This window comes from Sipha flava, unplaced genomic scaffold, assembly GCF_003268045.1.
Source record: "Sipha flava isolate LNK unplaced genomic scaffold, YSA_version1 50_pilon_pilon, whole genome shotgun sequence".
Taxonomy (NCBI): domain Eukaryota; kingdom Metazoa; phylum Arthropoda; class Insecta; order Hemiptera; family Aphididae; genus Sipha; species Sipha flava.
The window spans coordinates 1,072,110-1,139,628 of NW_020273428.1; the positions used below are offsets into that span (position 1 = coordinate 1,072,110).

A 67,519-nucleotide genomic window follows, 5' to 3' on the forward strand; every position below is an offset into this window, starting at 1 on the left:
TTGTTTTGTTCGAAACAAATATAAAATAAATACGTAAAGACGCCATTACGACGGCATAACGGTTTTCTTTTGTCTTTATGGTAATTATCATATAAAATAGGACTACTGGAGCTCCGTTTTCCGCAACTCTAAGTTGCTAATAATTTATTTTTTATTTATTTTACTCGTGGCTGATGCAATTTGACGTTATGTACGCGTCACGTTGAATGGAATAAATCATATGAAATTCGTTAACAAACGAACAACCCCCCCTTTTCCTGGTGCGCTATGTATGTTCGTCCAAAACCTAAAAATCTATAAGAAAAGCGTATGGCAGTGCAAATTTTCCATCGCGACACGTAATTATTAGTAGTTATTTCCACGAAACTTTGGATGATCACTGTTCTATTTAAGAATTTATTAGGACCTTTAGAAAAGTTCCGGTTTTCAATGCACACCCTTTGGAAATTACTGGTGTAAAATTCATATAGGCTGCAATAACACTCGAGACAGTTTTGGGAATCCGGTTTACCTACGCCGAGATCTGTAGTGTTCTTCATCAAGGGTCGCATGCCAGAATGATAAATCATCCGCGAGCAATTGTCACCACGTACGGAACGCTGTGTGGAAAATATGAAGAGTTTTGCTTCGCATAAAAGTAGTTCCGAATGACGCGGTCCAAGATAGACCTCCCAAGAATGTCTTTGATGAAATTTTCGTTCGAATTTCATGCCGAACCACCCGCGTACGTTTATTATAATAATGATATGTGCGCGGTTTCCGTGACCGGAGAAATTCCTGGTTTGATTAAATTTCCTAAGTTATCACGCGCGACCATTGAGGTACACGGGCACGAGACAAAATATTGGCCATCAAGCACCAAGGTGTACCTACAACCGAAATTTGTCATTAGTCATTAGAAAGTTTAGAAAGTTTGAAATTGTTCGGGTCGGTACGTATTACATATAATACCTTCCGCGTGGACCGTGATCCAATGTAGAAATGAAAAACAAAATTAATTCGTTCACGGCACGCGCCATGGCCGGTTAGTAAAACATATTTTTACTGTACATAATTCGATTTTAACAGTCGGATTAACGGTACGGAGGTGATATTTTTTTTTCTTAGTGAAACGTTTACGTATTTGTATGCAATGCCACAGCATTTCCGAGATCAACACGTCGCCATAGCTGTACAATAACTCTACGCGTCGAGCTCGTCTAATGCAACGGACCGCACCTCAAACCGTATTGCAAAAAAAAAAAATCTAAGTTTATGATGTAGTCATACGCGTTGCGGTTTTGTCTATCTTTACGCACGTGTTTTACTGATATTTCACTACAAATCTACCTTAAACATCGAACGGACGCGTTTGCGTACCGTACAAAACTATTTTAAATGCAAAAGCCACCAATGAATCAGCGATGCATGAAAGCATCTTTGTATCACTCTTGTAGGATTCGCGTCTACGTGTTACGAATCTCATGCAGCGATAAACCAACCAACGCGTTTTTACGTGAACGAAAACAATACGCTGTATATTACCGAATTTTAATCACCAAAGGTACGCGTGAGACAAAGAGATAAAATAAACTTTAAGCGAATATTAATTAGAATGATAGAAAGGTCTTAGAAAATATATATTAATAAAACAATGCCTACTTACTCGTAGCGCTTACACGATGAATAAAATTCTCTGGCCATTGCGTAATACATTTTAGAACTGTAATTGTTTAAAATATTAAATTATGAATAAATTCAACTAGCAGTTATGAATGTAGAAAAATTAGAACATATAATTGATAGGTATGAGTTTTATAATGTTTAACTTCAATTAATGAAGTTTAAAACAACTATATTATTTTTAAATTTTTTTTTTTTTTTTTTTTGTAAAATTATTGTTTTAAAATCATAATTACAATATGTACTTCATATTATGTTATTAGTCATCAATAATGAGACTTATCTTCGATATCCATTATCTGGCTCGTCACTGATATCATGGCCCCATTGGGAAATTCATTGAATCTAACTAATATTATTTTAATTTTATTTATAAGTATGTGGGATTACGGAATCAGTTAAGTTTTAGTATAAAAAAAAAAAAATTGTAAGCTTATTCAATATGATCTTTCATAAAATGACCACGTTGCGTGCGGACTAATGGTGCTTCCTTACCGACGATTTTACGGATAGACAAGAAGAACTGTACATGAGCGTAGTTAGAAATTTCATCAGAGGGGGACGGGAATCAGTTATCAAAACATGTGTTATTTAATAATTACATTTGAACTTTTTAATTTTTACATATTTTATCTTATTTCACGATGGTTAATTATATCCTACGAGGTGAATTCACAAAAAAACGTCATGTCATTAAGCAGGAAATGATCATTAAAATAATAAAAACAAGACTTTGATAAGTTATAAGTAGTTTAAATATTGGCCGTTGTGGGTTGACTTAAAACCAGTATATTTGTTAGCTACAGACTGACCGTTGGGTGGGGGGTGGACCAGAGGTGGAACTAGGAACTTTTATGCCCGAAGAAAATGTTAAAATTACGCTCTACCATAGATCAAATAGTCTTCTCGAGAATTTTTTTTCTAACAATTTATATAAAATAATACTAATTGAGTTTTAACCTAATATCGGTATTTAACGAAGTTATAAATATTGAATGAGTTGTTGATAATTACAAAAACTACACCTCTACAATTTTACGCCTGAGCACGAATCCCTATCTTATATCCCCTAGTTCCGCCCCTGGGGGGACAGTATAATCCCACCCCTCTAGGTTATGCTCTTGGTGCCACAGCTCGTCTACGTTTTGCGGCGTTCAGACAAATCGACGGGACCGATAGAAATAAATGGTCGGAAACTTGTGGGGGACTCCGAAGACCCGCGACCACCGTCGGAAGACGTGGGCAATGCGTGCGCCGTTCGGTTCGAACGGCCGAACTCCACGTACACCCTAAACGGTGTTACGTACGGCGTTGCGCAACAATCGTAACGATATATCATCGTCGACCGTCGAAACAACAACAAAACATTATCATTACTATTACTATTATCGTTGCTGTTAAACCGTACAGACAAGCTGGGCTACTCGGATTCCGACCGCACGCGCGCTTCTAACGACGGTGGACGATTGACGACGACTGACGAGGCATCACACGAACGAGTTGGCGTACGGACCGGAGCAAAAGTGCACCACGGAGTCGGCGTAGTCCTCGTGGGCGCGGTGCGCGGCCGCGGCGTCCTTCATGGACACCGACCTGGGTTTCGGGCTCGGCCCTACGGCCGGGCCGCCACCGCCGGAAGCCGCGGGCGCCTGCCTGCCGCCGTTGGCGTCCACGTGCGCGTAGATGGCGCCGATGGTCTTGCGCATGTCCGGCTTCTTGCGGTTGTTGTTGCGCTTGAACGCGGTGCCGGCCCGGCTGCTGAAGTACTTGACCGAGCTGCTGTAGTCGAACGCCCGGCACACGTTGCCGGACAGCAGCGCCTTGTAACCGTCCCGGAACCGGTGGTTGAATATGGCGTACAGCAGCGGGTTGATGGACGAGTTGGCCGCGCCCAGCCACTGGGCGACCGGCAGCGAGGCGATCGTGTACTGCTCGACGGCGGGCGGCAGCGGCCAGAACTTGATCAGCGAGAACGCGGCGTACAGCGGCAGCCACGAGACCGCGAACAGCACCACCACGTACATGATCATCGTGATCACCTTCATCTTGGACCGCTGCACCAGGCTGGCGCCGTTGTGCATCGGCTCGCCCGGCACCTTCCTGCGGCTCACCTTCTTCCAGATGAACATGTAGCACACCGCGATCACCAGCAGCGGCAGCACGTAGCACAGCACTAGGTTGGCCAGCACGAAGTACAGGTTGCCGATCTCCGCACTCGGCCACGACTCCAGGCATATCTGCAACACGTGCGCAGCCGTTACATCACCCCGGCTCTAACCAGTGTACTGCTCTGTGCGCGGTGTGTTCAGGATCGCTCCCGGCACACACCGGCGTAAACCTTTTATCCCTCCCCCCCCAACAAACCTACGTCGCGATGTTTAACGTTTTGACTTTACATCCTGAACCGCGGCCCAACGAGATCCGATCGTAACACATTTACGAACTAACCAGTTACATCATCTCACGTTATGAATGTTTAAATTTCGAACACACGAATATTGCCGTCTGCGATTGAGCTACGAAAACACGCGAGCGCACTGTTAAAAACATTTGTTCGTGTGCTTTTCAACGAAAGTTCGAGTCGTCGAGGATTATTGATTTTAAAGTTAATTTTTATAAAATCAAATTTTAAGTTGGTACTCATACTATTTTATTAAACAGTAGTAATGTTAAACGCAAAGCAATTTTTTATTTTTTTTTTTTTATTTTTCGTATAAAGTATCATTTGTAACAAAATTATTGTTAATAAAAAATATCTAGTGCATTATTTAGATTTTATGGAATAAATATATTTTAACTTAATTTAATCATGGTTAATAATACTGTAATTTACCCAAGATGAATAAAATAATTATAAAATTTTTACTTATGTTATACTTTTAAAAATTGTAAAAATTCATAAAATTGAAAGGTTATTAAATAATACATGATAACATACAAAATAATTACATTTGAAGTTTTTGTATGTATATGCCGAATGTAGAAATTATATATTTATGGATTTAATACTTTCAGATGTAACTTTAATATAAAATCCTTTTGAAATGTTGCAGTCGTATATCATAGACATGTTGTCCTTTATACATTTTACATTAGGGTTGATCTGAATATAAGTTTATAAAATGGCTACGAGTATTAGAGTATTAAGTGAGGTTGTATGTATACATTATAATAAATATCAGTTTATACTTAGAAATTTATAGAAACAAAGAATAGTATAATAAGAATGCAAATATACACGGTGCAGTCTACTAAACAGGTAATGTAAATTCGAAAGTACAAGTATATGTACATTTCTGACGAGTGGTTATCAAGTAGGTGTTTAATTATGATACATTTCAAAACGATTTAAAATATAAGTATCCCTATAAAACATATTGAGATATATACTTGATGTACAGTGTATTTTTGACTGTGCAGTGAAATTATAGTTTTAACGATTTTCAGATCATCGTTGTGGATATAATCAGATTTAAAAAAATTTCTGAACTTCGTGCATAGAACGTAAACCTGTATTTGGCTTTATTACATTTTGTGGGTGACCGTGTCAAGAAGAGCTCGTTTTAACGAACGTATGAAATGTTACATTTTTACGATAAACTGCCTCTATAGTTTACTACCGTTTTCTTTGAAATCTATGTTTTAACGCAGAAAATATATAGAATCATAAATTTACGCTTAGGCTAATGTAACATCGTCTATAAATATATTTTTAGTACCCATTTTATAGATGTATTACAATATGAACGTGAATGTAATATTCTTTTCATTTAATCGTTAAATCGATATTTCTGTCAGCGCACAAGTGTTTACCTTTTTAATGGACGAAAAACACGCAAAAATCGTGTTAAAAGTGTTCGCAGATCGTAATCGCGAATTTATAATACAATAATATGAAAATTCTGGACGTAAATACGCCGCGTGGACTGAAATCCGTGCAGTGCGATAACAGCAATACCATCAATCATATACCTGATTGTCGCTGCCTTCCTCCATTGGCTGCAAGTCGAAGTATATGGCCCATGGCATGGTGATGGTGAGCGATACGATCCATATGATGACGACCACTCGTTTGCAGACGCCTTTACCCACCGGGCTCATCGGATAACAAATGGACAAGCATCTTTCCACGGAAATCGCCATCAACGTGTTTATCGAAGCGTTCACCGACACCCCTTGAAAATACGGTACGAGCTTGCATATAACCAGTCCCAGATGCCATTCTGCGGAAAAAAATAAATAAATAAAAACTCATCGCTTATATTTCTACATAATACGCGTGAACATGTCATGCGAATAGAACTCGTGAGCGTCTAGACGACGTGTGTCCGCGGACGTTCTACGATGTCATATTGTGCGAATAATACGACGGCGGACGAACGCGAAAAGAAAATCACACCAAATGTTTTATTATACTAAGTATTTTATTGTTTTGAAGTCTTCAGCTCAATAATTACACACTGCATACAGCGGTTATACACCTAACAGCGTGGATGCCAAGTTAATGCACTAATTAGTGAATTAGCTAATGTATTGTTTTAAAAAAATTATATCTGACATGTTTACGATTCTGTAATATACGTGATACAATGTAATGATCTACAATATTTCCATTGTTTTTTTTTTTTTTTTTTTTGTTTCGTTCATAGCCGAAATATATTTTCTCTTTTGTACCGCCGAACATTCGAAGACTTTATTTCATAGCTTCAATTGACTACTTGTGTTTATTATAAGCTAAGTATTGCGTGTAACATTTTTAGCATTAGTGAGTTATCGGTTCTTAAACGGTATTTTTTTTGATTGCGTTTGACTAGTTATACAACTATTCGAACCGAATGAGAAACTGCAGTACGCAGTTAACCGAAACGTTTTAACGTATCAACAATCCGCGGGGTAACATTGTGTTTAATATTACGTAATATTAAAATTATAATTTTAATTGACATTCCGATTTTTATATTATTCGTGGAATAGAATAAGGCAACTTTGTAAATCAATACGTCGCATTCGCGAAAAATTACAATTTCAATACATAATTATTTCGTTTAATGCCTGATGGTTATTACTCCGTACGATTGATAACTATTTTTATTATTTGTTTGCAGACAATACTTATTTATTCCGTAGGACTGTGTGCTAGTACGAATTCAATCATAAATATTTATGGGATGACGTTTAATTTTCGAACGTCGAACAAACCTAAATTAAATCTAATATCCTACGGGCGCGAAGTGTATCTTCGACAACAAAAGCCCTTCGTGCGGATTTCGACATGATAGGCGAGTATTTAGTGGGTTTTATTTATTCGGTCGGTGATGGGTTAGATATAGGGTCGGTAGCGGTTTTCTTTTCACGGGACGGCCGGCAGCTAAACCACTGGTGACCAAGGGGTTCGATCCGGCGACCATGCATTCGGATACAGTAGCTTCATCTCGCTCGGCCGCTACGCCTCTGAAGTATAATTTATTTGATTGTGGTGCGAACAATCGTACTCAATTTGATAATATAGACGAGTGATGGATGGATTCCGGTAACGCGTAGTACACTTTACAAATTTTTTCGTTTACTGCAAACAACTTCGTTATCAATAGCCAAAAATTGCGATTTCAATGCGTGCGCGTGTACACATTACGATGTAATATATTTGTATACAAAAGTTTGAATGTGTCGAGAGAACATACATTGCATTTGATATAATATAGTTTATTAGGATTATAAAGCTACACGTTCGAAATATGGTATTGCATAAAAATAAAATCTGTGTATTACTGCAATAAATTTTGAGTATATTGAATTATAACTGTAATGTTGAAACAGTCTTATATCCTAAATCCGAATCACTATAACCTGTACATCCTAGTACCAGTGTACCTTTATTCACCATGGGACTACCTACTTAAATTTGCATTCGCAATACCTTCACATAGGGATCGGTGCCACTGTAGTAGTATAGAAAGCCATATACGTACAATATTTTATGTACACCACGTTTCGGTTTTAATAATTAAAACCGAAACGTGGTATACATGAAATATCGTACGTATATGGCTTTCTAAATTATTTAGGTGATTAGTGTTGCGACTTTGGTACAATGCACTATTATTATAAATCGACATTCTCTCGTAGATATATGGACGTCAATCATTATCAAAACGGTTTTAGCATCGCGTGATGACGCCGCCAAGCAATATATAACATATTATTATTATAATTATTAAACATTTGCCCTCGCGGTGCATGCGAAACTCGTTTTCAAGACGAAAACATATTATTTACGATAAAAACGGACGCCTACTTTTCCGCTTTCCAGTCCCGGCTGGATAATAATACGATATTCTGACTCGGAAAAGGCGGTGCGACGAGAATGAGATATAGGGCTTGAAGTGCGGGGAGTGCCCCTCCCTCTCACGAAGCTTTTATGCATTTCTCCGAATAGTTCACTAGAACGCACTAAAACTGTCTAGCTACTAATAATCATCCACATAAATGATTAATAATTTGTTATAAATTTATAATAGAATTTAAAAAAAATAAAAATAAAATTTTATCTATTTCACCACTACGAATATATCACGTTAACAACAACCGTAACCGATAGTTTCGAGGACCAGTGTCTTACAAATATTAACAAACTTGAGCATTTTCTATTAATTATCCGACACTTAATATTATGCGTGATAATATGAATAAATATATACTATGCCTATGATCAGTTGTTGTACGGATACGTACGTGGGACGCTTAAAACGCACTAGGGATCGTTGTCTTTCCTCTACTTTTTTTTTTTGCCGTTTTAAGCTTCGAGTCGACAAGTGCGGAGGGAAAATGTTATCCTAAACTAACGGTGGCAGCCACGGGATCAATTGAGCTCGCGGTTGCTTGTTAACGATGGCAATAACAATGACGATGACGACGATGATGATGATAAAACATTCGTCCGCCGTCTTTTCAAACAGAACTCAAAAAACCGTGATTGTTGGTCGATTTTATGCAGTAACACGGCGTAACGCATAGGCAATTTAGCTACGTTCGTGCGTTGAATATCCGATAACGAACGCGCGAGCACGTACTACGAACAGCAATAATAATAATAATTTTCATAGTAATAACGTAGGTGGTGCTGGCGGTTAGTTTTATGGTCTTACGGTTGCTTCAAGGAAGACATATACGATTATTATTCTGTCGAATGCGAAAACAATAAACGCAATCGAAAACGTAAACTTTACACCGGACAAGCAGTGCCGCGCACACGCGAATTTTATACGTAATAATAACGACATCGTTACTCGGTCGGAAACAGCCGTATACGAAATAAAATTATCACCGTTGGTATTATGATCATGATTATCGTTGCTTTGTATCGATTTCGCGTGTTCGTCGGTCGTTGTTTGCGTAGACACAGTCACTCGGTGTAATATTATGGTTGTTATTATTTTTATTCCCCTCGGGTGTGTTTCTGCGCCGGAATGATAATATCGGTAACAATCAGAAAGCGGTGGCAGCCGGCAGACCATGTGTAAGACGAAACCATGAACGATCCGCACGTGGTCTGGCTGAAAACTTTCTCCTACGGTTACGCAGAGCGACCGGCTCGTATTGAAACGGAACACTTGTTAGGCTTCCGTCTTTTAAGCAGACAGATATTTATGATATTGCGTCTGTTCTATGATAAATTAGTTTATGAAACACGTGTTTAGGGGGAGCCAATTAAATCTGAGTCGTGTGTGACTGGATTTTAGAAGCGCCGTTGTACCGGCACGTGTAAAGGTGCAATGTTGATGACAATTAGACGAGGCGATACATGCATTGTGTTGACAGTCATGGAAAATAGCGCACGCCCATTCCTGTGTGCGTTCTTCAAATAAATTACTGAAAATAAGAGGCGTGTACTACATATGATTTGTGCAGTTTACTTGCTTTTTGTACACAAATGATTATGATTGCGATTGCGTATGGATATTTTTCACTGTTATGATTGCATACGGTCTACCTACCCAAATTTAGGGCAATTTTATCGTTGTTCCCAGCCGTGAACATTTTTAAAATAACTTATTTTATAAAATTATCGCTTATATATTTGATACATTTTGTAAAGAATTACTTATACATTTAGGTACAAGTATTGTAGATAAGTATATTTCGTCTGTTCAAAAAGCCATGTAAATGGCAAGGCGAAAAAACTTTCCTAGATATCCAAAATCTTTTGATGTAGTCTTGGCAACGATTCACTCATTTTTGCACGTAATCGTAATGTTTTTAAGTGCCAGGTAAAAAGCGTACACAATCGTAAATCACCGATGCACGCGCCTCTTCTGAACGAGCTAAACATTTAAGTTTTATATATATGTTTTTGTATGACAGCGAGTAATATTTTTCGAAGCCATCCCGAAATCAAACGCAATAAATATAAATGTTTATAAATTATTGCTTTTATTTGATGTATCGAGCACAACGGTTTGATTTGGTGTAAAGATGAGGATTTCGGTCCTTCGAAGTTTAAAGCTACTGGTGGATTATGGCCAGATATCACGTACGTGTAATATACGACAGTTTTCGATGAAATATAGTTTGGTGAGTAATGTAGTATAGTTTCTCTTTTGTAAATAAAACAAGACTGTATTTATATTTATATCACATTTGTGTATAATTTAATAGATTTTTGAAAAAAATAAACTTGACGCCTTCAAATACGCAGTGGAAACACTATTCACGGTAGCTCTACATATTTTATAACGTATCAGAAAATATGTGGATGTGTGTGCGAGCGCGTATGTTCTTGTGTGTGAAACATATTTTCAAAAACATTATTATTTATCTCACCAAATGTGTACGTATGTTTTTATTCATACATTTGTGAATAGCAAATGATTATCCTGATATTTTCTGATACTTATTTCAGTATATACTGAAGTAATATTATGAAAAATTAACACGAATAAAAATGTTGAGTCACTATATAACGCGTTTGCTGATAATAAATCATTAGTATTAAATACATTTGTTAGCCCCTCTGTTTATCTTATTTTTTTGTTGGTTATTTTAGCACGCCATATAACGGTTTTAATTTCATAAAAGAAAAGATTTAATATAAATTATACGCTTTTTAATGCTAACATGCATAAAACATCGGTTGGTGTTAAAACGAGAAAACGAGTAATTTGCGGTACTATTTTTTCCGGAAGAGTAATTAGGATTTTTAATTTATCTTCTATAGTATTATGTTTCGTTCTATATTAGTTTTCAAACTATAAACTTATGAATCTTATTCATAAATAACATTCATTTATATTTCGATGTTCACATTTATATTTTTAAGTGTACCATCATGCTTGAAATTATATAAATATGAATATATACATAAACATTAAAATATAAAATGCATGTATACAATAAGTAATAGCTGCCATGAATTTAAAAATATAAACTATCATCAGTGATATTTTCTAACAGTATAGCTTATACCTATTTACAAATTGTTATGGAAATGTTATTATTTTTTTAATATGTTTTCCACTTTAAATATAAAGGTCTAATAAAACATGAGAACTTCATAAATATAAAAAAAATTAACAAGGTATTGTATAGTCGTGTCACCGTGTAAATTGAGATGTAATGGATAAAAATCATTGTTTGCATTGATTTCGATATTTTTTTTTTGTAAAATTAATAAAATGGCTATAGTATATCTATAAGGACATAATAAATCTATGAATGGAAAACAAATAAAAAATACCACTGATAATATTATTCTAAATAAATTCAATATTAATTGACACTTGTTGAGACACATTGACAATAAAAATAAAGCCATTTCTAACTGATTGTTACCCAAACCAATATATCAAAATGAAGCAGAATCTCGAATAAAACTTTCGAAGATTGTAGTTTACCACAGTGACCCATATTCACCGTGGCATCCAGTGTACGAATACCCCAAACACGGTTCAAAACGCAACCGAGTCAATCACGGTTAATATTTAACTGAGTAAACTGTATTTTTTCAAATTTCCACGTTTCGTACGACGGCTAATGCATTCTAAAGTAAATGGGTAATATTATCAAGTGTGAATGTTCTGATGAGGTCTTAGGTATATAGCTATAATACTACATTATAAATTAGAAGTGGGGACTAAAAAGTTATGCGTTGCTTACAAACGGTGTCGATTTAACATTTTTTTATGTAGGCCAGACGGGTTGAACAATATTTTTAATTCTAACATAATACAAGTATAGTGTAGCGAGAATATGGGAAATTTATATAAATTTCGTTTTACTTACCAAATATGTCTACGATGTAAATGAACAAAGATTTTATATTGAGAAATAGCAGTTGATGCATAAATGAATGTATAGAGGTTTTAGACATTCTGCAATTCGAATACTTGTAGTTTTAGTGTCGTAAAGAAACGACGGCAATGGTTTAATATTATTTTCTGTCCTTAAATTAATAATATAATGATTTATATTTATTTATTGCATTATTTTTACATGTATTTATAAATATTGTATAAATATTTGTATGTTCTCTTATAATATATGTACCTCCAATAAATAATAAATGTTCAACTCTCATTGATTCGAATTATTTCTCACGTTGAACTGAAAACCTCTACAAATTGAATTTTTAACTCGGTTCCTAAATTATCGACAGTCTACAACTGTATATAACGAGAACAAGGCGAGCCAAAGTGTACGTAATATCATGGGAAAATGGTTTTCGCAAAACGGTTTAAAAATACCCGAGTGTGTTAAACGTGATTCTATAAAAACGTTTTTATTATATTTTTACCGTTCCATAACCGCGGAGTACAGAAATCGGTCAATCGGATTAAATCGACGGGACATTATTTTATGTGCACGTGTGTATTATTATGTTGTATTCGCCATCGACGAGCTATTGAAACCTTTTACGCGTTTGTTGAGATAAAAAATAAATAATAATAACTACCTATGTATGTATTGGTACTCGTAAAATGTGGCCGACGCATCTTGTCCGTCCGTAGGTTCGCTACGCGTTATGATCACCGACGCCATAAAAATTGTACTCGAGGGTATTAAAACACAAAGAACCGAGTGCATACTTTATTCACCATTCGAGCGAGATTGTTTCTTAATCTAAACACATTTCGATTTATATTTATTCCGCAAACCCCGACACCTTTTCATTGTCGTGCTTCGGTTTTTCTCTCTGAGACATTTTTTTCAACTTGTACTGTTCTATTGGAAAACGTTAAAGTTTCTGTCTCGATGCATTGTCGCAAATTGCTGACACTGATCAAGTGGAAGTGGATTTGATTTGTTCGCATTCATTTTTACGTTGTCTTACGGTGGCTATAATATTATATTTGTGCTTAGAATTTCCATAATTTCCATTCTGATTTCGTGATTTATAAACGGATAAGTAAAAATTATAACCAGTAAGTTCATGACGTTTAACAATATCAGATAGTATTGAAATATATTTAAATATTATATACAAACACTAAACGATATATTTTACGTATTCAAATATTATGTGTAATATTTTATTATATTCAATGAATAAAATAAATGCTTAGCTTGGATTCTTATTATATTTTGTAAAGGACAATCGATTTCGAATTGAAATCATCAGGTATGTAAAAAGACAAAAAATCACGATTGAATATGAACAAATTTCGTTTAATAAATGAATGAATACATTGAGAAAATTTGTCTGTTCACGTGGTGATAATTTAATTTAATGTTATTATTACAATTTTGTAAATATTTTTTTATCCATTTAATTGGTCAATTATCTTCAAAACTTCAGGCGAGTTTACTAAAGTTCATTCGCAAATTGTATGAAACTCGATTTGATCCGGATTCCGTGTATCGATTTTTGGGGCGTTGATAAAACGTTTTATCGTTTAATGATTACGGGCTAAAATTACGCCGCAATAATTTAAACAACATATTTAGTGTATATATTATTATGACTGTTTTTTTGACTGTTATTAACTATATATATATTATTATGAAGAGAAAGTAAAAATGTTATAAGCTGATATCCAGAAAAAATCTGCACAATGAAATAATAATTTCCTTGAGGGAATGGAATTCCTACACAAACTCATATTTAACATACACTCTTAAACATATTCTCAACTTGATATACATACATAAAAGTATATAAAATGTATTTTTTATTAAAATGACATATATAATACATATATAATACGAACATTTTTAAATGACAATTGTAGAGAATTTCAAGAAAACTATGTCACTGTTATTACTTTAGTAATAACATTTTGAGTTTCAATGTATTTTCATTTTATTAGTTAATTTATATATTTTTTTAAAGTAGATAGTGTATACATATTTTAATCGAAGTGATCAGTCATTGTTCAAGAGAAATTTGCAAGGTAAAAATCACTGCGAGAATACATGTATGCGGTAAAATCACGTAAATATATCGTATGACCTAAATTAAACTTCACAAGCGTCAACATAATGTGCAACGGATGGAAAAAATATATTGTTTTCCAAGTTGTTCGGAGAAAAGATTGTTCAAGATTTTACACGATCACGTGTGTACTGCGACTGTATTGTTTCTTAAACATGTTTAACTGCAAACCGTAATCATTTCTCTAAAATTACATCAACCGAAATCCATTAATTATTTTAATGGTGCCGCATGTCACTGTCTATGTAAATTCATAATTCGTTTTGTCCGTGGCTCACACCTTGCTAATTTGCACGTACCACGCAGAAACCATTTGGCCCTAATTAATGACGTTCCTATGCGTGAACGAATTAAAATTATTTCAAACATCGAATAAAACAACAAGTTTATGTTCGTTACACGTTAATTATAATGTTAAATACCCTACGTACTAAAATATTAAATCGTAATTTGAAAAATTATCGCAATGTGCATTAGTAATTCATTTCATAATATTAATGTTAATATGTAAATAATCTTGAATCCAATTTTGTTAGCAAGAAAATCTTACCATCAACAGGCAATCAAAAAATCACGTTTCGACTTGCATTTAAAAAGTCTTATAAGATCTAAACAAAAAGAAAAAATGTCGAAGAAGGCTGATCCAGGCCAAACACTGTTTATTAAGTTTGGACAGTAGTTTCGCCTCCACTCGCGCACGTATCTGTTGCGTGTACTGAAAATACATGTATGCGTTTTAGATTTTAAGCAAGTTAAGGCCCGTCGCGTGTACAGCGTAAAAAATAGTTTTTCGCAATCTATCAAATCGAAACACCAAGCTTGCGGAAACTTGCGAAAATCGGATTAAAATATATATCGTATACACGAAATTTGTTAAAAAACAACTTCGCACGGTTGACCGATGTGAATGCAAAAAGAATGTCCGTTAACGCGACTGTGGAAAATGTATGTACGGCCACGCGTATGCGTTCATACGTGAGGAAAATAAATATAACATTTACACGGAGTTTTCGGGTGGTGTACGTACGCACGACGGCATTACGTTTCAAAAGTCGTTTTATTTTTTCGTTCTTAAACCGTGCGCAGATATGGATAACGTATCCATTAAAACGTTTGTTTTCGGTACATATTTTTATCAGTTTACTATGAAATGTGTGGGCACTGACGTTACTCATATAATTTAATATTACACACGTAGCAAACAGCCATCAATGTTTTTGTAAACGTGTAAAGTAAAATCTATTAATAGGAAATAACCATGATATTGTTTTAAATACATTCAAAAATGACTTCTTAATAGCGAAAACTCAGTCAAACAGAAATAAAACCAAATTATCGTTTCAACGAAAACTAAAAGCGCTGTATAAGTAAGAAAATAAAAGTTTTCGAATACAAAATATTACTTTAATATATATAATATAGTATTATTTTCTTAAAATGGGTCACCTGTAACGCGGAAATAAAAGATTTAATAATGGTAAAGTCATGCTTGTAGAGCTCCTAAAATCTTTAACCATTGTCTTAAATACTGAGTGGTTGGTATTAACAAGAGGAGCTTGAAAATTTAATTTTTCATTATCGAAAATAAACAAATATTAAAAATTATTTTTCGGATTTATATATCTCCAAAATTTTACCTCTAACTATTTTGAGGTTTTTAAACTTTTTTTTCCCGTCCCCCAATAACCAAAAAAAAAAGCACCTCTATAACGGGAAAAGGAATTTTTCTTGATCAGTTCTGTTACAAGATAGTTTTACTGTGTAATTGTTTCGTTCGAAGTTAATGCTTATACATATATATATGGAGGAACGTTATTATATTGTATGCTATGACAACGACACTGTGGTTCGGGAAACCACCTAAACTGGCTACAATAACATGTAATATAGTTCAGTATATATAAATATATTTTGTGTACTCATATCCCTCATTATACTGTAATGAAAATCACGTCCACGTATCGTAAGTCGGTTTCAAACGGGTAGAGAAGAACTGTGTATCCGTATTATTTTCAGAATACTACTCGTATGCTCACACGTACACACATACACTTGCATATTCACACACTTGTACATTAGCGTATAATGAGAAAACGGTCTGGAAACAAAAAGGAAAAACCGCGTACGGAAAGATATCTCGAATCGAAGGAGGAAGAGCGCCGGGTACAGAAAAGAATCGAGGGAAGGAGCTCCATTTGTGCACTTGTGTGTATACTATTATTATACGTGTGCCCGACCCAGTTTTTACGTTCGCACGATGGGGTGCATAAAGTTTAAGCCTATATAATATACATATTATATATAGTGTTCTCGGTCGAGTTCCGGTCAAGTGGAGCTCCGTTCCGCGTATATATATATATATATATATATATATTATAATATAATGGTGTAGTGATAATAATAATAATAATAATAGTAATAATAATAATTATAAAAATAATAATAATATGACTGGTAATGCACACGCACGCATGTTCCAGGCTAAGTCGTTGAATAAATGATTGCCGTGCGGCTAGGATCGTGTCCTTAAATGTATATACGTGCACACCGTATATATATACGTATTATTTGAACGCCCATCTGCCATTTCATTATTGTACTTTCTTCTTCATACCTATGCATCTAAACTGTTTTTCATTTCTTCAAGTGCACAATCGTAGACGTCGTAGAGATCGTTACAGTTCTACAGATTCCGAATAAAACGAGGAATGGTTTTTCGTGATGTGTGCATGTGTATGTTTGTGTTTTTATTTTTATGTCCATATACACATTTTCTACAAGAAGAATTTTTCTAATCATCACAAAATTATAAGTTAGAAAATGGGTTCTATTTTGTCATTTTTTTAATTTTTCAGCAGTCTTCTTAATAATTGTGAAAAACTGACGAAAAATTACAAGAAGACATTTATAGCATACTAGTTATCGATGAAATAAAATTTTCGTTTTTATTGTATATCAAAAAATAATAATTATAAAAATAGAATTTTACTTTTTGTTTATATAACCGTTTACCGAAGAAGGTATCATTTCTAAAATATATCAGAAGAAATGTTTATGATTTCTGAGCTTTTCTTTCGAAAATTTTGATAAGATAATTTTGGATGGACAACCCGTCTGGAAAATATAATTTAATGTTTTCATACATATATATTATTGATTTAAAAAAAAAAAAATAATGGTTTTTTCAAGAGCAATTGTACATTGGTTTAAAGTTTAAAATACCAACATATTAATACCATTCACCCATCCTTGTACCATTTTACTTCTCACCTTACTCAGGACCTTCGTCTCTCTTTTGTATTATAATCATCATTAACGGGCAAGATTTTAAAATTTTTATGCGTCTTACTGATGTGCAGCAAGCAAAATATCGACGTGCTAGCGAGCTAGATTTTCGTTCATCGAAAATCGAATAACGATAAAATGCATCGAATGCATGCGTTAGGTTTCACAAAATTATCCGTTCTCCGTAAATCATAATTTTTTACTAGTCAATGCGAACCGTCTAGGTTTCTGGTACGCATTGTCCCGTTTTCTGGCTCTTGGCCGTTACACGACCGCGCGTATGCGGTCACATCGCCGCGGTAGGCAAAGACGGACAATGCGTACGAGTCTTGATAGTTTTTTCTTCTTTTGTGCTGTAAACGCCGAAGAAAAACGAAATATTGTCCGCCGCGATGCGTTTTTGCACAAATTGCAATTTTCCCTGGGAAACAATTGAAAACGCCGAAAACACCCCATGGTGGGATTTCATGTCACCGCACGGGTGAAGAGAACAGCGGTTAGCCCGAGAGAACGAATGCCGCGCGAAACATGTCATATTTTTCCGTGACAAGAAAATATGACGTGATGTTTGAATTTCGTACGCCGCGCCCGTAGTTTGTAGGTAGATTGCTTTACATAATAAAAACGCTATGCGCCCATTAATCACGGCTGTTAAAACAAAACCTGTTTCCGTTGAGATATTGTATATTACTGTTCACGGGCGTCGTCTTGTAAACGGATTTTACTACATTTTGTTTTCGGTGCGCGGAGAAGTTTGTTGGCGCGCGCGAACACTGTAAATTCCATGTTTTTTGCGAGTTTATCTTATAAATTCTTCTTTTTTTTTTCACCCCTTCTCATCCGTACCACGCGTTTAAGTATTAGAAAACAATAAGTTATTTTTTATTATTTCTTTTATCAGAAACATGCAAGTACAATTTATTATTTAACAAAAATAAATCATCTATTACCTGTTCTGTATTTCCGATTTTATTCAATATTCACTAATTCACCTTGAAATCTTATTTTGAATGGATCACATAATATGAATAATATATTTCTTAAAAACAACGTTGTTAGTTTTTCCATCGTATTGGATTACTGAGTGAAATCAAAAATGTATTGGTTTTACCACGATGCTTTTTTTTCGTGTCTGTGTATGCGATTATGACCAGAAACATTTCTGTTATCACAATCGTAGAAGGTTTCGGATACCAAATGTTATCTAGTTTGAGGAATTTAACGAATCCTCAAGTTTTCTTAATAACTGTAAAAAATTTGACAAACAATTAAAAAAAATGCTTTATTTATAGCATACTAATTTTTCACACTATCGAATTTTTTCGTTTTTATCCTAACTCGAAAAATAATTAGACGATATAATTTGCAAAAGACTTTTTTTGAGGTATTTATAATTGATACTTGCAATTTTCATATTTTCTACAATTTTTTTTATAAAATATTAGTAAAATTATTTTAGTTTAATAAAATATCTCCGAAATTAAAAAAAAAATCCCTCATACATATATTTTATTGTTTAATAAAAATAATTTATTAGTTATACATATATATATATATATATATATATAATTATACCAAAATATATAAAAATATGTAAAATACAAGTATCATCATTTTAATAGGAATGATTTAAATCATGAACATTTCTTATCGAATCTGAAATATCTCGTTTTAATAAAAATATGTATTTACATATAAATCCGTTCCCTATATATTATTAAACAAATAGATAAAAATTGCATATAGGAAGAAAAAACTAAAAAAATGAAAAATCATAACAAAATGTTAGTTTATAACATCTCAAAAGAAATAAATTTCTGTATTTCGAAAAAATTTAAGGTGTTAGAAATAATATAAATGTCAAGAAACCTCCACATAAGGAGAAAAATTAAAAAATAATTTTATTGAAAATAGGAAGAACAATTCGGTAGTAAAAAAATCTAGTAGAAATAACGAAAATGTATAAAGCGTGGATAAAACTGTGAAGAGAAAAAAAACAAAAAAGTTAATTATTATTAGTAACAATAAGTATTAGAAATCTGTATCTGAAAGAAACAACAAAAAAATATTTATAACAATAGGTTAAAACTCTGAAAAGTAAAAGAAATAGTAATTTAAACAACAAAAGTTACTAATAAAAGAGTAAACTTGGGATTACAATATTTGTGATTAAAGAAATCATTGCAGATGACAAGATCTATGCCAATTTCGGAGGTAGCGATTTCAGGTTCAACTTTATCTCGAACATAAATGTCGGTCCTAATGAGTCGATTACTCTCTATCGACTTCAGGTGTAAAATAACATTGGCGGAATTCTTCCATAAGTCGACCAAATTTTTGAATCCTAACCTTGCTGTATCGTCCTATACCATTCCTAGGCCACAAAAACTTTTGATTGTCATATATTACCTAGCAACAAGGTTCGATGAGTTTCTATGATAAATTTGTAGTTTTGTTACAGGCCAGTACACATATTTTTTCTGTAGATATAATTTTGAACCACCATAGTATCAATATGTTTTGGGATAGCTATCCGAGATATTCTAAGGTTCCACAACAAAGACGCTCTTTTGTTACCTAATCATTACATCATTTTAATGTAAAAATATTGTCCGTAGGGACCAGAGCATGGTTCCCAAAATTGTTTTACTAATAATTTTCAGGTTTTCAGGTTTGTATTTAGTGTCTTTTTTCTTGCATCTGTGTAAAATATTTAATCTTTGTAATATATTCACAGTAACTGCAATTGTTCATTAATTATGCCAAAAAAATAAGCATTACATTTTCACGATTTGAAAAATGTATTGAATAATATTTTCTTAATCGATGTAAAGCTGCAGAAATTGATTGATCGCAACTATACGTTCCGTAAGATCTTCGCTAAGCGAATTAGAAAAATTGACCTCAGTTAAAAAAATTAAAATAAATAATCTTGTACTTGTATCACCGACATGCTAATTGACGAATAAATAAATCATATGCAAGAAGCAGTTTGTGCAGTGGATTAAACTATTTTTAAGTAAAACCACGGTGTTATAAATTCTTCTAAAACATACATAAAAGATTAATCGACCATTCCATAGGGTTTATCTTTCGGAAAAAACACTCCCGAAATGAATTTGTCCGTCCAAGTCCGGCCGGCGAAATATGTCATTTTCCCATTCACAATCTCGTATAATATAGACTTACTATATTCGGTCATTTGTGGCGAATACTCACGATCGTTTGTCATTTTTAATATAAAGTATATTACCTACAAATTAAAAGGAAACCACACAAACGAGGACTCCAAACACTTTCATACTACATAATATAAATTACGTTTAACGATTTCATCGATAACGATATTTGAACAATGGTATCGAAGGTGTTTCGATATAATAAAACACGTTTTTAATTTAAATGTACACATTTGCCTTGATTTGCTAATTATGTTTATTTTTTTAACGAATACGTTTCACAAATTAATTGATTACAGATACACAGAGATAACAGAATTTCAAATTATTTGAATAACACTTATTGCTTGAATGGGCGATTGCTCTTTAATTAAATAGATTTTCTTATCAAAATAAATATTGTAAATAATTTTTTTTTTTTTTTTTTTATTGATGAAGCCACAACTACAATGGTTATTGGCTTTTTAATCTAAAGTTATATTTACATGTTAAAGGGAGGTACAACTGAATACATAAAGAGTTATATTAAATTAAATTGTACATTTTTGTTAATTTTAAAAATTTAAAAATTTTGTAAACATTTTCTGGGTCTGGACTTAGTGCTTGCTGGAGGTTGTCGGATATTTCTAGACTGTCCTTGATGTCTCTGTATTTTAGGCAGTTGCAAATTACGTGTTTGACTGTGAGAGTTACTTCACAGGTAGGGCATAGAGCAGGAACCGTTCTGTTCATGAGGTGTCCGTGGGTCAACCATGTGTGGCCAATTCTTAATCTGTTGAGGATTACTTCTTGCCTACGAGGTAAAGATGTAACTGGCCATGGATATATTGACGGTGTTATCTCATTAAGTTTGGTGTGCATTGTTTGCCATATCTGTTGCCATTGATTTGTTATAAATTTGTTAATTATGTTTTTGCTGTCTTGTAGGGTATGGATATTAATTTGATGTGCATCAGGAGAGGTAATGGCTTGTTTGGCGTATGTGTCTGCTAATTCATTTCCTTGGATTCCAACATGGCTTGGGATCCAAATCATAGTGATTGATTGAGATTGGAGTTCTAAAGACGATATTTGATTTTGGATCTTTCTGCTAATGTCGTTAGGTTGAAGATAGTTTTGAATGTTGGTTAAGGTGCTTAGAGAGTCACTGAGTATGATGGATTTAGTTATTTTATTTTGTTCAATGATATCGAGTGAGTGAGAAATTGTAATGGCTTCAGCAGAAAAAATTGTACATGAGTTAGGAATCTTGATCATTATTTTACTCTCTTTGTATATCACAGAGGCTCCTACTCCTTCGTCCGTTTTCGACCCATCTGTGAAAAAAATTGTGTATTCTTTGTAGTCTTCGAGCAATGATTGTAGTTCACTGTTATACGTTTTTGGTAGAGTTTTGCTTTTGGGTAGGTCTGATATTGAAAGATTTACATCTATGTTTAAGATCCATGGGGGGACTATTAGGTTTTCGTGTTTAATGACTCCGGATGGGTCGATGGATATATGTAGAAGTTCGTCTTTGATGATTCGGTGTGTCTTGATATTATTTTGGATTAGCCTTATATAAAAGAGCATAGTATTTTTTTTTCTTATTAGGTGTATTGGAGGGGTATTGGTGATGTTATATAAGCTGGAGGTGGGACTGGATCTGAATGCTCCAGAAACTAACCTTAATCCGGAATTGTGTATCGTTTCAATGATTTTGAGATGTGATAGTTTGGCATTTATGAAGAGGAAGGAACCGTATTCAAGCTTGGATAGTATGAGGGATTTGTAGATCTGTTTGAGGGAAAGTGAGTTAGCTCCCCATGAGGTATGTGCAAGTGCCTTGAGGGTGTTAATTCTTATAGCGGACATTGTTACAATTCCTATATCAATATAACGTGTATCCAAGACTAACAACCTTAGATGTTGTAGCTTATCTTTCTTTTTAATAATAGAAAAAGAAACATAAAAGTAACCAATAACTTGTAGTGAAAATGTGATATATCATAAAAATTGTTCTGAAAAATATTTATTAGTTTAAATAAAATATATAAAATGTATTGAATACATTATCATTAGATTCTTTTTTCATTTTTAAATCTATTCAATATATTTATTATCATACAATAAATAACTGTGGGTGGAAATGGAGTATTTTAACGTAATATGGGTCTCAAGACATTTTAAATAAAAGATCAAGCCACAATCACTCAGAATATTGTGAATTAGAAATATCTACACACTATAATAGTTACCCGAAGAAAAGGACATGCATTTAAGAGGATAAGCGTTCTTCAACACTGTATATGTGGTGTATGTATGTTTTTAGAGTGGCCATAAAAACCAGTACTGTAGTAAAGGCAGAAACAATGAAAACTAAATTGAAATTTTCGAAAGAGATTTAGATTTAAAATAAAAAACCTATAGTGTATTAGGAATATAGGTATATTACCTAATACATTTTTGAAATTATTTTAATACAACTTTAGTTATAGTAAGAAAAATACTGATAGAGCTTTTTTTAACAATTTGGCACTTGGTTTCCATAACTTATTTTCCACGCATTCAGAAAATATAATCTTTTAGCTTTTAAGACTCATTAAGATTTAGACGATTACAAACGCACGTAATTCAAATAATACATTTTTGTATGTTATTGATATTAATTAATTTATAATAGAACATAATAAATAATCAGTCATAATAGTGATTTTTTTTACTTAAATATATTTATAATATTTGATAATTACATTACTGCAAATATAAAAAAAAAAATTTTATACTTAACAAAATTATAAAATTTTAATCATGATATTTGTTCGTGTACATGTTAAATAATTGCTTATTTGATACCAAATTAGCTTAAAAATTAAGAGAAAAAATAAAATAATTCATCATACATTTTTGTGTAATCTTATGATTATATTTGAATAACTCTTGCTAGATTAAATCAATGTTTATAAAAAAAGGTCTGATTAATTAAGTCTTTTGTAAATAATCTTACAAAAATGACTTCGAAATCATTTAAGATTTTTATGAAACATTTTTATCTTACTATTCCATAAATTTTATAATAATTATAACCTAATAATAATGGGGGACCGCTAACATTTCTGAAAATTAGTTGAGATACTTCGTCTCAATCCTCTGCGTCCTCCCTCAAATCTAGTATTGTATATCAAGCAATTATAAAAATTATATTTTTCTATAACAACTATGTATTAACATGTTTTCAAAAACCAAAAGAAAATTTAATTTCACTCTATAATTTTTAATTTAATTTCATATTTAATAATTTTTATTGTTTTTAAATAGGAAGTTATCTTTTTAATGTAATTACCTATTTTTTTTTTTAAATTTTTGGTTTAAAGTTTATTCCTTTACAGTGTTAAGAAATATTTTTGGTAAACGGTAATACTTAAAATATTATAGAATTATTGAGTTTTACTTATTACGTAATGTCCACAATTTTAACCCCCCCGTCCTAATAATTACTTTGGATCCGTGTCTGTGGTCAAATTAATAATCAACAATTATTATTCTTAATTAAATATACATTTTAGTCATTGCGCGCCGCATTTCTAGGGATTATCATTAATAAAACGTTTCTCTAGCACACACATGATAAAATCGGGTTTTATCGTGTTGGGGTGTTGTACAAAATTTTACAAAAAATGTACAAGATACCATCAAGGTTTGGTATTAAGAATCAAAAGTTACAGTGCTGGTGAAACGGACCTGATCGACCACGATTCAAAGAGTATGCGATTTACACCTGTCCTCGCGTCCCTCGTTAAATATCGCATTACTTTACTGGTACCGGATCCAGGCCAATTTAGAGGTCAAATGCCTATAGTGGCTGTGGCGTGCCGAAAGGGTTTTGAATACGCCTATAAATCATGGACCATGTTGAAATTTGGTACCACTAATCTTATACAGGTGTTAATACGTATATTAAATGCCTTGTATCGTATTGAAATATGCATTTATATTTTTATTTATATTGTAAAAATCGCAAAATATACATATCTAAAAAAATGAATCCAAAACGTATGACATTTTAAAGCATTTTAAAAGCGGTATTTTTATGAAAGACATGGGATGGGTCTTAAAATATGTTGTTCATAAACGTCCACTGCCTAAAGGACTAGAAGACCAGGTGGAGCAAATCGAGAGACGCTGAGGAAGGATAACCACATGAGGAAGGAAATTGTTTATCACGCCTAGAGGCAAGGGTATGATAAGTTGTAAAGCCTTGAGGGCGTGAATCGAGAAACACTGAAAATCGTTGTACTTAAAATGCATTGATTTTATTTTTATTGAACCTTACTGATAGGAAAAAAAAAAATCGAAAATTTCGAAGTTTGCCACGTATGCCGACGAAATGCCATGTTATTGTATGAATATAAGTATAAACTGTCTGATAAATTGTCTCACCTTGCGTGATGCTGCCGATCAGGGTGAATGGCACGCACACAACGATGACCAGCAAGTCGGCTACGGCCAGGTTGACGATGAATATGTTGGTGGGTGACGACTGCATCCTCACGTTCTTGTACACCACCAGCACCACGGACGTGTTGCCCACGAAACCCACCAGGAACACGGCCGAGTACGCGATGCAAAACAGCACGGTCACCTCGGCTGAATATTTCATCTGGTACTCCTGCCATGGCCAGCCATCCAGCCCGTACTCCCACAACACGTTGCTCCGGTTGTCGCCACCCGTGTCCCTGCGTACGCAAACGCGGTATTTTTTAAATTTTTTAATTTTTTTTTCTTTCTTCAAACGCCTAGCACGTTTGGACAAAGGCAACATAAACCGGATAACCAAACATTAATCTAACCGTTATCGTTTTAGTCGTCTCGACGAATGTTAATGCTATTGATAGTACGCCATTATACATCAGCAGGACCTTTAGACGATATCATTGTCTTTGACTGTATAAATGTTATAAAATTAATTATAATTTTTCATTTTTAGTTAAAAAAAAAAAAAAATAATAATAATCATCATTAAAACTAAATATCCACCAATCATATCAAGTTTGAAGTAGTGTCACTGGGCACTCTCTTCTATCATGACATCAAGCCTTGTACAAATAAAAAACCATCAAAATTACCTATTGTATATATTTACTGCAGATTGTATATTTTATCTTTTCTAATAAAAAAAAAAAAAATAATTTTGTCACGTATTAATTTGAAAATTTTGGTGCGAACGGTAGTTTTAATAAATACACGTGTTTGCAAAGAATACTGATCAATGTACACATGTTATTTGAAAAAAAAAAAGGATAACTTTGTTAAATACATTTTTGTTTTGTAGTTGTTTTTGAAGAAGTTAGGGAAGTTGGAGATGGTGTCGTTGGAGAAGTTACTTTTTGTCAGTTTTCAAATTACTTGTATACCACGTGTAATGACATTAATCTTTGAGAAAGCAATACGTTTGCTATCGACTCGTTACTTTTTTTAAAGAAAATGTTCCAAATTTGAATGAATACTTTCATTGAAATAGTCGATGTGTCTTGATTCGATTTAAAAATATAAAACTATTCTCAAAATATAAAGAAGAGAAAGAATACTCATTGATAACCAATTTTATTAATTTTACTAAGATTTAATTTAATTACAAATTAATGCATTTTTAAACTTAAAAAATAAATATATAAAAATTATTGTTATTACAATTATAAGAATTGCATAAACATATTTTAAGGTTAAAATCAGAATGTCCGAATGTACAATAAAAATATAACATTATTTGTTATAAAGTTTTCACAATAAAAAAAGAAGAATTCTATACATTTTAAACTATTTGTTATTAATTTTAGACCGCGATGCTCTTAGAAAGTACTCGCGAAGCCCAGTTTAAGAACCGCTGTTTCAAACAATAAAGAACATTATTTCATTACGTGTATTATTAAAGTTTTGGATTAACAAATGCATAAATTCAATACACAGACCGTTGCTATATGTACCATACGTAACTTACATCGTGGTGTAGTGAATATATATATGTGTGTACAAATTTAAAAAGAAATAAGTGGCTTACTCTAGGGTATTGAAAACTTTTTTCGATTACTATAATTCATATCACATAAACAAATATTAACTTGTTTGTGATTTGATTTTTTTCTTATCTCAAGAATTTTAAAAACTATCCGCGTGAAACGTAATGAGTCCATTGATTAACAATTTATAAACAAGTAGATAATAATATTACTTATGGAGATCTTAAGCTCTGAGTCGGTTAGATTGTATATGTTCTTACTCCAGTTTTAACTTTTTAAAGTATAAAGTTTTTATCGAGTCAATGGTTTAAGAAAGTAAACAATAAAATGGTATTAAAATTTAATTTAAGAACACAAAGTACTTACTCACGTATATCGATTCTCACTGAATTTCAATTATTTATTTATTTATTTTTTTATTTGACCTTTACAGTGATAAATTAGGTTACTATTTTAGTAGAACAAAATTGTATTTGATGGGAAATATGTTATCTCGCGCAATTAAAAAAAAAAATAAATAAATAAATAAAAAGAAGCTTATATCGAATAAATCAGGTGTCTTATAAATAACAACGTTCCGTAGTTATTTATACGTTTTCAATATAAAACTACGTTTATATACTTTGCAAAAGTATAGACGATGAAGTGTATAAAACAAAACAAGTGACAGGATTTATTTTACCCGAAACTAGTATACTAAGTTGACTAAACTATTTTTTTTTATAAGTTAACTTTTTAAGACAAAATCCATACATTTTTAAATATGTACATATAATAGATAATACATATTGAAAACTTAGTGATGCAAGTTAAAAAAATATTGCCCATGGTAGATTATAATATTATATTATGCTAAAATAGTGATAAAAATAATGAAATATTTACTACAATACAATCTTGAGAGTATAATTTCATTGTACCTACTCATATTTTTATATTATAAAATAGCAAATGGATAATATAAAAATAAGTTTCGAAATAATGGTGCCAATACAAAAATATTTTATACCAAAGTTAGACGTGAAATATATCTGAAAATCTGTGTTACCCTGACCTAGATTTTCATATGAGAAAACGTGTCAAGATTTAAACGATAAGCAATTTATCTTAGTTCACCGTAGATATTTGTGAATTATTTTATGTGGACCGGACAAACACTTTTTAGTTAAAATAAAAGATCAAACAAAATTAGTTTCTAGATGGAACTTGAAATGGTTTATATTTTAAATTTAAATGAAATTATACGTTCAATACAATAAACATTAACCCTTGATGATACATTTTATTAACAGATTCGTAAAGTTGAAACGTAATGTTTGACTATCGATTTCACAGTAAAAATAATATAATTTGTTATCCGTATTAATAAAATATGTTATGCGTATTAAATGTTCGACATTTTAAATCTTCGTGGATAATTTTTTTTTATTTAATTTGTTACAATTTTTCAATAATATATAGAAAATATAGAAGACAGAATCAGAATTTTTAAAGTTACCGATAAGTAAAAGAATAATTTGAGTCTAGTATGAAAAAAAAAGGCTAACGCTTAAGTGTTTCGAAAAGTTTGTGACCCGGAAACAATTTCAGGATATTTTAAGCAAACGGTCGTTAAATGGTAATTAGTCCTAGAGAGAATTTAATAATTTGTCTCAATTAAGAGGTAATTTGTAAATGTTTTTCATTTTTCATTATCTCAAGCTTGAAAAATTCAAAACAATTGATTTTAATGCAAAGAACGATTAAGGGGAAAATAATGAAGAAAATAAATGTATTATATTGTTATAATCTTTTTGTTATTCTATTTGTGATTTTAATGGTTAAATTTAAATATATATGTGGTTTATCACCTCTTGAACTGTTTAATACATGACGTGTTCTTTCTAAAACATGGATTAGTTCATTGATTTTATAAAATTAAACAATGCATAGGTACAGTGCCGCAACTACACCAAATTTGGTCCATGTGTAAATAAAATTAATGCCTCCCCCTCCGCATCCGGACTCTACAGAGAAACCGTACCTTTAATTCAGTAGTTCTCAAACTTTTTTTGTTCGTGGAGTCCTTTTGTTCTCAAAAAAATGTACGGAGCCTCGAAAATCAGGAATTCATATTCGAGACAATAATTATCAATATTTCATATTGAGAAAAACACAGTTCAAATTTTAATTTTTTTTTTTATAAAAGTTTGGATTTTGTTTTTTTGTGTGAAAATTGAGGTAATTTTACGTTGTATTGATAAATTGACTTAATTTAATTTTGTGAAAATGCTAGCCAAGGAATGAAGTCAAAATAACCAAATTTTATCAGAAGTTTTAATTGTAAATGGGTGTTACTAAAATGTAAACTTTGTTGCGCGATTCAGGTAATCATACCAGTGTTTTTTCCTCAATAGTTAAAAAATATAATAATATTTAAATTTAATTAATTAAGATATGCCCACGGAGCCTATAGACTTCTCTCATGGAGCCCTAAGACTTAGTGGAGCACAGTTTGAGAACCACTGCTTTAATCAATTGTAACCAAAGTATTTTGAATTTTGATTATACAGGCTGCAAAAAAATTTTAATAATGTATGATAATGTGTACAAAACCAGATAAATCAATTATTGTCCAATCTCCATTAATTATTATTTCAAAATGGTTTTATTTTCTTGCTTTCTATATATTATTTAAATATTATCATTGGGCTCTATTATAGGTTGGGGCCCATGTGTCTGACACACAAAACACACCCGGCTATTGCGGCACTGAATAGTTAGCATAAAGAATTTTAAGCAAACGTTTTTCAGAATGAATAATAGTGATGTATAATAATAATATATTTAATAATAAATTAATAAGTAAATTAATAATAATAATAATGAATAATTATTATCTCTTGGTTTAATCAAATGCTATTTAATTTTAAAAAAATCACATTTTAATATTTCATTATTAACAGGGATTATATACAATATTAAATAATTTCGAATGGTTTTAAATAACCACGATACGAAAAATATTAAAATATTTTTTTGAAGTATGAAATACGTCCATTTTTCAAATAGCACGTGGTTAGACAATTTTTTTTAATATTGTTTAGTTAGGTTCTAAATAATTTGAAAAATGTGTATGTTGTATATAGTGAGTATATTTATCTAATATTTGTTACTGGAAACCCTTATAATCGACCCCTAAGGTGGTTATAGTACAATATCACAGAAAGTTATGAAAAAAATCCATTTCGTTAAATCACTTTCAGTAACTAAAGATTGCTATATTTTGGTTTACAAAAATTACTTTCATCAATAAATGATAATCTATTTCGACTCATTGCTATAAGTGCTGATCTGCTAAATAAATAAGTATTTCATTGATAAAATACAAAATGGGTCACTGGTTATTACAATTATTTAAATATGATCGAGTAACAATACGAACTGAATTCGAATACATTGCTCTTAGTAGGTCCTATATTAGTTATTTCTAAAAGCATAAAATTCTTTAATATTATTACTATGAAGCCAACGATGTTTTTCAACAGAATTTATTTGATTTAAAATGTAGATCTCTTTACTTGATGGATTTAATATGAGGTGGAAATTATAGTAATAAATAAAAAAAAATCACCTGCAAGTGAGTACATTATTTTCGACGATTTGCAGGAGTAAATTAATTGAATCATTCCGTAATCATATTACTCACTAAGACTGCTTTGTACAATCATCATAGTCTTTGAAGTGAATTTTGAAGGAGTATTGACAGTGTCTTTATTAACCATTAGTTATTAGAAACACCTACTATTGAACTCTCGCTTCACATAAGAACGCACATACACATATCCACAAATAAACATGAACGTATATTAAATGTATCAATATTTATTTAGAAAAATGTATGATTCATCGAAATATGTACCTACTTTAAACATGTATTAAAATGTTGATTAATAAATATTGACTAAAGCCTTACAAATATGCAGTGTTGGGACTTATCTAGATAAATTATCTAGATAGATTTTTTGTCATCTTTTATCTTATCTAGATAAATAACGTTAAGTTATCTAATTACTTATCTAAGATTCTAAGATAAAATTTTTATTTATCTAGATAATTGTCTGTATTCTTGCCAAGATTAGAGTTATTTTTATTCTTGTACGGAGACGAATCCAACAAATCAGAGATCATCAAAATTGGTCCAGTGGTTCTTGAATTATAAATTCTGTAAATAACATAACTTTTTTTTATACATATAGATTTTGTACTCGTAATCATAATTCATGTATTATTAAGAAGTAATTATTATTTCTTGGTATGAAATTTTGTTTCTATTTTCATGTGAGGAAAATATTTATAGTATTTTTAAACTTAATTTCTTATTTTTCCATGGAAGTTCCAAATATAGTATGTATTTTATTTTAGTATACACATATCACTCATACGCTGAATAGTCATTATTTCACCCTTGAAACCCGTAAACTACTTATAAAATAATGAAAATCATCAAATTAATATAATATGGAAAACAATATTATTAACTTAAAATAATTTTTTATGTATTCTGTATTCATCCTGATACGTACAGGGTAATTTTCATTTTTTTTTTTTTTTTTGTGTAGCATTTTAGCGATTAACTATCATTAAATATTGTACATTATATATAAATACTGCTTAATGGTACACTACATTACTACAATAAACATTACCCACCTAGTTACCTATTGATAATAATGATTATAATTGAGCCTTTATAGATATTATTACAAATATGAAATATTGAACAAAAAATAACATTTTTTGAAAATTTCTTTTTTTTTATCTAGATAAAAATGAAATTATCATTTATCTTTATCTAGATGAATATAGACATATTATTTTTCATTTTTATCTAGATAAATTTTGAATTATCTGTTCTCAACACTGCAAATATGACTGTTAAACTCAATATATTTTATAAGAATTTGAGAATGATTACCATTAAAGATCACAGTCAGGGAATAGTTATACTTTTTACTATAAACTAGTTTTTTATTCTACGCATAATATCTTTAATTCGCTTCGCTAAAGAAAAAATATTAGCATCATTGTAAGCATGTAATGGGTAAAAAAAATAGTTTATTATTGAAACCTATAATAAAAAATAAAATAAATTTTGAGTTTCTGACAGAAAAAAAAAACTATAATTAATAATTATATTATTACAGTTTGAGTATAAATCACGCTCCATCTACTTGAGACGATTTTAATAATATAAGAAGATATTCATAACGATAACAAAGTGATGGTGCAGTAAAATTATTATTGAATTCCAATAGTAAAAAGAAATACAGTAGTCAGAGTGGCTTTTATAGTGACTTTTAAATAAATACATTTGTATAATCATTCTAAATATTTCAGTTTCCATAACTTTTCTTTTTGATAAAAATATTCAATGTAAATTTTCATGATCGCATACTTAAAAATGTAATTATTATGTTTAACTACCGAGAACAATGCTTTAACTATAAAGAATAGACATTTAAATATTTAAAACAATTTTCTTTTTAACGCTTTGCAAGATTTTTATTGAAATAATTCACAAATAAAATAAAATATTTAAAAGTTAAGAAAAAAACGTAACAAAGAATTATAAAAAATATTTTCCACAGACTATTTAATGCGATTGTTTTTTTAATTGCATTACAATATTTACTACAAAATTAAATTGATTTATTTTTAATAATCTGTCTTACTAAATGAACGCAAATATATGTATAATATAATTATTATTAAACAGCAAAAAAAAAAAAAAAAAAAATAATAAGAGATCGTTGGCTTAAGAATTTATAATAAAGTTATTATTAAAAAATTAATTTGAATTTCAAATGATTCTTAAAAGTTCAAAGGTATATCCAATCTTTTTTCTGGAGCGAAAAAAAAATTTAAATATTTTATTTTTACACGACTAAATAAGTAGTGCATATACATTTTTTTTAAATGAAAATAATGTGTCTTTTTAAATTTTATTGAAAAGTTGACATATTAAAAAAAAAATTAATTGGAGAAGCAAACAGTCATGTTTAAAGTTGTCCAGTATTGTATTTGTATATGCATTATCAACATACTAAAGTGTTCTTGTTGTCAAAGAGTCACAGGGTGATGTATAAGCTACTCAAGTTTTAATAAAAATACCAAGGCTTTGCACCCGAATAATTTTTTCGGGTTTCGGGTGTTCAAACACCACAATAAAACATTTAAACAAACGTTTGGGTGTTAATAACCGTTATTATTGGGGTTAATTTTGGTTAATACGAGTTTTAAGTAGTCAAGGAAAAATATTATTTTTTATTGGTGGAGGTTGGTGAGGAGGCTGAGCCCTCCCTTTACTAATGAAATATTTATATTTTTTGCTACTTACCTATGTAATAAAATATCAATTTCTTATACAACTGTGTAACAGTTTATTAGATCAGACAATCGTTATGTTATTTTCAAGCAATAGTGTAACTACGATTTATTTTCGGGGAAGAGGGAGTTATTTTAAATGTGTATGAAGCTTATAAATTGTAATATCTATAAAATTAAAAATAATAACACTATGTCCTACTCCTAGTTAGTGCGGGCATATCGCATGCGACAAAAAATAATCTATTTTGTATTCTGTGTTTGTGTTTGTGGCATAGGCGGAAATCGGAGGGCAGAGCTCGAGGGGACTTAGCCCCCTCAGAAATATTAAGTACAAGTCTTAGCCCTCCTAGCTCTAAAAATTGTTAAGTGACTAAAAATACAAGAATTATTATAACTTTAAAATTCATTATTAATAACCAAATTAAAAAAAAATATTCTATGAAAAAAATTAAACCAAATTCGTAAGATTTTACAAACTTCTAGACATGACTTGGAATGATTGCAATTAATGTAATATCAATAATATGTAATAATATCAGTATAGGTTGTTTAATTTAATTAATTAATAATTTCTGTTTAGAATACCTACTCCAAAAATGTATAAGATAAGGCACTTAATTGTTTTTTTTGTTTAAATTGTCGATTAAAAATGTCAAATTGTCAAACTTTGAAAAAATTGCCTTGTTGAAATAAATAATTGCGCACAGTGGTATACATAGGTGTAATAAGCAAATAATTTCCAGCCCCCCCACAAATTTCACCAAATTTTCCCTTATGGTTTGTGGTACGTGCACACACTAAGAACGCACTAGCTAAGACATAGCGTAATACAAAAATAATAATAATTTGTACTTATGAATGTTACGATGAAATTATTACACCAACAAAAATTGACAATTCACGCCATAGACATGTGTACTACACTCCATACACTGAACAAATACGAATAACGCGAACAATAATTTAGGTAATCGTACGCGAGACATAAATTCTATTTCAGACTTACAGTATTGCAATAAATAACGACTCAATGATTCGTAGAAGACCTATTACCTATTAAATTATAATAATACGACGTATCCGCTTGGGATAATTTTAAAAATAGTATCCCAATTGTTTACATTTGAACATTCAACATACCATACAATTCATGCATACATGTCAATATGATATATTGCTATTGTCTTTATTTAAATAAATTTAGATTAATTAACAATTTTGTATATTATTTGTGAAATTATTCCTGTAAATAATAATTTTACTATTAAACAAGTAATGACAGAATTGAAATAACTAAAAAAAAAAAATACATACAAAATTATATCTCACATAAAGATTTTAAAATTAAAAACTATTCAGGTTTCGGGTTAAAATCAATATTTTATTCGGGTTTTGGTTAATTCGGGTGTTTAAAAAAAAAAAAATCATTCGTGTTATATGGGTTTTGGGTGTTTGATTTTTTAAGGGTTTTTAGAGGTGTTACGGGTTCGGGTTAATTCGGGTGCAAAGCTCTGAAAAATACCCAGTTTGAAAATGTAACAAACAATTCTATTAAGACTACTAAAATAATAGCCTGTGCCAAATGTGATAATTTGGCAACCTTTTGGAATAGACGTGGAATTTTTAATTAATCACCTGGTCAAATTTAAAATATTATTAAAAAAAAAACCCGAAATTTCAAATTATATTAATATGATATAAGTAATTTTTATTATTTTAGTGGCTGAAAACCAATGTGCAAATAATATTTGCAATCTTATTTGATACAGTTATTGCCTATTATATTTAGTTTATGTAATAAATATGCATCACGCTTAAAAAATAAAAGTTAGTTATTTTATCAGAAAATAAAAAATAAATTTCTCATGTTGTTAACACGATTACAGTAATAATAAAGAATTATTAAATATACAGATTATTTTTTTAAATATTATTTTATATTAAAAATTATATCAATAAACTTAAGATGAAAAAAAAGTTTTTGTTTAGACTTTTTGATGCACAAGTATTATTATCGGTTACGATTTACAAAATTATCATCAGGTATAATAACCACATCATTTTTATTAATATGATTCGTAATATTTTATTATTTTTAATAAATTAAATATATTAAATTATATTTTATTTTAATTATTACGTTCTACTGTAACGTTTTAGTTAAAGTAAAATCATAAGTATATGACTTATAATAAATAATATATTTATATTTACTAAATATATAATAAATACTAAATTTAGTATTGAGTGCAGAGAATGTAAGTTTCATATCATGACTCATAACGGCAAGTATACACTTATAATTATAAAAACTTAGACACTAATTATTATAAACATCAAAAAGCTTATTTTGTCGTTGTAAATCTAATAAAATGAGTAATACTAGACGAAAACAATTTATAATCGTCAAAAAAAACTTTTATATATTTTGAAAGATAAATAATCCCATGCAATATAGGGGATTAAAAATAGCCATTTTTCCACACAGCACGTACATATTTAAATATTACATCCATTATTTGTCGACTGTCTAATCACAAACCATAAATCAATCAATATCAATAACGTTGTACTGTATTCGTAATTCTCTTCCTCTCTACTCACGGTAAAAATTTACCTGTGTTAGCATTCGAGTGAAAATGCATTCCGCGAATTCGTACGGGTAATAATAAGAATATGTAGAAATCGTATTCTTGGATTGGTTCGATGACAAGTGCTCTATAAGTACATAATATATTATACAAATTTTGTAATATTGTATAAAACTCGATTCGCTCGTATGTGCGTCCCGCATAATAATATAGGTTTACGATTTGACTCGTTGGGTAAGGAAATATTACATGATGCTCGAGAACGTCCTTTTAGGTGCGAACGATCATATTTTATCGAACATCTATCATGCACGAACGACGACGGAAGCGGACGAGACGACAAACAAAAAGAAAAAAAAAACCAACTCTAAAGTAATTTTCCTAGAGGCGCCATATTATTTATATTCCATGCTTTTTACATGCATTAAAATATTATATTTGTGAATGTGTTGAAAAAAAATATGTACATACACATGCGCGCGCGCGTAAATCATTTAAAAAGTGTTTTAATGGGTTTTTCACAAGCTTTTGTCACCACGTATACGGCCGAGAACGTATAATACGTTGTAAAAAAATAAAAAATAAACTTAGGCGTTTTGACGAGCTTTTGGGATGAAAAAATATAAAATAAAATGAAGAACGATACAAAGGAGTTATCTTTTTTTTCTTTTAAAGAAATTCAATAGGTCTTAACGTTCTGACAACTAGCTCATTTTTTTCATTTAACGCTCGTGAAAATAAATAATTACAAAGAATGTCCAAAATATTGTCATAGTCACATATTTATGCATAAGTTTGCTTATTTTTTGACCTAGGTAATTCGGTGGTCTATAAAAATATAATACAGACAGTTAGTAATTTAAATAAGCACAATCAAAGCACTGACATTAAATTACATATTCAACTTAATCAACGAATCGAATTAAAAACTAAATATTATATTCAATTTTTAGAAGAAAGTAAAACTGTTTAGTCAAACTTAGTTACTGGCTGCATTTTTAAAACTTGGAAATCGGGTAAAAAAAAAGGTGAGGCGAGAATTGATTTTTTTTTTATCGCAATTCATTTAACGCAAACAGGATGAAGTGAAAAAACTGTCTAGTCGGCGATTCCTGTATAATATGTTATTCAGTAGTTTTGCTTCGCTCGTCTCGCTAGTACGGGTCTACCTGAAAAGCAGAGGCGGATTTAGGTTTTTATCATGGGAGGGGGGGGAAATAAAATATTTTCGTACATAATATGTATAGGTATAATAAGCTTTATTCTACTAAATTTACAAAACAAAATTTAATTTTCTTGATTACTGTGCCATTACTCTATAGATGTATTCTGGGTCATGATATAAATACGAGGTGTATATCTGTAATCTGCTATGAAGTTAGATACTAATGTATACTAGTGTATCCTTCTTGATTACGAAATAATGAAAACGAAATAATAAAAGAATAGTTTTTATTTAAATTGTGCATGCAAAAATTGAATTGGTTGCAAAAATTTTTTTTTTAACACTTGGTCCATGGAGGGAAATCTATCCCCCGTATCCACCCCCGTAGATCCGCCATTGCTGAAAAGTGACATGCTAATATTTTAAATTTAAACGCGCGTTTCGTAGGTATATGTAGAATTTGAAAAGAAATTATGGTAGAGCTCGGGGTTCACTTTCGGCTGAATTAAAATTTACTTTAGTTTTATCAGTTCCTGTTTTATTGTTTTCACGAATCTTTTCCGTCGACTGTTTCTGATCGTTTTTTAAAGAGTATACTATTTTCTCTCGTATAATTTGTACTCAATTCAAATCGTCGTTTAGACAAAATGAGATTTATTTTTTAATAAAAATTAATAAATAAATAACCTTAAAAATAAAATTCATAACAATATTGTGCTGCAACCACTGTGTTACTAACGTCGGTAATCAGAATCTGATAAAGTAGTTTGAACTACATAATCACAATTTAGTTATGTAACTCTGTACACAACGATAATTTTTAAACCAAAATTATATGTAAATTATCGATTAATTAAAATTATGTCCAATAAAGCCATTAAATTAATTATTATATTTTGTTTCGTACATTTAATAGGTTCCATAAAAATATTTCAAAATTTTTTGGGTAGGGTATTATTCTTGTTTTCACTAGAGAATTATCAAAAATACACGTTTGATATCGATAAAAATTGAAGTATAATTTTTTAAAAATTATTTCGTCGTAAAGAATAAAAATATACGTTTAGAAAACAAAGTAAACGATAAAGGGTAGATGTTTTGTTTATTATGCTCGGAATGGCCAGAATGGTAAAAATTCAAACAACCTTGAAAACATTTAAAACACAGCATTATGCACTGATATTTATTTTTTAATTTGACTACCAGTTATATTGTATTTCTGAAATGTTGTGTTCATATATATTTCAATGTATCACATGAATAAATCATTTATTTTTCTTCAACTTTTTAAACCAATTGTTAAAAATCAAGCGGACAAATACAAGGTTCTGTATGCATAATTTATATAATCAATCGTAACTCGATCTTGTTACTAAGATCAAATAAACACGAACGAAAAATTAACTGAACTGGAATACTTTTTTCAAATTTAGATGAGATAAAGATGACAAAATGTAACTAATATTTTTAAGATAGAATTCGAAAGAACACATTATAATATTTACATTTCACCGATCATAATATTATTTATTTTAGTTCAATATTGTATTTCTAAGTGGATTAGTATTACGATTTTTCAAGTGTAGTCAAAATAACGTGTGCATTTTGTTAAAAGATTTTTATATTAATAATCTCGACGATTAAAAATATAAATTCACGTAAACATTATTGTTCTAATTAAAAATCACAGTATCTATATTCGGTTAGTTGAAGTTTTTTAATTATATTATTAGAAGGCCGTGAAGTACAATGGAAATATTGCATAAGACTTGCACCTCATTAAATGTATGTAGCGTTATTAAAATTAAATATAGTAATAAAAATGGTTTTAGTTCCCGACAGCTTTTAAGTCCTATAAATTTCAGTGGGTATTTGTGAGGGGGTCACTAATATTTTCAAAAAAGTGAGCTATATTTGACATCTTAAATCTCTGGTGATTGACATTTAGAAGATTAGATGAGAAAAATGGTCTAATAATTATTTATTGCTTCTCTATTGTTTCTTCATAATAATAACTATAATAATAAGAACAATAATAATAACTATAATAAATAAAAATAATCTAATATTCTTATAGCACACATAAAAAAGTAAAGTAACTACATTTAAAATATAGAGGTAAAATATTTTATATAGTGAAAAAATATTTCTCAGCAATTTCGTGATATTTATGAGTGTTTCAAAGTTTTAAATTCAGACTACGTTATAATAATAATAATGCTATTATAACAATAATATTATTTTAAATAGAATTTACATTTAATTAAATAAGAATACGTTTAATGAAATAGATGCAATTTCAAGTTGATTAAAATTTCCATGAACTTTAAAACTTAAACGCAGTTTTATGAATATCGCGAAAACCATTCATTGCGTAGAATGTTAGTGAGTTCATTATAATTTCATACTTTGCATTTCGGTTTCAAGATTGCGTAGTAGAGTATATTTTGGGTGGATACGAGTATCGATATAGCAATTAGAACAAATCTATTTCGTAGTAATGACTAGGTTATATTAAAAATGATCTCAAAGAAAATGTCCTTTTTGTCTGGTGCAGACATGGAAATCTTTTCGAAAATATATAGGTTATACAAACTATTCAACTCGCGATTAATAACAGATTCTCATTGTCGCTGCGAGAGTTACAAATAATTTATTGAAGTTTTCCTACGAAATATACGTCGAATAAAATTCACCACAAAACTGTCAACTTTCATTTATCGCTAACCTAAACTACCTGCACGTTATATTTTGCGTATATATCTATATATTGAATCTTTCTGTTGGTAACAAATTGTTCAAAATGAAATTCAAGTTTAAATCGATAAACGCTATTCAAAAGCAACTTTGATGGTGAAGTTTCATTTTAGAGATGCTTAATTGCACATCCAATATTAAAATTCAAAAAGTTATATCAAAATAATGCTTGTTTTAGGTAATTATGAACAATATTAAATTAAAAAAATCGGAACTGAAAATAATATATTGAATATAAATATTATTTTATCCTCTTGAACCCAAATGTTGTCGGATTCATTAGATTTAAAAATGTAATACAATTTTTTTGAAGAGGAAATACTTAATTCATTTAATAGAGATATATCTAAGTAAACTGAAATAATGTAAATTATTATATGTGTATCCAACGAAAAATAAGAATATCTAGAAAAAAAAATTAAATATACTACGATAGTTTAAAATTTAAATGTACTAACAAATGGAATTTATTAGTATTACCTAATTATTACATATTTTGAGATTTCGATGAATCATTATTATTTCAGCTAGTGTATTTTTTTATTTTTATTTCATTATTCAAGTTAAAAGTTTCAGTAAATTACATGCTATTACAAATAATTACAAATATAATTATGATTATAAAAAATGACTAATTACAAATTATAACGTGATTTAAGATGCAGTGATATAATGAAATTAATATATTAAGTGTTTTGAAATGGTTAAAATTTTAAGTTTGATCATCATTTTCGCTGACATCAAATAGAGTAGTAAGAATAGAGTGGTAATTACGATTTTAATAGCTTGTTTTTGTTTTGGTTCCTCGGCTATAATATATCGTGGACCATCAAATTTATTGAGGTTAATATGTACATTTTCAAATTGAGTTTTTATTCAGTCTTGTAAGATATAAGTCATATTCGTATTCCTTTAAAAACCAAATTAAAATATACATATATTTTTTTTAATATTAATTGAATCATATCAAACATCTAACTTATAAACTTTAAATAATTGTTCTTTTAGCCAATACTATTGTTGATGATTATTATTTTATATAACAATTACTGTTCGGTTATTAGTTACAAAATTATAAGTATAATTTGTATAGTTATTGCATACTTAAAGAATTCAATTTTTAAGTTTATTTAATAAAACATTGATTTTTATACAAAAAATAATACTTTTTAACAAATTTACCATATTACGTTATTCAAATATTCATGAATAATCAAGTATTTAAATCTTTGCGAAGTACTTTTAGAGAAATATTAAAATACAAAATATTCCTATTTATGTTTTTGATTATTTTGCCTATCCCTTATAGTGATCAAGTATTATGTTTTATTTACACCATTACCGAGTGCAGTGAACATAATATACAAGTATACAACAAATGACGCCAATATAATATTAACGAAAAGAATGAAGAAAGTGATTAATTTATTTTCAGTTTTATATTTATTTAATAGTTGGTTATTTTGACGCTTAAAAATAATTTTAACAACTTATAAGATAAGTAATCATTTTAATTTGTTTTTAATATTAAATCTTCCATAATTCAAGTTATATAAAGGTGATTAAATACAACAGACAAAATATAACAATATTTTATTTATGTAAATAATTTATGTATGAATATATCAAGTACTTTACTATTATATTTTTGTGTAATTTTAATTTATTATTGTTGTAATAATATTATAGCAATTAATACAATTTCAAATTGCCAATAAAATAATAAATAACAATTTAATGATGTCTTATTTTAATATTTATAAGTAATTTAAAATACAAAATTGCCGTATTTTGAATTGTGGCATACAAATTTACACAGATCAAATTCAATACTGCCATGCTTGAGTATATGACTTTTTAAATCAAATGGTCTATGTAATATAGCCACATCTCAAAATATGACAGTCTAGCATTCACTTATAAAATTGTAAAAAGCCATAGTCTAACTTTTTGGGTTTATTTTGGGCCATCAAGAGGGTATTTTACAATATTTGAAGAAATTATACTATAAAACACGTTTGTAAGTATTTAATTTTTTAGTTTCAAATGCATAGGTAAAAAAATCTGTAAAATATTTTAGTTCAAAACTTCAAATCGCTTTTTCTCAAAACTATGAATTTTGAGTTGTGGCAGTCTTGTTCTAGAGGTGCGATATTTGAATATATAAATTAATACTAACGGTGAAACCATATTCATGAAATTCAGCCGTTTGAAGTTATATTGATGATATAAATATATGCTGAATAATAAAAATAATACCGTTCAATTTTTTTATTTAAATCTAATTTAACACCGATTTTAATAAAAATCAATTATTTTTTTTTAATATTATGTATTATCGATAATTTAATAATTGTAAATTCTGTCAGAAATATAAATTACTTTGAGCATGTGAAAAATCTCGTAGAAAATGAAACCAAAAAGCATACAGTTACATTTTGTTCAATCTAATTTCATTCTATCGCAAAAAGATTTAAACGAATTGAAAACTTCATAGTACAATCAAAATAATCAATATACGACCTCGCACACCGATCACGTACTTGACGGAGTTGTACCAAAGATGTTGGCGATAAAGTTATCAAAAGCCTAATCATTTAAATTCCAAAAATGCCATCGAAGAAAATAGTGTTTTATCGAAGACACGGATTAAAGAATTAATTTATACTACGTTGAGCAAAATACGAAACGATCTCGGTAAAAATTGGATTAGATAGGCGTGTAGTGGATTTTAATTTTAAGATTAACATTCTGGTTCAATGCACATTTGGTAAATGACCATTCAATGTAATCTATTTCCTAAGGATTAATAAACAATATATACTCGTATTTGCACCGTTTATTTAATTTGCGATATCAACTTGACATGTTTGACATTAGAATTAATTATAATAATGACTGCAATTTAATTGGAATTTTTAGTTATATAAATATAAATTATGATAATTATAATTTGAAACGTTTTCTAGATTTTATTCCCATTAAATTACATTGAATAAGAACGTAAATATGTAAAAAAAAAAAAAAAAATAATATCACATGTCAAAAAACGAATACTATACCTGGGATATAATGTATTCAAAGCTTAAAAAAAGTTTAAACTACCGAGGAGTTGAAACTTTACTTTAAACTATAACATAATTTATTATGTCTTATAACAGTTTGAATACATAATATTTTGTTTGAAATAATTTATTAATAAATTATGGAAATTATAGTTTGAAATGTTAATGAAAAAAAAAATAAAAATTATAGTTTTCTTAGGTCTTAAAATATAATATACATACCTTAAAGCATTTAATATTTGTAGTTAATAATTTAAAACCTAATTATAAAACAAAAGTAATTTACAGTACATTCTGATTATAAATGTAATTTGTATAAGTATTGTAAATTGTAAATCAGTCAAATGATAAATACAACTAGTATATAACTGAGTATATTGATAAGATATTCACGAGTATCATTTTTTATCTTTTAATGATTAATTCTGTTTCTAATTAATTAAATATAAATAATTTTACTTTTAATTTTTTAAATTTAATTTTCAATATGCCAACTAAATTGTCTTATAAAGGTCGTATGACATGATTTAGGTTGACATAAATGTTGAAAGAATCTTAGAATATATATATTGTAAATTATTATATAAGCCATTATTGATATAGAAAACCAAAAGTGTCAAAAAATATTCTATTAAATTTTATTTTTGTACCAAGAAAAAAAAGTTTTCTCTAAAAAAAAAAAAAATAAATAAAATAAAATTCTCGAATGATATTTTATGGTTTTTTTTTTCGCATATTTTTATTGTTCTATAAAAGTGGTTTCATCCTTTTGAGTATAAATGTATACTGTGCGTCAATAAATGATGCTTTTGTAAGAGTTGGAAATTCTGTATTCATTTTTATAGTGATTGATTGATATGTAAATAGATTATGATTAGTAATACAATTGTATGTGTGTTAAATAAATTATATGTTTTTGGTGATTTGAAGGTCCTATAAAAGCAATCTAACATTTATTTGATTGTTCCATAATTCTTTCAATCACATGTTAAAATCCATCGATAATATAATCGTTAAAATATGCACGATGTTTATAATAATTTATAATATTTTTTATAATAACTAGTGTAAGATTTGAAAATTAAAATTGAAGAAATTGAAAAAATTAATTATTTTCTGTTTAAATTTATTTTAATATTTTACAAAATTTGCAATTATTTTTTAATATAAACTTAGAATTTATTAAACTCGATTGAAAAGAAATGTATTTCATAAGATGTTTCTTCGGATAAAAGGGTGTATGAAAAATGAATTATTTATAAATCTCGTTATAATAAAATTACTTTCACCTATAACATTTTAATTTTTAACAATTAATATTTTAAGGATGCGAATTCGAGATAAATGACAGTTAAAAAATGAAAAATATTAATTTTTATCAATTGACCTTATTGCATTGGACGATCAGAATAAAAATAGAACACTTGCACTGTTAAATTACTAAAAATACGTATAAAATATGCCAAATATGAATAGAAAAAAGTGTGTTATTTTCTCGTTAAGTGTGATTGAAATCATGCACGTTTCTTGTCAGATTTTAAACTAACGTTTGTTTTAATAAATGTACGCGCGTACCCGTAATACAATAATATTTCCTTAACGACGATACGATTTCGATAACCGTGACCGTTTTGTAATATTCACCGGGTTAGCGGTTTATATCATCCGTATTGTCTGCAAACATACGCGTAAACACAACAGGCGTATAAACAATGCGTTAAATTAGTTCGTCAGTATTTCGGCAATCAAACATTACGCGATAATACGGCCGCACAATGAAAAACACTCACAGCTACTGTCTATTATTGTTTTGCGCGGCCGTGCGGGCGGCGATGACGTTGAAACGGAACACTGTTGATTAGCGCGAACGGAATGCACAAGCAGATACGGTAAAACGGCACCAACGCGCGTGGTGATTGATCGACTCGACCTGTGTCGTAATTGTATCGCAGTCGCGGAAGCTGTTTGCTAGCGCGTTTTCCGGTGCCCGTATCGCCGGCTGCGAAAACCCGACGGACGTATCCAACGGTCGCGCCGGAACAGCAACGGCTTACGGCAATACGGTCATCTGACGGTTTGAAAGGATAAAAAATGTATTTATTTGTAAATTTCTAAAATTGTACTTATTTCGAAAAATACGACCGACGAAGATGTCCGAATCTCTTTCGTTTGGACGCATCGCTAGTCGACTGTACCGCGAGAACACGGCAATATTATCTACGCGAAGATCACGTAGCTATGCACGTGCTGGTTAAAATCTACGTTTTGAAATGACCGAACGACATTTTTCACGGGTCCAGTTCTTCACGGACCGTCCGAAAACGGGTGTCACGGCGAGCGTCTACTTTGCGAGATGAAACGGAAACGAAACCGTGAACCGAAAAACCGTTGGCCGCGGTTGACGGCGTTCCGAGGACTTTCAGCGCACGTGCTACGGGCGAAGTGTTGGACGCATAAGTGCATTTAGGGGGGTAGAGGGGCTAAGCCCACTCAAAAACATTCAAATTTCCTCCGAAAACCACGTAGAACTTTATATTATTATATTGATAAATAAAAAAAAAACTATGTGATTACTACTAAAATAATGAAATTTTTTTTATTTTTAAGTTAATAAGTTTATTTTTACTCGTCTTTCAATAAGTATATTTTTTATATAGAGGGTGAAGGGTAGAAAAAACGTTTCTGAGAGGCAGTGATTGAAAAATATGTAGGAATGACTGTAGCACCTCCATATTTTTTACTCTGCTGCTATGGTTGGACGCAAAAACATGAGCGTGTCATCGGCCCGAGACCCGCTAACGCGATTCGTGCAACTACGAATAATCTACGAGTGTAAAAACGTACCTGGGCAACTCCTGCATGGTCGCGGAGATACCGTTCGGACGTATTTTTAATAATATTTCGGTGTCGTCGTATGTTAAATGCACGGACAAGCAGGGGCTCGAAATAATTATCGTACGTCCGGCGGTCAGCGATCGGTTTCGGTCCGGCCGGGCAGGACGAGCGAGTTACACGGGACAGCAGCGATTTTGGGTAAGGGGGTCGAGGCGGGTTCGGTTGAGATAGTGAATCTGGTTTCGAGATCACAGGTCGATCTACGACGACATATCGACGCGTCGGATCGAGGCCATCGTCAACAAGTGGCCGGATGACGTGTACTTGAACGACAACGGCAGCGTCGGCGGCGCGTCGTCGTAGCGGTACCGCGGAAGACCGGCAGCAACAGCAGCAGCAGCAGCAGCAACAGCAACGACGGTGTATCGCATGGTTCCGCGCGACCGGAAGTGCCCGTGTGCGAGTGACCGAGTGATACGAGACGGATAAACAGAGAGAGAGTGAGAGAGAAACGAAAACAATGCGAGACGACGGCGCGAGTGCGCGGCAAAACGGCCCCCAGCTGTCTGGAGGTCGGGAACGAGCGCGCCACGAGTACTATACGTAGTAGTAGTAGTAGTAGTAGTAGTAGTAGTAGTAGTAGCCGTAGTAGTAAAAGCAACGGTAGAAGTGGTGTAGTAGCGGAAGGCGGTACGGGTGTACAATCGGTCCCTTTTCCTCGACCTCGGGCCGCACCGTCAACTCTCGCGGAGGGCCGGTGGGCTTTGTGTACCGGCGGCCGGGTTGAGCGTGCGGCCACCGCGCGCTCGTAGTGACGGGTGGCCGAGAGAGAGTTTAGCGAGTGTGGGTGCGAGCTTAGGGGACGGGAGGAGTGGTCGCGCGTGCCTCATCCGTCGACTGCGGTGCGCTCTGCCGAGTCGGCGCGGCGCGACTCACGAAACAATTCCGCACGGCCAACGGATCCGGTCCCTTATTACAACACGCGCGCGCGGTGCATGTGCATACACAAACGTATACGCCGTGCACTCACGCACACACGCACATATATATCGTATCGATCCTTTTGGCGGCACGGTGACTTCGCAACGCGTGTGCGTGTACGACGGGTGCCCCGGCCGCCGAACACCTTTTGACCCCGTCGCGGCAACACCGATTTGCATGTTCTTATTATGTACGTGCGCGAAAAAAAGCCGTCCGAGACGCGTACTCCTACCGGTCCAGTTAAAGACGACGACACCGGGTACCACGCAGAAAAAAACGATTTTAATCGCGATGAAAAGACGAAAAAAAAAAATCGTACATTAGGTTGAAAACTTTTCAATCTTTGAATTTCTAATGCACGCGTGCTTCACACACTTCAAATGATCGTCGATATTTGTTTGTTTCGCTGGTCCGTGTTCGCGATTTTAGAATAGAGGAGGTTCTCGATTTTATTGAGATGAGTTTCGCAGGCATTGTCACGAGACGTGATTAAAATCCTTGGCTTGTGAACACGATTTTGTAAGTGCATTTGTTGCCGAAAAAATCGGTATTTTATCGTCCTTGAATGCATGTTGAACATTTTCAAAATCAAGGGATTCAAGTTTTTTTTTTCTTGTATCTGCAACGATATGCTTTTAAAAACTTGTTGATGCTGTTAGATACATAGCGAGGTATGGGCACAACAATATAAAATAAAGAATGTCCAACTATGGATGTGATCATTGCTATCGTTTTACAAGGGTAGAAAGAGCGTACTTATTACATCGTATAACACTAATATTTTTGTAATTTTCTCGTGGTATTCGAATTATCCGTGTTGCTTCATATGAGCAATGAATTTTATACAGAAATTGGTAGTTTTCAACAACAAATCATTTTATCGGTGCAGGTCGAATACCCTATTCATTAAATTAGTCCTTGTCGTTTTAAAATCTAGTGAGATTAGCGCCCTGTAGGATATTATTACCTCCCTATGGTGTGTCCAAGTTGGGTGGCCATAGGACCATTATCATTAGGTCTATTAAAATAAAAATGAAACAATGACTTTTTTTTTTTCATTTAAAACTAATTTAGTTTGAAGTAAAAAAAAAAAAATGTACAGTGGCGGAATTTATCACGCTACAAACGTTATTAGTGTTTTGTATATTAAATGATAATCATATTATTTATGGCCATTAAGTCACCAAATTTTACGTTGTGCTACTATCAGCATCCTTAGATAAATTTGAATCAAATAGTGCATTACTACCCATGCGTAAGAATTACACGGAAAAAAAACATTTTCCCATCGAAAGAAAAATATAATTTTATGTATTTTCATACGTGAATGATCAAATCAAATAAGTCACGTCATATACATTATGCATTTATCTTAACACACTATGCTTATAAATTATGGAATTTCTACAACAATTGTCAATCATTGTGAGGTAAAAGTTTTAAATGTATTACGACCGTCTAATTGCGACACCAGATATCAGTTCCCGCAGTAGATGGATAAACATTCGAATTTCTAGTCCCGAGTATTCCAAACTTATGACAGATTCATTATTTAAAAATAAAAAAATTGTTTCCATATAGTGGAATTCACGTTCTCATTAGAGTATTATAAAAATTTGCACAAGTCAAGTACTTCATTGTTTCAATAACATCGATATTCCCCTCGTACTCGTGTTCGAGATTGCTTTGCTCGATGTCCTTTAAATCATATTTCATTCTCACGTGAGTTATTTGTACCGTTTCTCTTAATACAGATCGAACATTCAATACATCACAATATTTTTTCCTCAAAACTCATATTAAAAAAAAAAAAATTAAAAAAAATCAGCCCCTTCAAAATATGAATATTTGTTTTTGCTTAAGCCCCCTTCCTTTAGTTCGAGATATTATTTTATTATTTATTCATATCTGCCACACAAATTTAACATGTCGCATGAAAAATCAACGAAAACTGTACGCATAGAATATATTTATCGTCTGTTGTCGCGTTCGTTATTGTTCAATGATAAGTAGACCTTCCGTGCAATATATTATCAGTTACTTTCAGCATATATTATTTTATCGATCAAATTTGAGATATAAAATATAATGTGAAATTCGTTTTCCACTCGCTATATGATAGTTTAGTTAGTCGACTAGTCATATAGTACTGATAGATACTATATGCTGAAGCCGTTATGTTTCTCAATAAAATGTTACTATTTTTGTTAAATTAAATTTTATATTTTCTAATATATGGATGTTGAATGAACATTCTCTGCAATTGGAGACTAGAATAAAAAAATAAATGTTGTTAAAACGAAATCAAAAGTTTCATAAATATCATAGATATTTGACATAGTGTCCTTTACGGTTATTGAAAATATGAATAATTTCTATTAGCCTAGTAGTAAATAAACTGGGCGAATAAAATGGATAATAATCAACTGCGATTTCATTCCATCGGTTTAACGTGACTGAGATGATGGATTGCATATCAGACATTTTCGAAGGAAGTGGTTAGTCAAATATAGTTATAGGTACTTCCGTTGTTTATGTATTGTTCATTGGCGTCGTTTAAATTCGATAATTAGAAAATATATTGTTTCAGAAACTGCGAATATAATAATTAATTTTGTGTGTATATAAAACAATAACCTTAATTCGATTATTGTCATAAATAAATAAAAACTTTATTTTACTATGTAAATATTTTTTTCAACAAATCCATTTTCTGAATGCCAGAGTTCCATCATAATATAATATAATATAATATAATATAATATAATTTTATATTAATATAAATATAAATATGTATATATTATTGTATATTCATTAGGGATTTTGGAAATATTTGAATATAAATTGTTAACAACTTTCAAACTTTTAAGACAATTAGATAAATTATTTCTGCATCTATCAAAGTTCGAAAAGTCACACAATATTAAAACCTCGGTTACATTATTGTTTTTTCCATAAGTTTTATAAATATAAAATGATAGCGGATCAATGATTTCAGATTTATCAGATTGATTTTAGAAAATAATAGAGTTCAAACTTTGCAGAGTTCTGGAGATAAATATTTACATAAATTAATTTAAAAGTTTAGAAAAATTATATAGGTATAAAATGTATATGTATTATACATACTTAAAATGCTAAACATATAGACATAAATACAACGCGCGTGCTCAAAAAGCTCGCCCACCATTTTAATTTTCCTAATTCCTGAATGCAATTGCTGATCACGTAGTAAATTGGTAACACAATTCGCGTGGGTCTCCAACCCCACATCAATTAATATTACGATTAATAATTATAATAATAATAGTAATAAATATTAATAATGATAGTAATTAATATTACGATATTCATATAAATTTTACCATGCCAACATTTTGAAATCATTGTCAATTTTCGCATGATAATATAATGTAATACTATCATCTCAAAAGTAGACACTTATACATCATGTGTTACACAGTCAGATTAAAGTATTCGAGGTGATTGATTTCCGAAACGTATAATAGAGAAAGAAATTTACATAGACATGATTATTATTTGTATACGTCGAAGAAAATTTCACGCAATTACGCTGAAGTCGCCAAGAATATTTGTTGTCTACCTAATTTTACTAAGTGAATTTAAAAATTACGTACATAGCACTTGTCTTAGCAGTGATACATAACGAAACCCGTTTTGAATTAAACATTAAAATCATTTAAATTAAATATGCAGTATTATATCTTTTTGTAATCTTTTATTTTGGGTATTACAACTAGGCAGTTCAATTGAAATACATTTTATCGACTAAATATATATAAAATTATATGTTGAAGTTGTATAAAAATTAGGATAAATAAAAAAATTCAATTCTCATCGAATGATTAACGAATAATGTATTGATTACTAATCAACTGCTATCTAATCGCATTTAATATTGTAAAATTCCTGTATTATATATATTTGTATTCAATAATGTAATTTAAACATCTTTTACATCTAAGAAATTATGTATTCTCTTACCTAATATTTTCAAGTTTTAATGGATGTCAATTATTACTTCGTAAATATGTTATGTTTAGGGGCGGAGTGGCCCATCTAGAAATCTGGAATTTTCCAGATGGACCGGTACTGACAGAGATCTTTATGGTCCGGAACGTGATAACAATTAAAAATTAAAAAAAAATTTTAAATAACAATATAAGTATAATTAGCGATCAATTTTTCAACATTTCAAATAATATTTAATAATCATTATTATAAATAAAACTTCTTGTTATAATCTTAAAGTATCTGATGATATTGTATTAATTTATTATTATGATTATTTATAAAATACTAATAAATTAACATCAGAATATTAGTTAATTAGATATCATGAAAACATGAAAATAAAATATTGAATGTCGATAGTTATTATTTTCATATATTTTCATATTATTTCCACTTTTTCGTACACTCGAATAGCGAATGTTATTTTTTTTACAAATTAATTTTTAACTTAATAAGTTACTTTTTTTAAGATTAACGTGTTAACTTTAAGTTAATTTTATTTAAAAGTAGCTAAATAAGGTTAATTTTAGTGTAAAGAATAATGCAAATTATTAAATGAGGTTTTTAGTATATTTATAATTCACTATTTTAATATGAATTTTCTGTAGACGAAAATAATATGAAAAATAACATTAATAGTCATTATATGGGTTATATTTTATCATTATATTTTTATAACATTGTTATTGTATAAACACTATAAGCCAATAGAAATCCTAAGAATATGTGAAAATAGTAAATACCATGAGAGTGAGTGTCGATGAGGGATTAATCACAAAACAACTGTGGTATAATTTCCAATTTAATTTCATTATTTAACTAGCATGTATTCTGTTCACATCTCGTTGGAATTTATAATATATTGTTGTTAGCTTATTACTTTATTAGCTTATCATATTTCTTTGAAAGTTAATTATTTTTGATTTTTGGTTTTTTGATAACTAGTTAATACTTTTATGTATTATTTTAAATTTTCCCAGTAATTTTCTTGAGCGTAAAAAAACTAATATTATGTGTGCAATTTTTTATTTTTGCAAATTAGAAAATTTTAACTTTAAACTAAGTACTAAGTTAAGTTACTTTTTTTTCAAAGTTAACTTTTAACTTAACGAGTTAACGAAAAAAATATAAGTAACTTTTAATTTAACTTAACTTTATTACTTTAAAATAACTTAACGAGTTAAAAAAAATCGTTAACTTGCCCAGTCCTGAAAATAATAATGAAAACATTCGTTACAAGCGTTTACAATTAATTGGAGATACAAGGTGGACATCAAAAAAAAACTGCAGTAAATATAATTTTTGGTATGTGTGGAATGTATTATGAAGCCCTATGTACCCTAATTTAATTATTGCACTTAGTAAAATTAGTTCAAAAAAATCATTTGCACCCGACATTCGAATAAAAGCATCTAATTTGTTGAAAGCATTGTTAAAATATGAAACAATTCTTATTGCACATATATTTATGAAGATTTTTTCAATCACCAGCCTACTATCAAGGTACTTACAGACTAGTGGGTTAGATATTCTTAAATACATACAAATAGTTGAAGTGAGTTTAATTGAACTTAAAAAAAAATCAAAGGAGTATGGAATTTATAAAGAATATGTGTATTGAATTTAGTTTTAAAATGAATAATACAATTTCAACATGGATTAATGAATCTAATGAAGATTTGGAAATCGAAGAAGTTCAAAGTCAATTTGAAGTAAAACGTATTTCTAGAAAGAAAAAATGGAAAATTATGAAGGAATTTATGAAAATAGATGATACTATTTTGAATGTTGAAAAAAAGTTTACCGTTGATATATATATAATAGAGTATTTTATACAATTATAATAAGTATAGAAAATCGATTTACAAATAATAAAGAAATACTTGTTGATTTAACATTATTATCACCTATTAATTTTGATTCATTTGTACCTAACTTAAAAATTCTTCCACTAAATTAGCTGCAAAATTAAAACCATATTTGGATGAAGACAATGAAAATGAAATAAAAAATAAACTATCTCAAGAAATTTTAAGTTTTTCAAAATCTTGGAAATATTTAAAGAAATCTGTAGATGACGAATATACTGAAGAACTGTACTAGTACTTAAACAGTGACACAGAAAGTGAAAATGAGGAAAAAGACATATCAAAACCATGTAAAACATTTAAAAACTGTAGCATTTGTTGTTACACAGTATTGGTAAAGTACAATCTTTATTCTAATGCTTACCCTACTTTATCCATTGCTTCTTAGTACTTACTAACTTTGCCGGCAACCCTAGTGGCCTGTGAAAGGTCATTTTCTACTTTAAAATTTGTAAAAAACAATTTAATAAACTCAATGACAAATGAACACTTGGAGTTATTCATGTTGATGGCCATTGAAAAAATAATTCTCTGTAGTTTAGATAATACCTATGATAGAAAATAAAGTTAGTGAAAAATCTAAAACATTTTCTAAATTACTCTTATAAGTTATATTTATTAAAGTATACTAATTTATGACATAAGTATTTGTGAATTTTATGAACTATTTGATGGATCAAAGTTTAATTTTTTTCAAATGTATGTTTATGTGTTAGCCCATGAAGCAATCAACTGATGAACTAATGGCCGGTAAAATTTATTTTCTAGATCCGAAATTAAGCCCCACTCCGGCCCTGGTTACTTTGTATCTAAATTGTTTTGTTTTGTTTGTTGTATCTTGTGCAATGCATCAGTTTTCCTGTTTAAATGGGTTTTTAGTAAAAACTTTCCACCCGTTGAAATAAATAAATAAATTATGTACACGTAATTATTGTAATATGGTCCGCACGTAAAATTAAATTAAAACTTTTTCTTATTAAACAGAATCCTTGACACTATCTAGCGGTAACAATGTGAGTTGTACGGCGACGTTCAGGTCGCAGTGGATTTGTATAACGTGCGCGATTACGACACCGGCACACTCTGCTGAACACATTGAATCAGATGGCGTTTAGACCAACTGTGAATTTATCAACATTATAGGTGTGATATAAATGAAAATCTTATTGTTCATATATTATATTTTATAACGATGGTGAACATGGATTCCAATCAGAATACTTAATTGTTTTAGAGATAGCTGACATGTGACTACCAAAGTTTCAATTAAATATTAATTGTTTAGGCAAAGATTCAATAACGTTTGTTAATAATGTTTAAATATAATATAATAGTACAACTGTTATATAATATTATGAATGTATATTATTAACAATATAAATTTGATATAAAGAATTATTATTATTCCAAATTATGAAATACATACGCCACACGTTTTAATAAACCAGATTAATTCAAGAAATTATTAATTCTCAGAAATATAAAATAATATTATTTTACGGATAGTTTTTTCACGATTGTCCGTAAATTGCATAATACCCGAATAAAAACCACATTTTTAAACTTAATGTAAGATTTATACCAACGTAGTGAAAAGTACGTTTATGTTTTAGTGTAGTTGTATAATAATATTGAGCGTATAAAACGTTTATGAAATACCAACATAATTAATTGGTAGGTAACGCTGTACGTTTTTGCTTAAATACGATGTAGACATTTACATTTATTTTATTTTATTTTTTATTTTTTTAAAACAAAGAAATATTATAATTTTCGTACATTTTTTATTAGAGATAACATTGAACTACGGGCTAAAAATATTATTCCTGTAAATCTTTCTTTACATCAAGTTAGGGAAGAACATTTATATGATAATGATGACGTAAATATCGAGAACTGTCATAAAGCATTTGGAATAGAAGAAGCATTTAAGGGTTTTTATTATGAACAGTGAAAACTACTATTGGCACTACTAAAGTATAAACTCTATAGTAATACCGTTAAAGACTTGAAAGAATACAAAGAGGATTCATACTTTACATTGGATACAAAAGAAATATAGCTAATATCCTCGATAGTCCTATCGTAAACAATATACAGATTAATCTGAAACTTGATTCTCTCTCAACTTATTGTAAAATAGCTGATATTTTTTTCTTACATAAATGATTAATAGCAATTATATACCGCTGTTAGAACAGATTTTCTAACGATAAAAAAATGTAATGCCAATATTTTTTTTAAAATGGAATAAAATAAGCACACGGTAAGCCGTATACAGAATGCGATCGATGGGCCACACGAAAAATTGGTTAAGCAATCTAAGGCACTGACAAGGACGTAATGTCAGTCGTCTTATCGATTATCGATCAATATGGCATCACAATGGATGCGCGTTATGGTTTCAAACAATTAGTAGTGTCACGAAATAATATCAACATGTTTAAAAATAACACACTGTACACTAAAAGGTGTACCGCGGAGTTGCAAATATTTTTAAGTTAGGTTATGTGTTCGTGTATGTTTGTGGAACATCTTGCGTAAAAATATGATTTACGAATGCCGGCGTGTGATATTGGGTTGGTCGCGGTAATCGACAAGTTGTACCGTTTGAAAAATCACAATATCAGAAATCGCGCATAGTTGAGCCTGTTGAAATATCACATTGAACCGTATATGCTCAAATTCAATTATACCAAACACCGGCCGATCCCAAAGTCGTAAACACTTGAAGACGTATTATTATACGCGCGTTTGGTTCGATATTTTTGAAATTTATTAAATGCCATTACACGTAGTGGGTCATGTTCATCGTGATTGCCGGTTTATAGAATAAATTTAAGTTATTACTTCGAATAAAATATAAGCCAGTTATCACGATGGAAATGATTGCGTGTTGTTTTACATCTTTTATTCCACGGTATTGACTCCGTTTGAGGGTAACCATTTTAATGTTTTCCGACATCTTTGATACGCCCATGTGTCTTTTTCAATTAATCAGACTTTTTCGGTGATGCAACCGTACATCAGCTGCTGATGAATCTCGTAACTGAAAACACGATGTCATCACAAGAAAGATTTTACTGACATAGAAAGTGTCGGGTTGCACATAATCCGTGACTTTCCACATCTATTTTAAATCTAAGATAGGTTACGACTCGATAATAAATAGTGAATAACTTATGACAATTATATATTTCGAAAATGTGTGTGGACCAAATACTTCGTTAATGTATAACGCAATTAATTTTGACTAAAAAAATTATATTTATCCCATAACGCAATTGTTTATTAGAAATTATCGTTTATATTATATTTAAATCTAATAAAAATGTTTTAATATTTCTTCTCGTATCATTCAGTCATCTGTTTTTTTATCTATGTTCGTTCATAACACAAATTACACAAATTATGCGTCTTGGCAATGAGCACCTACACCTATTTCGTACTTGAATTGTTATTATCTTTACTTTGTACTGTTTTATTTTATTATATTATATTTATTATACTTATATCATAATATAAATGAACACTAATTTTAAAAGGTGGGTGGGTATTTGTATCAACCATATAGATTAAACAAAAAATTATTATTATTATTATTATTATTAAAATTTAAAAAAAATTATAAAAAATTATATTGTTGAAAATGATGAAGTTATTACATATTATTTATCAAAGATCAATACAAAATAACGTGGGTTATATATGTATTAGTGCCAATGTGAATTTTACTATTGAATTACAAGTTTTAAATAAAATGAAGGGAACAATGAGTTCATTAACTAAAAATTTTATTTGCAGAACATTTTTCTAATCTGAATTTATTATTAATAAACAAAGTACAACTATATGCGTAAATTGATTAATCGTTTCAGGCAGACATTATTTTATATGTGATTAATTATACATCTGATTTTTTTTACACAATGACACGAATATAATTAATTAGCTTCGAGTATTTAAAATTAGGTTATTGTTCGGTAAAATAAATTCATAATGTTGAAGTAAACATTTTTTTAATTTTGTTTTTTTATGGACTGCAATCTTATCCAGCCGGGCTTAAATTGTTCCTCCTTGGACACCTGCCACCCGTTAAAACGTCATATAACCTTCCGATCAATGATTATACGTAAAAGGTATGATAACGGTAAGAACTGTCGTAAAATATATGGAACAATTGTAGACTTTGTAGGTCTGTAAACGTGAACAGCAACCGTCTAAATAGGAGTGGTTCGGGATCGCATATGTCGAGCTGGACCTAACATATCCGACGAGGTCCGAAGTGTCAGAATTATATGAGCTCGAAAATCGCACTCACACCGTTCATTTATATCAACGTCAACATGTTCCCGTTCACCTGTGCGCGTTACTTCGATATTAATCTCGCACAACGATATATGCAATGTGACTGCAATGATGACAGAGACGATATAATCCGGTGGCGATGGACGCGTATCCGCGTGTAGTGAATTCGAAATTTCACTTATCGTTAAACTAACGACAATAGTATCACGTATCTAGTTTTTATAAGTTTTTGATAACATCAAAAAACCGTTTATATATATATATATATATATATATATATATATATACATCTTACATATGAATTGATTCAGATGTTAGTGAGACTGTTTTTGATTTAAAATAAAATAAATCGAAAACCAAATAATATAAGATATTATCTAATTAAAATATTATATTTCGAATACATTTTACCACATATATTTTCATCAATATACTTTTCAAATATGTGGTATTATTTTTAGTGTAGATATATGCTGTTCTCGTGGACGCAGCCTAATATTCATCGGTGGTTCAGCCCCATGTACGCACCTAGACGTCTGCACAATCGGTTGTCACTTCAAATGCATACGATTAAAATTATATTTCAGTAATGCGTTACTTCTCCCGTACGGGTTTTGCGATTTCTAAAACAAAAATCTTCGTCCAGTGTACCGGAATATTTTCTACTTCTTATTCGAGTGGTCAATAACTTAAACGGTGTTAAGGTTTTACATAAATGTCTTTAAATTCTATTCCACTACTCACCCGACTAAGTTTAATGTTCATGTATTACGATCTATCGGTTCGACTTACCATTTTTGCTTCACGTTACTCATGTGTACGAACGTTATGTAGATTAGAATAAATTATATGACAAGACATTGATGTTAAAAATGAGAGGCGGAAGAGATATTGAGCGATCAAATATAAATAGTATATATTGTAGATTATAGCGGTAAAAGTTATAAGAGACACAATAAAAGAGGAACGGAAATCGGCGTCTTATTTTTATTTCACTTGTACACATTGATAACCTTTTCAGTAGAATCGACAATCTTACAATTGAATTTCTAGTCGAATAAAAATATAAATATATTCAATCAACTAGCTATATTACGGAATCATTTAACGTATGATTTGCTGTATTTCCAAAATTTCACGGTCTCAGTACGCCGATATTTTTTCAATTATTACACTTCGTATAATGATAAAATAATAATAAACAGTTTTTTGAATCGTACTGTATAACTTAAATACGTATGTTAATGACACATTGCGGTTAATTTCCTTTATGCGGAATGCACATTTTACGGCATTTCGCTGATGGCCGCGAGCTGAAAACTTGAGGTGAAGCTCGCGCTCTGCTGGTCGGGAGATCCAATTTTGTTCTGGGTCAACAAGTCGTCCTTTCCAACGGTCATAATTAAAAACGGATAAGTTGTATACATATATATAAATACATACGTTTATTAGAATAAGAAAAGTGCATGACTTCAATCGTTCTAATTAAAATAGCATATTATTTAATATATTTTGCATACAATTAACTTTTTTCATTTCCCCCTTATATTTAATGCACATTATTAGCATTTCATTATAAATCCATGTTTTTTTTATTAATAAATCATATTTTTATATTTATTTTTAATTCTGATTATCCAAGTTAATTGATAAATATGAATTCAATAATGAAAGTAAAACTAAACTTTCACTTTTTTTAATATGGGTTAATTTTTTGTAAACCTACTTGTTAATTTTTTTCAATTAAAATATATTTTAAGTACATATTTCAAAATAAATGCTAATTTTGTACCCTATCAGAATGTTTTTAAGAACATGTCTTAAGAGTTATATAAATCCGTTCTCTAGTCGTCAAAAATTATCATCCCATCCAAAATTTCGAATATTTTCAGCCTGCATGCGTATTACGAACGATTGGTCATCAGGGTTTAGGGAAGTACGATGCACAGAATCCGTCAAAGTAACATTTTTGGCTGAATTCGTTCTGTTTTTGAATTATTGACAATTATAGGCGTATTTACGGGAGTGGTCGATCGGGTACTAACCTCTCCCTCCCCCCCCAGCAGACTGTGTTTCCAACAAAATCATGCCCGGATAAAAATAAGTCATATTTTCTGTACTCAGTACCAATAGTTCTAGTAGAGTACAGTAATGTAGTATTATGTATGTGTTTTTATTTAAGTTTTACATGTGTTTTTATTGTTTTGACACAAAAATTGTTATGCTTTTTGGACTTAATTAAAAAATATTCCTATCATTGCGAGTTTTTTTAACATAAAAAATTAATATTTCTCTATACCAAAAAAAAAAAAAAAATAAAAATAAAAAAATAGGTCTCACGATTTAAAAATGTATTATGTTCCTTAAGCCATCGAAATCTGGACACACAGTCTGAATTTATGACTAAAAATAAAAAACGCAAACAATGAAATGAACGAAAAAACCTAAATTTTTACCAAAGCATTAAAATTTATTGCAAATATTGATTATTTTTTATTACTACAGTCTGTATGTATAGAAAATGTTAAATTAACTTTATAATTATAATATTTAAAATGTATATTAGTTTTAAATTTATTATAATATTGATATTATGAAATTGCTGTCTGGGTATATTATTAGAATAATGATTTTCAAACGGTAATTAAAACAGCATGAAAAACGACGCGTTCTAGTTCGAGGTTCAGAACGATTAAATTTTTCAATAAATAAAAAATTCACTATCATAGATATAAGTATATCCGGGTCTAAGATGTATTGGCTCTCAATTTTTTCAAGGCAATAACTAAATCTACCACCGGGTAGGTCACGACCAACACGTCATAGTTGCAAGGTTCATATCACATCGCAATTCAGTAGAATTATGTGTTATAATTTATTGAAATAATTGAGGTAATTAAATCGTTACTAGTTATTAAAACTGTTTCGCAGTTTGTTTTTGTGTTTAATAATCATATAATATGTGTTAGTATCAACATATAGGTATCTAGTTATTAATATTAATTTAAGTATTCATTATAAACATTTTAACAATGGCAAAATAATTTAAAATATAATATATTATTAGAGTCGATGTAAATATGCGAACCCCGGACATTTCGGCGTAACCATCTCAGCATAAAACTATTTTGGTAAGGCTATCTCGACGTGGACTCATTTTATTTTATTATTATAAACGCGTCGTATAATTCGAACCGTTTATACTCGTATTATATTTTCAATTCAGTAAAATATAAAGATAAACTGCATTATTCGATATTCGATAATCGTGTCAGTTGTTACAACATTTAAGATTTAATCATCAGTTAACCACGATGAATAAAATAGTAGCAAAAATTATCGCGACATTTTTTCTCATGACGGTTATAAAAATATTTGATTATAAAAATCATTATTAATAAGTGTTTGAGGGGCATAGCCCATAGTAGAAGTTGTAGATAATAATATTTTATTTTTTATTTTTCATCTTATGATTATACACACATGTGTAATATTTTAAATTGTAAATAAAATTAAATAAGAATAAATATGAAAAATATGTAAAAACGTTTGTTTTATAGTTCATTTTAAAAAATCGAGATATTATACGTTGAAACGGTCACGGTGAAATGGTTCACACCGAAATAGTCTTACGCCAAAACGAATACGTCAAAATTTCTAGACCGATAAATATAGACATAAGATTATAAATGTACCATTCAGTATAAAAAAGTTATTTTTCAAAATGTATTGGATAATAGTAAATAACCAAGGAATTTCTAATAAAATTTTAATTTTACGTTAATTTATTATTATTATTTTAAATAAATGATCTGTTTTACCAAAAAATATCATTATTTTATCAAACTAAATGTTTTCTATTTTCAAGTGATCATTTACTTGCATTTGATCCATTTTTGTAGTCAGTGTGGTTTTTATACCTGAATTTTTTTTTATTAAATTTAAATTGTTTGTAAATATTTACAAATATATTTACATGTGTATGTTTACGTGTATATTTACACGTGATATACAATAATATTCCAGGCAAAAACTTCAATTTTTCATACTTTATACTTTTATTTATTTTATAAATCTAAAACTATAGACAAATAGAAAATTCAGACAACTGAAATTGTTAAATTAATACGTATTACAATTGAGAAACATATTTTGCAAATTTACTTTTATCCATTCGCATCGTATTAGATGTTTTTAAGCTAAGCAGAATTTGGGTTTCAATTTTATTGACTCAACAACACTTTATTAATATTGATAATTAAAAAAATATATATAATTTAATTCCTTGACAATTAATTTTCATTTGTTCATTTAGTAGTTGTAACAAAAGACTAATGATATTCGAAAGAAGAGTTTTGAACAATGATGTACCCAAAAGGTAGGCCTAGTAGACCAGGGTCTACACTGTTTTCAATTAGTTATTATTAATATTTTTTACATGGTTATTATTTACTTTACTTTTTTATATCTTTATATATTAATAACAAGTCAAACAGAAGAAATCATGTTATATTATATGTATACTTATATAAATTAAAATAATTATAATCGGGCCTGTCTTACATTTTGATCCTGCGTACGCCTCTGATTTTGAAAAACATTTTTAAGCCAATATATGACACGGAACCTGTACGGAAGCTGTTTGGAAAACAAAATACAATACCAAACTTAAGAATAAATAATTAAATAATGGAACTATTTGAACGAGTAAAGGGAACCAGAACCGTAAATGGTAAATTAAAAAAGTTATTTAAAAAAATTGTGTTTAAAGTAAACAAAAAATTAAACCATACACAAGAAAAGTGTATTATTTTGATTGACCATAATCGAGATGGAAAAATGCTATAGAGAAGAGCATTTGGACGGAGGACGAAAATATGTCATTTGACTGGCACTTGACAGGTTTTGATTAATAGAAAGGATAGTTTGTGGTACGGCTCATGAACGTTACGAACGGATAGAAGGGAAGGGAGAAGAGGTACGCAGGACCTGAGAAATCATTCTATAACTATTTTTAATAATTGTTTTTCGTACCTTCGAAATGTGAATTCAAAACTACAATAGTTAAATATTTATAACTATTGTGTTTATAAAACTCATAAAATTGTATTACTGTTGACCGTAAGACCAAACTAATAACGTCGAAATCGGCGGATGGCACATAAGAACATCAATGTTTAACATTGAAAAATGTATGATTTATAATTAATTACAACAAAACACGTACGCTGGTCTGCTGTTTACCATCGGGATAGCCCAGGGTAAATGATTTGACTTCATGCGGTATGCCACTACGGATACCATGATGACCTGTAATATACCTACTTCACGTACGTGATTACTGATCTCGTTTTAATAATTGTAATAATACTTTTAGGAGTGTTACATGTTATGGCAGATTAAACATTTTACTCGAATTCGAGATCATGATTAACATAACGATGGCACGTAATTGTGATTGTCTTGTGCACAGTGCGCGTTACGATGTATAAACCTCCCACATACGACCGACTCGATTGTTTTACGCAATAAAAATAAAAATGCATATAAAAAAAAACCCTTTTAAATATGTTAGCGTTATTTTATTATACGGTTTATTCGGATATTTTATCGTCTAGCAGTTTGGAAATCTCAAAATCCCACAAATATTATAGTACATTACTTATAGCACGATTTCCCAACTTGTCGACGTCCGACGTTTTAAGAACATTGTTGTAATACAACACACCAATGCCCACACTCCCCGTGGACGTATAACAAAACATATTATAATTTATAAATAGCTATTATAAAGGCACGCGACGTGAGGTCCCGACGTGAATAAGAAATATGAATTTGACCAGAAATTACTGCCAATTACTATAACACTATATGCAGAACGACGACGGTCCGACAAAACTCGACTGAAAATCAATGTGTTTTTATCGGGGAGGTAGTTGTGAGCAGTAAAAAAATAAAAATAAATGTGTCATTCAGCCTTCGCGTAGTAATCCTTGAACACCGACTTAGAATATATTACATACTACACTGAACTGCTTATTCGTGGGAGCATAAAGCGCGTGGTTTAAAAAACTCCAACGCACAATCGTTTCTCCGACAACAAATAAACAAATACGATCATAAATTTAAAACAAATACCGAAACGGTATTGTTACGGGTAAAATTCTATAATCGTTTTACCGATTAATAACACACTGTAAAACGTGGGTAACGTAAAAACAATTAATTGATTTATTTAATAACGTGTGTCCTGTTATACACAAACGTAACATAATTATAATTTGGCTTAACAAACGTTGCATCGATTAATTTGATCCATAAAAGACCGACTGAAACGACGTTAATTATGAAAGCAGTCGCCCTTATAACGTGTTTCAGAGCTTAGAGGTCAACAGTTTACATGATATGTAATGCATGTTTTAGTTTACGAAAATGCATTACATTGTTAAGCTTATGTTATAGAAAACAGATCATTTGATTAAATGTCTTAGTTGCCCATTATATTATACACATATGAAGTCGAAGTAAATTTATAAAATTTAAAATTTTCTTCACTTTTGATATTAACTGCGTAAAACGCCATTTAAAAAAAAATCAATTTAGTAAAATTGATTAACAAAACAGGTGCGTACATACACACACACTTCAAATGGGTATGGGTATGCAACAGCTTTGTCTGAAGTAAAGATGTGTTTTTCTATCAATCATCATAATGGTTTAATGTAATGTAACAAATTAATTTCAAGTAGACATTAAGATTCATTAAGATTTAAATTCATTTTGCATTTAAGTTGAATAATTTATCATTTGGCCATGCTAATAGTTGTTGAAATATGTGTTAAGAATTCATTAATACATAAGTTCGTTAAGTATCTACCAACTATATTATCTATATTAATTATATAATGCACCCATTGTTGATGATAAATTGCGATTTCTTAGTGGATAATTAATTGTATTGAAGCTGACCACACAATCAGTATTCACTATTAAATTTTGACGATCATATTTCAATCAATTTTTATTGCTAAACATTGAGTCTAATAGGCATAATACGTTTTGTAACTTTTTTTACTTCTCAAAATATATATATTGAATATGATGTTCAAAAACAATAATGATGATCTTCAATTTTAAACATTTCGATTTTAATTAGATTTAATAAAATAATAATAATTTCTATGGAATATGTAAGTAGGACTCGTCGTGAAAAAATCATGTACTGATAACGGATAAAATATTATTACTTTTGGACGTGATTTTAACGTACCAACATTAATCTAATACTATGTTTAAAATTAAAAAATATCTATAAATTATTTATTTATGTTGATACATATCAATAAAATGACAAAAATTGTTTATATATTTATTTTATGTAAATGAGTGCTAATTTACTATCGAAATATTAAATTTGTTTAAGACTTATCATAAGGTGATATTAAAAATGATAACAATATGGTAATAAAAATAACATTTACTTTGATGGAGATAAAAATATTTTTTAACGAATTTTATTGCAGTAACGCAAAAGAATAATGTATTGTCTATCCACCTAAAAGCTTGTTAAAATTGGATATGAAACTATTTTTATTTTGCATTGAAAGCCACGTATAGATTGTTCAAAAGTAGAGAATCCATAAAAAAATACTTGCCAAACATACTCTTAGAACACCTTTTAAGAGAAACGTACCATAAGAATGCTTTTGCGACTGTATAAATAAGTACTTATGTTTAATCTTACCTAAACAGAATACTTATGATATATACAAGTACCTATGTTTTTATATATTCGTAAATGAATTTCAATGTAAAGTTAAATATTCGTGTTTAAATAATCATACCGCAGTAACTTCTTGCATTGTTCATTTATACACACCAAAATAACATATCATATCATAGTACATTTATGTAGGTATTGAATCATTTTTTGATTAATTGCAATAAGGAGCCATAGTCCTGCAATCGTTAATTTCGTATTTAAAACATCGTACTTTTGAATTTATCAAACGCATTTTTAGCAGTGCATTCAAATCGTGTCCAAAAATTATATTTTCTCCGAGTTGCGTACGTGGGTTCTTAACAATGGAAAAACCCGCACGTAAATTTCAATAATTTACGTGCGGGCTTTTCCAACACGATAGGTCCCCAGTAGCCATTAAAAATTATATATTTTACTTCCAAACATTGTACAGACTAAGGAACTATTATTTTTAATTACATCATATTTTAAGCATTGCATAAAATATTGTTATATGGATATCATATCAACGAATTTTATATTACTTTTCATATTTGAAGACGACCTTCTATGAATATTACAATTTAAAAATATTTATTAATTTTTTTTCTATAAAAATTTTCAAATTTCAAAACTATCCATTATCAAAAGATCGATGTTGCAGTATCAATATAATTGATTTAAAAATAGGCTGAGACTATTCATTGATTTATTATTAATGAATTTAATACTGAGTTTATTCTATTAAATAATAAAAAAATTGCTAATTATGTATGAAACTTTAAAATTTTAAAATTTTACTAAAATATAAAACAATGTGTTTTATGTCTCCTGAAAAATTGGAAATTTGGACGTATCTCGTTATTGAACCGGTATTTTTAATTCGTGTGTAGCCATTGATAGATATCGATATGGATATTGATTTTTTATTATTTCCCAAACACTCGATTCAAACACAAAGTTCTTATTATCTCGATTCCGACTTCCATTGAGCCGTTTGACACACACGAATACCTAACCTAACTTATCTTATGGAATTTAATATTATTATATGTAACACTAAATTATAATCGAAAATTATTCGTATTGCATTTATTATGCAAACATGTTAATGCATTTATGCATACTTATATACATTTTGTGTTGTCATTATTTTGTAAGTTTAACTGTTGTTATCATCGTTAATATAATATTAATATATGCATAAACAGGAAAACAGATTAACGACAATCACGCGTCCATTTACAGTAGCAGTTAATTTATATATATTATGATAAACAAACTTCTTTTTAATGGAATTGCACAGCTAACTTAACTATAATAACCACATTTTACTAATTTATAATCACTGCAATGGTTGAGAATTTTGAAATCTTAAGAAAATGTACTTTGAAAGAGAAATGGAATTTTAACTGTGCATAATTGTAAAGAATTAATGTATTAATACCTAATCATTCGTATGAGATACTGAAGATAAATATCATCTGTATAACAGAAAACTATTAATTAGTACTTACTACGTGGTTCATAGACAGACATTTTATTTCAATAAATATAAATTTGTATTAAATTAACATTTTTATTTATTATTTTAATACAATTATAATAGTAATAATACTTAAATACAGTATTTATAGCATAGTATGATGTTTTATTTTTAATAGACATTCAGAACAATTGTTTTAGTAATTAAAAAAATTAATTTTTGAAATTATTTTATTAATATGTTACCTATTTTTATATAAATATTAAATTGACTTCAGCAATTGCCTTTTTTATTAAAATAAAATAAATGTTTAGAGATTACATCAACGTAATTTAATTTCAAATAATCATTCTTAATTTTTAACTGAGGATTATAAACAATCCAATTTTTGTATGATATATACGTTTAAGGTAGGATTTGTAGTAAATACCCATTTGGGACAGAAAAATAAAAAGGTCATAATAAAAATATTATTCATCTCTTATAAGTGTTTGTTTTAAAATTTAATTTTTACAAAGAAAAAAGTAATTAATTAAAAAAGCCCAATAAGTCTCCAGATATAAAGAATAAAGCACCTCATTTCAAAACACAGGATTCGGGCGGATTAATGTTGTCTCTTGACTACTCGGACTGGGCAGGACGAACAAAGGGAGAATGAGACATGATTCAAACTTCATTTTATTTAAGTTAAGTCACTATAATGAATGTATTTAGCTGTGCTGTTATTAGGAGTTTGAAAACAATGATGTACAGTCGAAAAGACCACTGAATGTCAGAAATGTAGTACTATTTATAAATATATATATATATATATATATATATGTATATATGTATATATTTATAACAGTTTATATGATTTAATTATTAAGTTTCTAAGTTTTAGTGTAAAAGAAAATTGTCTAGATTTCTTAAATAATTATTCAAGTGTAGGTATCACTTATAAAATGGAAAATAAACAAGGTAATAAAACTATAAAGACAATGTTTATAAAAACATTTGAAATTCCAAATTATAAATTCCTATACATTGCCGAAGGTTATACAATAAGTAACATTAAAAAAAACTAAATTGTAATTTGAATTAGTAATTTCAATTGAGCTATAAATATATTTTAATTATGATGGTTAAAAGCATCAAAACTTTTACTTATTTTTAGAAATCACACAAGTAATGAGAAAAATGATTATCAATTAGCGTAAAAAAAAGATTATCATAAAAATAGATTTTCAAAAAGCTATAAAACGGTGGTTAAACACAAATTGTATTATAACACTAATGTAGAGAAATGTGCTCCGACATGAAATGGAAAATACAAATAAATTCAATGTCTAGCAAATTAAGTAAAATTATATACACAATAAAAGAATTAAGTGAGATATTACCAATGAGAGAAATTAGAAATATATATCTAACAACATTTGATTTAAAAATACATACGGCATAATAGGATGGGGAGGGACATATGATAATGTTCTAGTGTAACTTCAAAAATGATAAAACTCTATTATTAAAATTGCGAGTAAAAAAGATTTAAGATATCCAAATAAAAGGATGTATCAAGATTTTAACATTCTTAATGTAAACAATTTATACCTAAAAATTATTATAATTTACTTAAAAAACATGACCAATTATCTTCCATTATCCATGAATTGTACACTAGATACGCAGCTAATAACTTTTTTTTAGACTTGCCAAAAAAAACTTGATGCCGTAAAGTATACAATTTCCTGGGAACCCAGGTATATAACTTAATACCTACTCATATA

The 67,519-nt window shown here is 29.9% G+C and overlaps 1 protein-coding gene across 3 annotated transcripts; it reads right to left on the reverse strand.

The window, feature by feature from the left end:
* Positions 1 to 2,606: 2,606 nt before the first annotated feature.
* On the reverse strand, positions 2,607 to 45,910 carry LOC112690521 (neuropeptide SIFamide receptor-like). 3 transcript variants are annotated; one of them, XM_025564547.1, is made up of 4 exons: positions 45,341 to 45,910; positions 24,973 to 25,268; positions 5,635 to 5,885; positions 2,607 to 3,899 (listed from the first exon to the last, which is right to left on the reverse strand). In XM_025564547.1, the coding sequence occupies exons 1-4, from the start codon at positions 45,355 to 45,357 to the stop codon at positions 3,150 to 3,152; spliced, it is 1,314 nt and encodes a 437-aa protein (XP_025420332.1). In that variant the 5' UTR covers positions 45,358 to 45,910; the 3' UTR covers positions 2,607 to 3,149. The 3 variants fall into 3 exon arrangements, with proteins under 3 accessions (XP_025420332.1, XP_025420333.1, XP_025420334.1); XM_025564548.1 differs by lacking the exon at positions 45,341 to 45,910 and adding an exon at positions 25,383 to 25,475; XM_025564549.1 differs by lacking the exons at positions 2,607 to 3,899; positions 5,635 to 5,885 and adding an exon at positions 20,981 to 21,869.
* Between the last annotated feature and the right edge of the window lie 21,609 nt (positions 45,911 to 67,519).

What these genes read in the sequence shown, in the direction of transcription:
- LOC112690521 (XM_025564547.1), bottom strand. An exon ending in GATCGGCAGCATCACGCAAG is followed by an intron (nt 5,886 to 24,972) that starts GTGAGACAATTT and finishes TTTTTTCCGCAG; the next exon opens with AATGGCATCTGGGACTGGTT. An exon ending in AGGAAGGCAGCGACAATCAG is followed by an intron (nt 3,900 to 5,634) that starts GTATATGATTGA and finishes CACGTGTTGCAG; the next exon opens with ATATGCCTGGAGTCGTGGCC.